Consider the following 71,887-nt stretch of genomic DNA (forward strand, 5'->3'; position numbering starts at 1 on the left):
GCGGCAGTCACCCGGGCCGTCTTCCACTTTGTCTGGAGGTCCAAAATGGAACGTGTCCGCAGAGACACAATGTATAAATCTCTGGACAGTGGAGGAAAGGACGTTCCGAACGTGGCCCTCATCCTGATGGCCACCTTTGTGTGCGGCTGCATCAAGCTGTGCACAGACCCCCGGTACGCAAACACCAAGTGTCACTACGTGCTGAAGTTCTACCTGTCCCCGGTGTTGCGAAGGATGGGTCTGGCCACGCTGCCGCGAAATGCCCCCACCAGCTGGACCATGCCTGTCCACCTGTCCTTCGTGGAAAAGTTTTTCACAAAAAAACCCCTTTGACCACAAGGCCATAAAACAGTGGTCAGCACGTAAGGTCCTGGACGCCCTACGAAAGAAGGAGAGGGTGGACCCTGTCGGGTGGTTCCCTGAGCGGACTGCCGAACTTATTTGGCAGAATGTCTCATCGCCAGAGCTTTCACATAAGCACCAAGACGTATACTTGGTTGGCGGTGAGGAGGGCCCTACCCGTCAGAGCGTTCATGCACAGCCGACATCTCAGCAGAACAGCATAGTGCCCCCGAGTCGGCTGCGGGGCGGACGAGACTGTCACCCACCTCCTTCAGGATTGCGCCTTTGCGACGCAGGTCTGGAAAGAGATGCAGTGGTTGCTGTCGAGGTTCATCCCGAGCAGCTCCGTAACACAGGACTCTGTGCTCTACAGGCTGTTCCCAGGGACACACACCGAGACAGACATCACCTGCTGCTGGAGGGCCATCAACTCAGTCAAAGATGCTCTTTGGTCTTGCCGAAACTTGCTGGTTTTCCAGAGCAAGGAGATGTCCATGTCTGCGTGTTGCAGACTGGCGCAATCCAAGATCCAGGATTACGTGCTGAGAGACGCACTGAAAATTGGTGCAGCCGCCGCAAAGGCACGGTGGGGAAGGGCCACAGTTTAAAGCCCTTCTGCCACGGTAAACCCAGGGGCTGGAATCAGTACAAACCCCCCTCGGGCTGTATTTGTAATTTACTTTTTGTGTACATGGAGCACCAAATCTGTAAACACCAATGTCGTGCCATGTACAATGCAAGGTCTGTTTCGAAATGCATGTTTGAAAAGAAAAATGTTAATATACCGTCACCCATTTCGTGTACTGTATAGTGACACATGAAATGTAATTTGTTTGAATGTACTACAATGTATCCCGTATTGTACCGAATTGTTCTTGAACTGGAAAGGAAGGAAATGTATCGAACGGAACTGCCGTCAGCACCCAAATGTAGTGTATGGGATTGCTGACCGCAGCTAAATGTACTGAAATGCCTTTGAATGTACTGTACAGATTTTTTTATGAATAAAGTATATTTTGAAATTAAAAAAAACAGAAGCTCTGTTTGAGAATGCCAATAGTGTGTTTGATGATGGTCCTGGTGGCCGTCAGACTCTCATTGTGTGCGAGCTGCCCAGCAGTTCGAGGGTTGCGCGGAGGAGTCATGAGCCAAGTGTTCAGTGTGTAGCCCTTATCACCAGGGAGCCAGCCGCAATCTTCATTGGGACCAGTAGGGGGCGTGGCCCAACGCTCTGGCACAGTATAAAAGAGTCGTGGCTGCTGCCAGGAAACCGGGCATCTACTTGCAAGGTCTTGCGGTTGTGGTCGCAAATGAGATAAACATTGAGGGAGAGGAAGCCCTTGCGTTTTCTGAATTGCTCTGGAGATTGTTGGGGTGCCCTGAGGAGACCGACATGGGTGCAGTCAATGATCCCCTGTACCCTGGGGAAGCATTGCACGGGAATGCAGTCTGGTGCTCCAATTGCTTGCCTCTGGTCATGGGGAAGGAGCTGTAGTCAGCCCTCCTCCTATACAGAGTTTCTGTGACCTCCCGTATCAAGGTGTAGGTTGCAAACTGCGAGATGTTGCACATGTCCGCAGTGGCAGCTTGAAAGGACCTAGTCGCATAAAAGTTGAGGGTGATAGTAACCTTGGATGCCACACTCAGGGGGGGTCCTCCCCCATGTCTGTGGCTCCAATTCTGCCTGCAGGAGATTACAGAGCTCAGTCACGATGTCCTTCCTGAATCGAAGTCTGCGGAGGCATTGATCGTCATTGGATTTGGGCATGGTGCCGGAGGATTGGAGGACTGCCTTGTTTAAGAAGGGAGAAAGGGATAGGCCGAGTAATTACAGGCCTGTTAGCCTAACCTCAGTGGTGGGAAAATTATTGGAAACAATCCTGAAAGACAGCATAAATCAAAATTTGGAAAGGCAAGGATTAATTAGGAACAGTCAGCACGGATTTGATGAGGGAAAATTGTGTTTGACTAACCTGATTGAATTTTTTGAGGAGGTAACCAAGAGGATCGATGAAGGTAGTGCATACGATGTAGTGTATATGGACTGCAGCAAAGCTTTTGATAAGGTCCCACAGGTAGACTGGTCATGAATGTAAAAGCCCATGGAATCCAGGGCAAAGTGGCAAGTTGCATCCATAATTGGCTTAGAGGTAGGAAGCAAAGGGTTGATGGGTGTTTTTGTGACTGGAAGGATGTTTCCAGTGGGATTCTGCAGGGCTCAGTACTGGGTCCTTTGCTTTTTGTGGTATATATCAACGATTTAGATTTGAATATAGGGAATATGATTAAAAAGTTTGCAAACGTCACTAAAATTGGCTGTGTGGTTGATAAGGAAGAGGAAAGTCATGGGCTGCAGGAGGATATCAATCTACTGGTCAGGTGGTCAGAGCAGTGGCAAATGGAATTTTTTTCAGAGAAGTATGAGGTAATGCACTTTGGGAGGGCTAATAAGGAAAGGGTATAAACATTAAGCGGCAGGCCACGTAATAGTGTAGATGAACAAAGGGACCTTGGAGTGCTTGTCCACAGAACTCTTTTTGGGAGGAAACTAAAACATTAAATCATTAAATCGTGTCCTCCCGATCTGGGGGACACACCAAACATTTTCAAGGCCCTTTTTTTTTTTTTTTGATTTTTGGTGTTTTTGATTTTATTTTTTAGTTTGTTTTTGGGCACTAAAATCATATTTTTTTTTCTCCAAGTGCCCCCTATAAAAGGGGAGGGGGACACTAAAAACACCGGCAATTAAAACAAATTAAACTTTAAAACATAAAATCGAATTAAAATTTGGTTGCCGGGCGTGATGATGCACTCCAGTCCCTCCGGTGCCCACCTCTCGCGGAAGGCCGCGAGCGTACCGGTGGACACCGCGTGCTCCATCTCCAAGGACACCATGGCACGGATGTACGCACGGAAGAGAGGCACGCAGTCAGGCTGAACGACCCCCTCGACCGCCCGCTGCCTGGACCGGCTGATGGCACCCTTGGCCGTGCCCAGGAGCAGTCCTACGAGGAGGCCCTCGGACCTACCCGCTCCCCTCTGCCCAAAGATCAGGAGTGTGGGACTGAAGTGCAGCCAGAATTTCAGGAGCAGCCCCTTTAAATAATAAAACAGGGGCTGCAACCTCGCGCATTCAATAAAAACATGGAACACGGACTCTTCCAGACCGCAGAAATTGCAGGTGGCCTGGGAGCCCGTGAACCGGCTTAAAAATTTATTGCACGGCACTGCTCCGTGCACCACCCTCCAGGCCAAGTCCCCGATAAATACTGGGAGGACTCCCGCGTAGAGTGCCCTCCATCGGGGACCCCCGCCTCCTCCGGACGGCAAAATGGTATGCCATGGCGTGTCCGGATGGCAGGTGAGGATGGCAAAGTTGAGAGTGTGCAGGAGCAGCCCGTACAGGAAACCCCTCCGCGCGGAACTGAAAGGCATGGAGGGAATTTCCTCGAGGCGGCTCAAGTTGTGAGGCGCCGGCTCCCGAGGGAGGTTCCGGGGTTTGGCGCCGATGAGGAATTCCGTCCGGACGGGTGTCAGTTCAGACGGGATTTCCCCACGTGCTTGAGCCTCCATGACACACCTAACGGAGTCGGGGCCCAGAGCTGTTTTTAGCGACTCGATGGCATCAGCCGCGCGGCGGATGTTGGCGGAATTTAGGCGCTGCGCCAGCGTGTCTGGCGCCATCCAGCCCGCTCCTCCGCCATCGAGCAGGTCCCTGACCCTGGTCACCTCACCAGCCACAGCCCTCTCGTCCGACCGCCACCTAAAACCTCGGTCGTGGAGGTACGGATTCCCGAGCAGCGGCTCCTGCAGGACAGCCACCACTCCAGCCGGTGGAGAGCTGCGCTTGGTGGAGACTTTGTTCCAGACCCTGGTGAGTTCCTTGTAAAAGACAGGCAGCTCCTGGAAGGCGGTCCTGACGCCCCCCAAGCTCACAAACAGGAGCTGCGTGTCGTAGTTGAGGCCGTGCTGCTGGCGGAAGAAGTACGTCGCCAGAGCACGCCACCTGGGAGGGGGCTCGACGTAAAGGTATCTCTGCAGGGTCTGAAGACAGAAAGTCGCTAGCAGGGTGCTGACGCACATCAACGACTGACCGTCCTCCCCAAGCGGGAGACTCAAGACCGCGGCAGAGACCCAGTGCTTCCTGTTGTTCCAGAAGAAGTCCACCAGCTTCTTCTGTATCTTTGTGACAAACGCAGTGGGAGGGGTCAAAGTGACCAGCCGGTATCACAACATGGCGGCCACCAGCTGGTTTATGACTAGTGCTCGACACCTGTAGGACAGCACTCGGAGCAGTCCTGTCCAGCGCACTAGGCGAGCGGCGACCTTGGCCTCCAGCTCTTGCCAGTTCGCTGGCCAGGCTTCCTCGTCGGGGCTAAGGTAGACTCCCAGATAGAGGAGATGGGTCATGCTCCAGGCAAAAGGCCTGAGCTCCTCCGGCAGGGAGTCCACCCGCCACTGACCCACCAGGAGTCCGGAACATTTCTCCCAGTTGATCCTGGCAGAGGATGCGGCCGAGTAAATCTCCTGGCACTCACGCATCCTCCGCAGGTCAGCGGGATCCTCTACCGCGAGGAGCACGTCATCGGCGTAAGCCGAGAGGACGACCTCCACGCCCGGCTCTTACAGAGCCAGTCCCGTCAACCTCGTCTGCAGGAGGCGCAGGAAGGGCTCCACGCAGATGGCATATAACTGGCCGGACATGCGGCATCCCTGGTGCACCCCTCTCCCAAAGCGAAGGGGCGCCATCAAGGACCCGTTAACCTTTATCAGACACTCTGCGGCGGCGTACAAAAGTCGGATCCGGGCGACGAAATGCGTCCCGAACCCGAAAGCGCGCAGAGTTCCGAACAGATAGTCGTCATCCACCCTGTCGAACGCCTTCTCTTGGTCAAGAGATAGGAAGGCGACCGACAGACCAGCCTCCTGGGAATGATGGATGATGTCCCGGACCAGATGGATGTTATCATGGATTGTCCGGCCCGGGACCGTGTAGGACTGGTTGGGGTGAATCGTGTGGTCCAGCACGGTGCCAAGGCGAGCAGACATCGCCCTGGCGAAGATTTTGTAGTCCGTGCTGAGGAGGGAGACCGGGCGCCAGTTCTTAAGGAGGCGGAGATCGCCCTTCTTAGGCAGCAGGACGATGACTGCCCTGCGCCAAGAGAGGGGCATCTCCCCGGTCGCCAGACTTTCCCCCAGGACCCGCGCGTAGTCGCCCCCCAGGACGTCCCAGAACGCCCTGTGGAACTCCACGGTCAGCCCGTCCAGCCCTGGGGCTTTTCCCCTCGAGAGCCGGTCGAGGGCGCTGGTCAGCTCCGCCAGGCTTAGCGGAGCTTCCAGATTTTCGCCGCCCTCCGGGCCGACCTTCGGCAGGTCCTCCCACAAAACTCTACGTGCTTCCTCGCTGGACGGCTCCGGAGAGAACAGAGCCCCGTAATATTCATGGGCCCTGTTGTTGACGCCCTCCGGATCCGAGACGAGAGAGCCGTCATCGGCCAGCAGCGTCAAGAGCTGCTTACGGACATTCTGTCTTTTTTCCAGCGAGTAGAAGAAGGGGGAGCCGCGGTCCAGATCCCGCAGGAACCGGATCCGCGACCTCACGAACGCGCCCCGGGACCCGACGAGCTGCAGGTCCTTCAGCGCGGCCTTCTTCGCTTCGTACACCGTCCGCAGGGCCGGGTCCTGGACGACTTGACCGAGACGGGACTCCAGGTCGAGCACCTCTTTTTCCAGGCGCCCGACCCTGGCCGCCCGCCTCTTGGTCGACCCCCTCGCGTACTCTTGACAGAAGACGCCGACGTGAGCCTTGCCCACGTCCCACCATAGCCTCAAGGAGGGGAAGCCCCCCTGCTTCCTTCTCCAGTCGGCCCAGAAATGACGGAACGAGTCCTGGAACCGCACGTCCTCCAGCAGCTGGTTGTTAAAATGCCAGTACACGGACCCCGTCCTCGCGCAGAGCGAAGCGAGCTCCGCCCACACCAGGTGGTGGTCCGAACACGGCACCGGCCGCATGGAGGCCGCCGGGACGCAGGAAACGTACGCCCGAGACTCGTAAAGGCGGTCGACTCTGGACCATCCTACTCCAGGCCTCACCCAAATAAAGGCACTGGAGTCGGGATGGAGATTTTGCCAGACGTCCACCAAGTCGAAGGACCCGACCAGGTCCCTCAACTTCTCCATCGCCGTCATGCTCTGCGGGGCACCGGAGCGGTCCCTCGCCTCGAGGGTGCAGTTAAAATCCCCCCCGAGAACAATGCAGTCGCCGACGTCGGCGGAGCCAAGAAGAGCGGACACCTCTTCGAAGAAGCGCGTTTGCTGCGGGCCGGGCTGAGGGGCGTACACATTCAAGAGATGGAGCGGCACATCCCCCAGGCGAACCGTGACATGCAGCAAGCGGCCTGGCACGGGCTCCTCGACCCCCAAGATCTCCGGCTGAAAATGCGGGGCCAACAAGATGGCCACCCCACAAGAAGTGGTAGTGAGGTGGCTCATGCGGACCTCTCCTTGCCATTCCAGGAGCCACGTGGCTTCGTCTCCCGGAACGGTGTGGGTTTCTTGCAGGAAGCACATCACATATTTCCCCTCCCGCAGGAGCGAAAATTTGTTAAATCTACGGCGTGCCTCTCTGCCGCCGTTGATGTTGAGGCTGGCTATGGTTATCTTCATGACAAAAGCATAGTGCAACCTCTACCTAACCTATTGTGGGGGGGGAGTGGAGTCGTTTGTTGACCTCCACTCCCTCAGCAGCCCAGCGAGGAACCTTTTGAGCCGGCGCAGCTCAAGGCCTTGCGCCTTTGATAAGGGCCCGCCCGCGGCCATGGTTTTAACGGCGGCGCGGACGGACGCGACGAGCAGCCCCGGCTCGGACCATCTTTCCCGGACCAGATGGGCTCGGTTGCGGCGACCCTGGCTCTGGACCAAAAAGTCCCGGAGTTCCTTTGCAGGAATGAGGGGGGACTCAGCGGCGGGCACGAGGAGATCCACCGCCTCACTGGCGATGGACTCGAGATCTTCTCCCGAGTCCCCCACCGAGTCCCCGTCCCGCTCCGGGAGGTCGCCGCCAGCAGCCGGCCCGTCGACCGCACGAGGTACGGCAAACGGCCCGGCCACTCCATCCGACCCTGGCTCTGCCCCGATCCCACCCCCAGGATCGTCGGCAGAGGAGTCCCCACTGGGCTCTTTTAAAAGTGGTGCTGGGTCGGGGAGCGACAGCGGAAGGGGTTCCTCCTCCGCTCCAGGAGCTGGGGAACACGGAGAGACCTGGCCAAAGTAATTCTCCAGGTCTTCCAAGTACCCCAGCTCCAAAGTAGGGGGCGAGGGTTGTTGTTCTTCCCCCTCCCTGCCGCCACCCCCCGGCCCAGCGTGTACAGAATCATTAAAATTGTTAACATTTTTTGTTTCTTCCGGGCCGAGCGACTCCCGGGGGAAGTTGGTTAATAGCTGGACGGGCTCAGGTTCGGACTTTTCGGCCCCGCCCGCCTCAGTCCCCGGGACGCTCGACCAGGCAGCAACGCATTCCTCCACTGGCCCCGCGCCCCCCACGACAGGCAGATCTTCCACGCCATCCCCGGGAGGCAGAGGCTGGGCAGCCTCGACTGTCTCACCCTCCCCGGGGACAGACTCCTCTCGCCTACGGCGCAGTTTGGGGGCGCTGGTGGGGGACGCGGGACACGGGGCGGGCACCGACTCCTCCGCGGAGTGATGTTGTTCCCCCTCCGCCTCATTGGAGCTGCGCCTCCTTTTGTTCCTGGGGGGGCGCGGAGGCAGGAAGACCTCCATGTCTGCCGAGGCCTCCCGCTCCACTCCCACCTTTTTCTTATCTTGCCCGCGTCCGAGCCCCTCTGTGATATTGGTCAAGGACTCGGGCACAGGCTCAGGGCACCCCGCGCTCGCCGGTGACAGAGTTGGGCTGAGCGCGGTAATCAGACTGTCTGGCGCACTGAGGGGACCCGCCTCGAGATGTTTCGCCTTCCTCCGTGCCTTATTTCCGATCGGATGCTCTCCCTCCCCTCCGCCGGAGGCCGTGAAAACAAAGGCCCCCGACGATGCCCGCGCACCTACGGCTCCCGGCACGCGGACGCTACTAGGGGGAGGGGTGACGGCGGCGCCAGCCTTGGCCGCCCTCGGTGTTTTGGCGGCCTTGAAGGCGGGGCAGTTCTTGCGAACATGCCCCACCTCCCTGCAGGCATGGCACCGCACGCCGTCCGATGTCCAGAAGACGCGGTACGCAGTTCCCTCGTGCACCACATTAAACGATCCCTCCGTCGTCTCCTCCCGCGCCAGCCGGACAAAGAGGTGGCGGCGGAAGGAGAACACGTGGCGCAGGCTGTTCTCCCTGAGGCCGAGCGGTATGGGGTTGATCCCTGACCTTACCTCTCCCAGTTGGTGTAGGTGAGGGAGGAGGAGCTCAGCGAGAACAAAGGGCGGGACGTTTGAAAGGATGACCCTCTGCGCGGTGGCCTCGAGAGGGTCCACCGGCAGGAACGTCCCGCCCACCGTGAGCCCCTTTTCAAGGGCCAGGGACACCGCCCGCTCCGACCCCAGGAAGAATACAGCCTTCCCAGACATCTTGGAGGCTGTGACAATGGCCGAGGGGCCGACTACCCCAGCCATCGCCCGCACGCACTCCTCGATGCTCATTGTGGGGTGAGTGTAGCTCTTGACCCGTGTTTTTTTGTTATAAGTCTGAATGGTGGCAGGGCAGCAGGAGGCGCAGGAGGCGCCGTGGATGTGGACGCTGCCTGCGCATATGTCTTTGCTGGCCCTGCCACCGGCGTGGATGGGGTCGCCATCACGGGGTCCCTTTAAGGGCTACACCCACCCCAAAGTCACAGGCCTTAATGGTCTTAAATGGCCTCATTGGTGTTTGAACAGAGGGAGCTCTAAAAGAGGCACACCTCTCCCCTAGTTAACAATTGGGGAGGGGCCTTGCTCCCTCTGCTCAGTTGTCTTAATTGGTTTTTCAATTAGGAGGAAAGGGGCTCTCAGAGAGAGAGGGGAGAGACAGAGAGAGAGAGAAAGAGGTCAGGGGGTGGGAAAGAGGGAAGCTGTGAGGGCAGGTCTCCCCTCACAGCGATGGGTGGGTGTTTTTCTTGGGGTGCACTCCCCAGATGATGGAAAAACAAACACAGTCTTTGTAGATGGTCTTCGGGTGGGGGGTGATTAATAGTTCTTCAGCCAGGTAGCTCCAGCTATCCCAGGCTAGGCAATGGGGGAGGCGTGCTTCAGTGGTGTGTGGGGCCTAGCTGTAAGCAAGACCCCCACACACACTTCCACACACACACACCCCCCCGCGATGTTCCGGCCCTCTAGCAAGTCTTCTTTCCTCCCCCCACCGATACAACAAAGTCTTTTGGGGAATGCACCAAAACACACCCACCTTTGGTTGATGAAGTTTCTCCCTCCTTCCACACTGGATAGTTGTTCTTTTTTCCTCCTCTCTCCAACTCTCTGTAGCAGTAATAAAGGTTGATGAATTTTCTGCTCTCCTCCTCTCCCTCTGGATGAATTGGAATTGTAGAAAGCCCCTTCCTCCTCTTCCTGGGCTGTTTCTCAGGGCTCACAACAGGCTTTCCAGACAGGAGCAACAGCAGCAAGCTCCTTTTCTCACAGCAACAGAGCTCCAACTGAATAGGCCACGCCTCCAAAGCTCCACCATTGGTCCACAGATTCCCTGAAAATAGCAGGCCAGGTGGATAAGGTGGTTCAGAAGGCATATGGAATGCTTGCCTCTATTGGCCGAGGCATAGAATGCAAGAGCAGGGAAGTTATGCTTAAATTGTATAATAGTCTGGTTCGGCCACAGCTGGAGTACTGCGGCAGTTCTGGTTGCCGTATTATAGGAAGGACGTGATTGAAGTGGAGAGGGTGCAGAGGAGATTTACGAGGATGCTGCCTGGAATGGAGAATCGTAGCTACGAGGACTGATTGGATAGGACTGATTGGATAGGATCAACCAGGACCTTTTCGTGAAGAAAATCCTGCTTGGAACATATCATGTATTCAACCAGCATTGTAACCCATGTATAAACTGACCTAAGTTGTACACCGTGAGAACACTGACCACTAGGTGGGAGACACTCCTAACCTGGACCTTCAGGTATAAAAGGGGAAGCTCCACCCACCTTCATCACTTGAGTGCTAAGGAATAAAGGACAGGTCACAGACTGACCTTCTCTCAAGCATGGGCCTCATATGCATTTATACTGTGTAGTAAGGACGTATCAATGGCGACAAGAAACTGGGATTTAAACCACGCGAGCATGGCCACTAGCAGAACAGACGAGAGGTACTGTGTTAAGGAATGGTTGGGACAGAGATGCCGCGATCTTCCAATGAAATATGGAAAGCCTCCTCAAGTCGATTCCAGGGACGGTGGTTTTTCAGGACGACATCCTCATTACGGGTTACGATACTGAAGAACACCTCCACAACCTGGAGGAGGTGCTACGCAGACTGGACCGGGTAGGTCTGCGACTGAAAAAGGCGAAGTGCATCTTCCTAGCTCCAGAGGTAGAATTCCTGGGGATGAGGGTAACAGCAGACGGGATCAGCCCTACTGCATCCAAGACGGAAGCGATCCAGAGAGCATCCAGACCCCATAATACGACGGAGCTGCGTTCGTTCCTGGGGCTCCTGAACTATTTTGGTCACTTTCTTCCCAAATTGAGCACGCTGCTAGAGCCACTACACGTGCTCCTACGCAAAGGTCACGAATGGGTCTGGGGGGACAGCCAGGAAAGGGCTTTTAATAGAGCACGCAATTTGTTATGTTCCAACAATCTGTTAACGCTATATGACCCATGTAAGAAACTTGTGTTAACGTGTGATGCGTCGTCCTATGGTGTCGGGTGTGTGTTGCAGCATGTCAATGTCAAGGGTCAGTTACAGCCGGTAGCTTATGCCTCCAGGAGTCTGTCCCAGGCAGAAAGGGGCTACGGGATGGTAGAAAAGGAGGCGCTCGCATGTGTATATGCGGTAAAGAAAATGCACCAGTACCTGTTTGGCAGGAAATTTGAGCTGGAGACAGATCACAAACCCCTAATGTCCCTTTTGGCCGACAACAAGGCCATAAATGCAAATGCATCGGCCCACATACAGAGGTGGGCACTCACGTTAGCTGCCTATGACTACACAATTCGGCACAGACCGGGCACCGAAAACTGCGCCGATGCACTCATCAGGCTCCCACTAGCCACCACTGAGGGGGCTACCAAGCATGGTGCTGAGATGGTCATGGCTGTTGAAGCTTTCGGAAGCGAAGGCTCACCCGTGACAGCCCGTCAGATTAAAGTCTGGACAAATAGAGACTCGCTATTGTCCCGAGTCAAGAAATGTGTCCTGAATGGGGACTGGGCAGCCACGTACAGGGCATGCCGTGAGAAATTTAAACCATTTCACAGGCGCAAGGCTGAACTCTCGATTCAGGCTGATTGCCTACTGTGGGGAAACCGCGTAGTCATGCCCCAGATGGGCAGAGAGGTGTTCATCAGAGAACTCCACAATGGTCAGCCGGGCATTGTCACGATGAAGGCAATTGCCAGGTCACACATTTGGTGGCCAGGGATAGACGCAGATCTGGAACTTTGTGTTCGCAGGTACAACACGTGTGCCCAGCTGGGCCATGCACCCAGGGAAGCCCCCCTTAGCCCCTGGCCATGGCCCGCCAAGCCTTGGTCACGCATCCATGTGGACTATACAGGTCCTTTCATGGGGAAAATGTTTTTGGTTGTAGTAGACGCCTACTCCAAATGGATCGAGTGTGACATTTTAAATTCAAGCACATCCTCTGCCACGGTAGAAAGTCTACGGGCAATGTTCGCCGCCCACGGTCTACCGGACATCTTCGTCAGTGACAATGGCCCGTGCTTCACAAGCACTGAATTCCAGGACTTCATGGCAGGCAATGGAATTAACCATGTTAGAACGGCACCGTTCAAGCCGGCCTCAAACGGCCAGGCAGAACGAGCAGTGCAGATAATCAAACAGGGGATGCTCAGATCCCAAGGGGGTTCCCCACAAACCCGCTTATCATGCCTCCTGTTGGCCTATAGATCCCGACCACCTTTGCTCACAGGGGTTCCATCCGCAGAGCTACTAATGAAAAGGACGCTCAAAACCCGATTATCCCTGATACACCCCACCATGAAAGAAATTGTCGAGAGCAGGCGCCAGTCACAATATCACTACCATGACAGGAATGCGAGGGCGCGATGTATTGATGTAAATGATCCTGTTTTTGTCCTCAACTACGCTGCAGGGCCCAAATGGCTCGCAGGCACTGTGGTTGCCAAAGAGGGAAATAGGATTCTGGTAGTTAAACTTACCAATGGACAAATCTGCCGCAAACATGTGGATCAAACAAAAAGGAGGTTCAGCAACCCCATAGAAGAAGCAGAGGAAGAACACGACATAGAGTTCACACCACCACAGGTGACCAAACACCGGAACCAAAAGGAGGAGAGCCCAGTCACTGTGGGCAGTCCGGACAGGCCTGAGGCACTGCAAACAGCAGACACTCAGGCCAGCGCCCAACAACCGGAGCCCCAACTCAGGCGCTCGACAAGGGAGCATAAACCACCAGAGAGACTCAACCTGTGATCCCAATAAGGGGGGAGGTGATGTCATGTATTCAACTAGCATTGTAACCCATGTATAAACTGTATGTACACCGTGAGAACACTGACCACTAGGTGGGAGACACTCCTAACCTGGACCTTCAGGTATAAAAGGGGAAGCTCCACCCACCTTCATCACTTGAGTGCTAAGGAATAAAGGACAGGTCACAGACTGACCTTCTCTCAAGCATGGGCCTGGTGTGTATTTATACTGTGCAGTAAGGACCTATCAGAACATGTGGCTTGAAAGTCACCGACGTCTTGGCTTTGCAGGACCTCCCGAAGAGAGGTTACTTTGATGTGACCTTCAGAAGCGTCGCCCTCTGCCTGAAGTTCCTGAAGGGACTGAAGGAGGCGAGTGAACCGCTGCGCTCAGTGCTGACTTGGGAGCCACTGTTCACCCTCCCGTTGCAGAGAAGACGCACTATCACAGTGCAGATGTACAACCTCCACATCCCAGTCATTGATGTGCTGACTTTCCCGCCAGGTATGTCGATGGGGCAGGAAACAGCAGCAACCTGAAAGACTTGCACGGGATATGGACCAGCAAGCACCAGATCCAGGTCACCACGAAGGTGGACGCCAGCGGAACCATCCTGCACCCCCCCTCCAGCTTCGCCATTGGAGGAAGTCGGGGCTACATGGTGTACGCTGGCCAGCCCAATGTGTGCCGGACCTGCGGGAAGGCAGGCCATGTGGCGGCAAGCTGCAAAACTCTCATCTGCTGCAACTGCAAGAACGAAGGCCACCAGACAAAGGACTGTAAGGAGACCAAGTGCTGCAACCTCTGTGGTCTGGCTGGGCACCTTTACAAAAACTGCCCCAAACGCAACTTCAGCTATGCGCAGGCAGCAAAGAACATTGCACCAGAGGAGGAGGAAGCTGAGGAACACAACGCTCCAGAGGAGACCCACACCCTCCCCCCGACCAACGCCCTGGGCAAAGAAGCAACCGCCCTCGTGGACTCGGAACAAGTCGGTGAGGAAGAGAAGCCTGCCATGGCGAGCTGCGAGACACCAGCAGCCAGCAGCGAAGCTCTCCCCCATCGCACCGAGTCCAGGAACGAGGAGACAGCGGACGATGAAGCGGGATGGGAGACCGTCAAGGAAAAGGCCCGCAAGCGTAAGGAGAACAGGCGAGCAAGGGCCCCTGCGGGAACGACAGGGAAGAGGCGGCTAACGTCCACGACAGACAGCAGCGACGGCAGCTCGTCTGATGAGGAAAGGCGAGACAAAGCCCCTCAATACCGCCACCAAAACAAGAGTCAATACGCCAACACACAGCCACAGGCGACCGGGAGCAGTGAAGTGACCGGCACAGCCTCGCTCCGGGAACCCGGGAGTAGCGAAGCGCTCAGCGCACACGAGCTCCGGAACACCGGGAGCGAAGAAGCGACCAATGCAGACCAGCTCCGGGACTACGGGAGCAGCGAAGTGCCCAGCACACCCCACCTCCGGAATACCGGGAGCGACACAGCAATCGAAGCACACCAGCTCGAGATCGCTGCGACTGATGAAAAGAGGGAACCACCAACACCAGGCGAGGACAGTGCAGAGGACACATCGGACTTTCTGACAACACGACACCAGTCCCCTGGTCGAAACACTCCCATGGCAGAGGACGACCAGTATGCCAGCCCAGGTGAAGTAGACTTTTACAGTGAAAATCTATGTATGCAGGAACCGGCCACTGGGCAGGTCTCCAACGTAAAGGACAGTTTATTTAAAGTGTAAATATTTTGAACTGCAACCTGTAACTTAAACATGGATTTAAAAATAGCATCTATTGATGTGCGTAGCGTAAAATCCACTACACGATGTGTTTCCACCTTGGGGTACCTCGCCAAGGTCAAAGCGGACCTGCTGTTCTTGCAGGAGTGCGGGCTGCCGCACTTCAGCAGTTACCGGCAGTGGTCACGATGGTGGGCCCATGGACCATCCATATGGTCAGGAGGCAACGACAGCCGGTCTTCCGGCCTGGGCATTCTGCTGCGGGGAGGCCACTTCCCCATCACCGAAGTTAAGGAGGTGGTGGGCGGCCGCCTCCTCGTAGCAGACGTAATGTACAAAAATTCCCCTCTAAGGCTCATTAACGTGTATGCCTCACCTCTCAGAAGCGAGCGGCTGACCCTCTTCCAACAGCTCCCACTGCTGCTGGCAACGTCCAGGCCGGTCATTCTGGGCGGTGACTTCAAGTGCATCATCGATGCGGCTGTGCGATCCAGCAGAGCCGACAGCAAGCTGGGCACCACGTCCAGACTCCTGATGGATGCGGTAAAAGATGCCAAGCTGTGCGATGTCTTCAGCAACCCTGCAGACGGAGCACCGCTCAGATACACCTGGTCGAGACCAGACGGGTCCGTCCGTTCCAGAATAGACTTCCTGTTTGTGTCCCACACGCTCAAGGTCAGATCCACCGACGTCACGCCGGTGTTCTTCTCTGACCACTGCCTCCTACTGGCCGACTGTCGCCCACAGGAAAACCAGAAAGTTGGCAGAGGGGATATGGAAACTGAACGTGAAACTGTTGACTCCGGAAAACGTTGAGGAACTCAGGAGGGATTACAAAGGTTGGAGAACCGTAAAACCCCTCTGCGATTCCCCGATGCACTGGTGGGAAACAATCAAGACAAACATCAAGAGGTTCTTCATCCTCAAAGGTGTTCAGGAGGCGAGAGGGAGACAGAGGGAATTGTCCCAACTCCAGGAGAGCAAGCAAAACCTGCTCCTGCTGCAGTCGATGGGGGTCGATGTCACGGAGGAACTCGAAGAGGTGAAGGGCCAGCAAGCCTCGCTCTTTGCCTCAGAGTCCTCTAAGATCATCTTCCTCTCCAGAGTCTACTCCGTCTAGCAGGATGAGACGTGTTCGCGCTTCTTCTTCCAAAAGGTACACAGGGTGAGCTCTGTGATCACCAGCGTAAAGGAAGAAGACGGTTCTGTGACGTCTTCGCAGCCTGACATGCTGAGGATTAGCAAATCCTTCTATGCCAGGCTGTATGACGTCAAGCACACAGACTGTGCGGCCTCCCAGTCGTTCCTGTCGTCTATTTCGGAGGTCCTAAACGACAGTGAGCAGGAGAGTCTGGACCACTCGCTAACTCTGGACAAGATGACAAAGACCGTCCGATCCCTTGCGACGATTAAAACTCCCGGAAGCGACGGCTTACCGGTCGAGTTGTATTCGGCTCTGTGGGACTGGATGGGCCCAGACCTGCTGGAAGTGTACGGGCGTATGCTTCTGGCTGGTAGTCTGTCAGAATCAATGAGGAAAGGCATCATCACCCTCAACTACAAGCAGAAGGGGGAGAGGGAGGAAATCAAAAGCTGGCGACCTATTTCGCTGCTCAATGTGGACTACAAGATCCTGTCAAAGGTCATCGCCAACAGGGTCAAGCCTGCTCTTGAGCTGGTGATTCACCCGGACCAGACCTGCGCTGTCCCCGGCAGGAAGCTCTCTGATAGCCTGGCGCTACTCAGGAATACGATCGCCTACGTGTGGGACAGGGGGGTGGACACCTGCTTAATCAGCTGAGACCAGGAGAAGGCCTTTGACAGGATATCGCACACGTACCTGATGGACGTGCTCTCCAAAATGGGGTTTGGGGAGGGTATCCGCAATTGGATCCAACTGCTCTGCAGAGACATCAGTCGTGCAGTTCTAATCAACGGGTGGGAAACTGAAAGCTTTTCAGTCAGATCTGGAGTCAGGCAAGGCTGTCCTCTCTCATCTCTCTTGTTTGTGTATTGTATCGAGTCCTTTGCCGGGTCCATCAGGAAGGATGTGGGCATTAGAGGGGTGACGATCCCAGGCAGCAGAGGCGCTCAGGTCAAGACCTCCCTATACATGGACGACGTAGCCATCTTTTGCTCGGATCCGCAGATTGCTCACAATCTGCGACCAGTTTGAACTGGCCTCGGGTGCAAAGGTCAATCGCAGCAAGAGCGAGGCCATGCTCTTTGGCAACTGGGCCGACCGATCCTTTATTCCCTTCACCGTGCGCCAAAAACTGGGAAGAGCGTATCGCCAAAGTGAAGTGAAAACTGGGATGGTGGAAGCTGCACTTCCTCTCCATGGCAGGAAAGAACCTGGTCATCAGGAGTGAGGTACTCTCGGGGTTGCTGCACGTGGCACAGGTCTGGCCCATCTCACGCTCCTGCGCCGCGGTAGTCACCCGGGCCGTCTTCCACTTTGTCTGGAGGTCCAAAATGGAACGTGTCCGCAGAGACACAATGTACAAATCTCTGGACAGGGGAGGAAAGGATGTTCCGAATGTGGCCCTCATCCTGATGGCCACCTTTGTGTGCGGCTGCATCAAGCTGTGCACAGACCCCCAGTACGCAAACACCAAGTGTCACGACGTGCTGAGGTTCTACCTGTCCCCGGTGTTGCGAAGGATGGGCCTGGCCACGCTGCCGCGAAACGTCCCCACCAGCTGGACCATGCCTGTCCACCTGTCCTTCGTGGAAAAGTTTTTCACAAAAAAAAACCTTTGACCACAAGGCCATAAAACAGTGGTCAGCACGTAAGGTCCTGGACGCCCTACGAAAGAAGGAGAGGGTGGACCCTGTCGGGTGGTTCCCTGAGCAGATTGTCGAACTCGTTTGGCAGAACATCTCATCGCCAGAGCTTTCACACAAGCACCAAGATGTAGCTTGGTTGGCGGTGAGGAGGGCCCTACCTGTCAGAGCGTTCATGCACAGCCAGCGTCTCAGCAACATGGCACGGTGCTCCCGAGTCGGCTGCGGGGCGGACGAGACTGTCACCCACCTACTTCAGGATTGCGCCTTTGCGACGCAGGTCTGGAAAGAGATGCAGTGGTTGCTGTCGAGGTTCATCCCGAGCAGCTCCGTAACACAGGACTCTGTGCTCCACAGGCTGTTCCCAGGGACACACACCAAGACAGACATCACCTGCTGCTGGAGGGCCATCAACTCGATGAAAGACGCACTTTGGTCTTGCCGAAACTTGCTGGTCTTCCAGAGCAAGGAGATGTCCATGTTGCAGACTGGCGCAATCCAAGATCCAGGACTACGTGCTGAGAGACGCACTGAAAATTGGTGCAGTCGCCGCAAAGGGAAGGGCCACAGTTTAAAGCCCTTCCGCCATGGTAAACCCAGGGGATGGAATCTGTATAAAACTCCCCTCGGGCTGCAATGGTAAACCTTTTGTATACATCGAGCACCATGATCTGTAAACACCTGTGTAGTGCCATGTATAATGCAAGTTCTGTTGCGTAATGCATGTTGGAAACAAATTGAACTGTACCCTCACTGTGTACCGTATGGTGACACATGTAATGTAACTTGATGAACGGACCACAATGTATCCTGGATTGTATGAATTGTACCTTGAAATGTAAAGTAAAGAAATGTATTGAACGGAACTGCAGTCAGCATCCAAATGTAATGTATGGAATTGCTGACCGCATCCAAATGTACTGAACTGTTTTCGAATGTATTGTGCAAATTTTTATATGAATAAATTATATTTTGAAATTTAAAAAAAAAAGATTGGATCGGCTGGGTTTGTTTAGCAAGGGCCTTTTTCCATTGGTGGAGGGTCTATTACGAGGGGGCATAGTTTTAAGGTGGTTGGTGGAAGGTTTAGAGGGGATTTGAGGGGGGCTTCTTCAAGCAGAGAGTTGTGGGGTTCTGGAACTCGCTGCCTGGAAGGGTGTTGGATGCAAAAAACCCTCACCATATTTGAAAGGATGGCCACTTAATGTGCCGTAATCTGCAGGGTTACGGACCTAGAGCTGTTATTTGGGATTAGACTGGATAACCTCTTGTTGGTTGGCGCAGATATGATGGTAAGTACTGCAGGAATCGAATTCGGCCAGGGTGATCTCCTGGACTCGTTTCAATCGCCTGGATGGGTCGGAGAGGAATTTTCCCAGATTCTTTTCCCCAATTGGCCTGGGTTTTATCTGGTTTTTGCCTCTCCCAGGAGATTGCATGACTCCGGTTGGGGTGGAGTGCAGAATATTTCAGTGTAAGGGGTGTCGCAGTTATGTGTGGCGGACTGGTTGGGCTGGGTGCTCTTTACCTTTCTACCATTGTTCATTGTTCATAGGTTTATTATATGTAACCTTCAGTGCTGCTGACCGAGGGCCATGTGGCTCTTTGTCAGCCGGCGCGGACACGATAGGCCGAAATGGCCTCCTTCTGCGCTGTAAATTTCTGTTTTTTGGGGTACTCCAGAGGTAATGGTGCAGGAGTGGGAAGAGAAGCCATTGCAGGAGATTCTCTGTCCACATCTGGACAATTAGGAATTAAACCAGGTGAGGGCAGTCCTGCCCAGCTGGACGATGGAGGAGAGGCATTGGAGGAGGATGGTGTCAGCTGTGGCTCAGTGGGCAGCACACTCACCTGTGAGTCAGAAAGTTGTGGGTTCAAGTCCCACTCCAGAGACTTGACCACAAAAAATCTAGGCTGACAATACAGTGCAGTACTGAGGGAGCGCTGCACTGTCAGAGGTGCCGTCTTTTGGATGAGATGTTAAACTGAGGCCCCATCTGCCCTCTCAAGTGGAGGTAAAAGATCCCATTGCACTATTTTGAAGAAGAGCAGGGGAGTTATCTCCGGTGTCCTGGACAATATTTATCCCTCAATCAACATCACAAAAAAACAGATTATCAGGTCATTATCACATTGCTGTTTGTGGGAGCTTGCTTTTATGCGAATTGGCTGCCGCATTTCCCACAATATAACAGTGACTACACTCAAAAAAAACATCATTGGCAATAAAACACATTGAGATGTCCGATGGTCGTGAAAGGCGCTATATAAATTCAAGTGTTTTTTAAACTGTGGCAGAGGGGTCGAGAATGATGAGAAGGGCTAGTTCACCCGGTCACAGTCACATAGGATGTCATTTGTGACTTTGATAAGGACTGTTTCAGTGATATGGTGGGCCGAAAACCTGATTGGAGGGGTTCAAACATAGAATTGCAGGGAAGCTGGGCATGGATTTGGGAAGTGGCAAGACGTTCAACACGTTTGGGGAGGAAAGCGAGATTGCAAAGCCAGAGAGGTCAATGATGAGGTTTTTTCGAGGAGAGGGGTGATGATGGCAGATTTGAAAGGGAGGGGACAGTATCTGAGGAGAGAGAATCGTCAACAATATCGGATAACATTGGTACCAGGAAAGGAAGTTGGGTGCTCAACAATTTGCTTTGAATAGGGTAGAGAGAATAGGGCAGGAGGTGGATCTCATGGTCATGATATACTCGGAGAGGGGATGAGGCAAGGTAGGCGACAGCCAAGAGAAAGTTTTTTTTAATTTCAAAATATACTTTATTCAAAGAAAACTTTATACAGTACATTCAAAAGCAGTTCAGTACATTTAGCTGCGGTCAGCAATCCCATACACTACATTTGGGTGCTGACAGCAGTTCCGTTCGATACATTTCCTTGCTTTTCAGTTCAAGTACAATTCGGTCCAATACGGGATAAATTGTAGTACATTCAACAAATGACATTACATGTGTCACTACACATTACACGGAATGGGTGACGGTACATTTACATTTTTCTTTTCAACGTGCATTATGAAACAGACCTTGCATTGTACATGGCACTACATAGGTGTTTATTGATCATGGTGCTCCATGTTCACAAAAAAGAAGTTACAAGTGCGGCCCGAGGGGAGTTTTGTACTGATTCCTGCCCCCGGGTTTACCGTGGCAGAAGGGCTTTAAACTGTGGCCCTTCCCCACCGTGCCTTTGCGGCGACTGCACCAATTTTTAGTGCGTCCCTCAGCACATAATCCTGGATCTTGGATTGCGCCAGTCTGCAACACGCAGACGTGGACATCTCCTTGCTCTGGAAGACCAGCAAGTTTCGGCAAGACCAAAGAGCGTCTTTGACCGAGTTGATGGCCCTCCAGCAGCAGGTGATGTCAGTCTCGGTGTGTGTCCCTGGGAACAGCCCGTAGAGCACAGAGTCCTGTGTTACGGAGCTGCTCGGGATGAACCTCGACAGCAATCACTGCATCTCTTTCCAAACCTGCCTTGCGAAGGCGCAATCCTGAAGGAGATGGGTGACAGTCTCGTCCGCCCCGCAGCCGACTCGGGGGCACCGTGCCGTGCTGCTGAGATGTCGGCTGTGCATGAACGCTCTGACGGGTAGGGCCCTCCTCACCGCCAACCAAGCTATGTCTTGGTGCTTGTGTGACAGCTCTGGCGATGAGACGTTCTGCCAAACGAGTTCGACAGTCCGCTCAGGGAACCAGCCTGGAGAAAGTTGTGAGGTCAAGGCTGGGCAGGGGGAACATTGTGGAAGTTTGGGTTGAGGTAAGTCGGGAAGAGGTAGATACAGCTAATAAGATGATCTCAGTCCATGAGTTCCTCACACTTGTTGGAGGGGAGGGTGGTGGTGAAAGGGCTGAGGGGTTTTAGAAGATAGTTGGTAATGGAGAACATAAGAACAAAAGAACATAAGAATTAGAAACAGGAGTAGGCCATCTAGCCCCTCGAGCCTGCTCCGCCATTCAATAAGATCATGGCTGATCTGGTCGTGGACTCAGCTCCACTTACCCGCCCGCTCCCCGTAACCCTTAATTCACTTATTGCTTAAAAATCTATCTATCTTTGACTTGAAAAGATTCAATGAGCCAGCCTCAACTGCTTCCTTGGGCAGAGAATTCCACAGATTCACAACCCTCTGGGAGAAGAAATTCTTTCTCAACTCGGTTTTAAATTGGCCGTTCCATATTTTGAGGCTGTGCCCCCTAGTTCTAGTCTCCCCCACCAATGGAAACAACCTCTCTGCCTCTATCTTGTCTATCCCTTTCATGATTTTAAATGTTTCTAGAAGATCACCCCTCATCCTTCTGAACTCCAAGGAGTAAAGACCCAGTCTACTCAATCTATCATCATAAGGTAACCCCCTCACTTCTCAAATCAGCCTAGTGAATCTTCTCTGTACCCCTTCCAAAGCTAGTATATCCTTCCTTAAGTAAGGTGACCAAAACTGCACGCAGTACTCCAGGTGCGGCCTTACCAATACCTGAGACAGTTGCAGCAACACCTCCCTGCTTTTGTACTCCATCCCTTTCGCAATGAAGGCCAACATTCCATTTGCCTTCCTGATTACCTGCTGCACCTGCAAACTAACCTTTTGGGATTCATGCACAAGGACCCCCAGGTCCCTCTGCACCACAGCATGGTGTAATTTCTCCCCATTCAAATAATATTCCCTTTTACTGTTTTTTTCCCCAAGATGGATGACCTCACACTTTCCGACATTGTATTCCATCTGCCAAACCTTAGCCCATTCGCTTAACCTATCCAAATCTCCTTGCAGCCTCTCTGAGTCCTCTACACAACCCACTTTCCCACTAATCTTAGTGTCATCTGCAAATTTTGTTGCACTACACTCTGTCCCCTCTTCTAGGTCATCTATGTATATTGTAAACAGTTGTGGTCCCAGCACTGATCCCTGTGGCACACCACTAACCACTGATTTCCAACCGGAAAAGGACCCATTTATCCCGACTCTCTGCTTTCTGTTCGCCAGCCAATTCTCTATCCATGCTAATACATTTTCTCTGACTCCGCGTACCTTTATCTTCTGCAGTAACCTTTTGCGTGGCACCTTATCGAATGCCTTTTGGAAATCTAAATACACCACATCCATCGGTACACCTCTATCCACCATGCTCGTTATATCCTCAAAGAATTCCAGTAAGTTAGTTAAACATGATTTCCCTTTCATGAATCCATGCTGCGTCTGCTTGATTGCACTATTCCGATCCAGATGTCCCGCTATTTCTTCCTTAATGATAGTTTCAAGCATTTTCCCCACTACAGATGTTAAACTAACCGGCCTATAGTTGCCTGCCTTTTGCCTGCCCCCTTTTTTAAACAGAGGCGTTACATTAGCTGCTCTCCAATCTGCTGGTACCTCCCCAGAGTCCAGAGAATTTTGGTAGAAGAGAAGCCGGGGTTTAACTTTGCATTCCAGGATGATTCTGGGGTAGTGACCAGTTTGGGCACAGGAGAGCGGGACCCAATAGTGCTTTATGTGGCCAGAGCAGGCGATAAATGGCTAAACCAGTTGTGCACCATAAACAGTCAAGTCTGCATCTCTTGGATTTAAGGGAGCGAAGATGAGGGCCGTAACTGGGGGAATGTCCAGGGTGAGAGAGAGTAATGGTTTTAATGGGGACAAGGGCAGCAAAGGTGAGGGTGGGATTAGATATTTTGTGGATTAGAATGGAGGGCCAATAGCTAGACAGTTGGGAATTTGATAGTGCATTGTAAATGACGGGGAGAATTTTTTTCAGGGGTGGACACAGAAGGAAGTGAGGGGTGGGAAGGGGGATGTGAGTGGAGAGCGATACAAGGGAGTGATCAGAGATGGTCTCCAACAGCAGTGGCTCACTGATTTATTTTTTTTTTGAAATTCGTGGCCAATCATTCCAATTCTTTGTCAAATCACAAACGCCAGAGGTCACCTTGCACATGCCAAGGATCACTCTGCGCCAATGCTCTTAGCCAAAAGGCCTAGAGTCACTGCACCGTTCCTGGAAGTACTGCAATACCAGGTTCGTGCCATGGAGGTGGATGGGTCAGGTCCCCCACACACCTCCGTGGAGGTGGTGGAGGTGGATGGGTCAAGTCACCCCACCCACCTCCTGTTTCCAAAAAAGCAAGCATATACCTTCCTGATCCAGGGAGAACCACCGGAGGTCATGGTGGCTACTCCCCTGTCAGGTCAGTTACGCATGATCTTAGCCAAAAGGCCGAGAAGCGATGTGGCTCACTGATGACCAACAGGGTTGGGGACAGTACTGAGACAGGGGGAGGCTGGTGTTGGTAGTGCCCCTGCGTGCGACTACAAATCCTTACCTGCTCCTCTTTACTGTCAATGACTATGAGGTGAGACCAGGTGGAGAAGTAGTGCATGTTAGCTGCATTCCAGTCCTTCACAGATGCCTGCGAAATACTTCCAGCCGGTGGCACAATGTGTACATTGGGAATCTGTAAACACACTACAAATAGTTACTCTGTGAAACATCAATTCCACGGCTTGTTCATTTCATTCCCCATTATTACACGGGAGAAAGCAGTGTGCTGTGCAGCTCGGTGGTATCGCTGGTGTCCTAAACTCACTCAGGTTTCTCAATAGAAAACGATCCCCTCTAACCCCACACAGAGGGTGATGATGTCATCGTGGCACTGACATCGCTCGAACCAACTTCCGCCCCTAAGTTACTGTCACTGCCGCGTATCCACCCCTCAGGTGTTGTCACTGCTCCCATTTTGATCGACTTCCGGATCCATGGAAAAAAAAAGAGCCGAATGTCGTTCAAGAGGCGACCTGACCCGCAGCTGTGGTAAAAACTATGGAAACGGGCCCCGTTTCGGGCAGGGGGCAATTTCTATCCTTTAGGGTGCTACCCACTGAGCCACAGCTGACACTAGAGGGCGATATGGAACATTCAGGGGGCAAAATTGCCCCTATTTGAGAGACCCATTAGCACCTCCGGGGGGTGCTAACGCGGCAGAAGAAACCGCCCGGGAGTTTGCGGAGGTGCTGCCCCTCACCGTCCCGTGCCGACCTCAATGCCCCGCGGGGGAAATTGCCTCACAGGCCCCGGGGTTGGTGCGAACGGCTTCGCTCTCGAGGCCATACCTAAAGGGGAGGGTGTCAGCGCCCCACACCGCCATCTTTACTGGTTTGCCGACTCTCGGTTTGGGTGCCGGGCTACAGGCCCAGTCCCATGCTGCCCTGGTGGCCTAGTGGAGGACATCAGAAGCCTTGCAGAGTGCGCAGCGTCCTCCCCTTTAAGCGAAGGGGAATGGCGTTGATTCATGTCAGTGCTACGCGGAGCATTCACGTAGCAATTCACTCGCCGCCCCAGTAGCACCCCACCAACTGCCCCTAATGGAAGTGGACTGGCGAGATTGTGCCTCACTTCCTTTGAGGAACGGGAAGCCCAATTCAATGACAGGAGTGGGATTTATGTGCCAGGCACAGAAAGTCCCAGCTCCAGCTGGTTACCGCCCCCAATCGGGGCAGAGGGCAATTTCACAAGTGACTGTCACAATGTGGAACACCAGGAACAAGTGAATGTCACAATGTGGAACACCAGGAACAAGGGAATGTCACAATGTGGAACACCAGGAACAAGGGAATGTCACAATGTGGAACACCAGGAACAAGGGAATGTCACAATGTGGAACACCAGGAACAAGGGAATGTCACAATGTGGAACAAGGGAATGTTTAAGCCAATAGGGGAGCACCTTGTATGGGTCTTCGAATGAAGAAACCCTCAAGCACTTTGGTATCAAAAATTGTTGGTTTATTCTTCTGTTTGTAAATAAATTCATCAGCTTTTGCACATTTGAAAGTTGTTTTCTTTCGTGGATTGTCAGAATGTCACTGATAGCGGGCGGCTGAATGGGTTCTCTGTTCTTTAACGAAGGGAGCAGATTACATCGGACTTACAGCACAGAAAAAGGCTATTCGGCTCAACCAGTCCATGCCGTAGTTTATACTCCACTTGAGCCTCCTCCTATCTTTCCTCATCTAACTCTCAGCATAACCCTCTGTTCCCTTCTCCCTCATACGCTTATCTTGCCTCCCCTTAAATGCATCGATACTATTCACCTCAACTACTCCCTATAGTAGCGAGTTCCACATTCTCACCCCTCTCTGGGTAGAGAAGTTTCTTCTGAACTCCCGATTTGATTTCTTGGTAACTATCGTGTATTGATGGCCTCAAGTTTTGTTCCTACCCACAAGTGGAAACATTCCCTCTGTGTCCACTCTATCAAAACCTTTCATAATTGTAAAGACCTCTATTAGGTCACCCCTCAGCCTTCTCCTTTCAAGAGAAAACAGACCCAGACTGTTCATCCTTTCCTCATGGGTATAACCTCGCATTTCTGGTATCATCCTTGTAAAGTTAGGTAGTTACTGCTTCAGCAAGCCACAATCTGGCATGGAGCAAGATCTCCTCAAACAGTAACGTACCTATTCCCTGCCTGACTAAATTCTCATTGGGTTTCACATGACTGAAAGGCAGCAAAATAAAACAATGAATTGCCCGTTGAATTTGCTGACACTCAAAAAAACTTGCTGGTTAAATTTTTTTTTAAATGTACAGAACGACGACAAATGAATGATTTGGATGTAAATGTCGGGGACATGATAAAGAAATTTGCAGATGATACAAGAATTGACCATGTGGTTGACATTGAGGAGGAAAGCTTTAGACTGCAGGAAGATATCGATGAACTGGTCATTTGGGCAGAAAAGTGGCAAATGGAATTCAACCCAGAAAAGTGAGGCAATGCATTTGGGGAGCGTTAACAAGGCAAGGGAATACACAATACATGGGGGGGATACTGAGTGGTGTGGAGGAAGAGAGGGACCTTGGAGTATATGTCCACAGATCCTTAAATGTAGCCGGACAGGTCGATAAGGTAGTTATAAAGGCATATGGAATGCTTTGCTTTATTAGCCGAGAGATAGAATACAAGAGCAGGGAAGTTATGCTAGAACTGTTTACAACACTAGTTAGGCCACAGCTTGAGTACTACATGCAGTTCTGGTCACCACATTACAGGAAGGATGGAATTGCACTAGAAAGTGTGCAGAGGAGATTTACGAGGATGTTGCCAGGACTGGAAAACTTTAGCTATGAGGAAAGATTGGATAGGCTGGAGTTGTTTTCCTTGGAACAGAGGAGGTTGAGGGGAGAATTAATTGAGGTGTTTAAAATTATGAGGGACCTAGATAGAGTGGATAGGAAGGACCTCTTTCCCTTGGCGGAGGGGGTCAATAACCAGGGGGCATAGATTTAAAGTAGTTGGATTCGCGGGGAGATGAGGAAACATTTCTTCACCCAGAAGGTAGTGAAGGTCTGGAACTCACTGCCTGAAAGGGTGATAGAGACAGAAACCCTTATCACATTTAAAAAGTATTTGGGTGTGCACTTGAAGAGTCGTAACCTACAAAAGAAGGAGAGGGTGGACCCTGTCGGGTGGTTCCCTGAGCGGACTGTCGAACTTGTTTGGCAGAACGTCTCATCGCCAGAGCTTTCACACAAGCACCAAGACGTAGCTTGGTTGGCGGTGAGGAGGGCCCTACCCGTCAGAGCGTTCATGTCTCAGCAGCACGGCACGGTGCCCCCTGGCCGGCTGCGGGGCGGACGAGACTGTCACCCACCTCCTTCAGGATTGCGCCTTTGCGACGCAGGTCTGGAAAGAGATGCAGTGGTTGCTGTCGAGGTTCATCCCGAGCAGCTCCGTAACACAGGACTCTGTGCTCTCCGGGCTGTTCCCAGGGACACACACCGAGACAGACATCACCTGCTGCTGGAGGGCCATCAACTCGGTCAAAGACGCTCTTTGGTCTTGCCGAAACTTGCTGGTTTTCCAGAGCAAGGAGATGTCCATGTCTGCGTGTTGCAGACTGGCGCAATCCAAGATCCAGGAATACGTGCTGAGAGACGCACTGAAAATTGGTGCAGTCGCCGCAAAGGCACGGTGGGGAAGGGCCACAGTTTAAAGCCCTTCCGCCACGGTAAACCCAAGGGATGGAATCAGTACAAACCCCCCTCGGGCTGTACTTGTAATTTACTTTTTGTGTACATGGAGCACCAAATCTGCAAACACCAATGTCGTGCCATGTACAATGCAAGGTGTGTTACGAAATGCATGTTTGAAAAGAAAAATGTAAATGTACCGTCACCCATTCCGGGCACTGTATTGTGACACATGAAACGTAATTTGTGTGAATGTACCACAATGTATCCCGTTTATTGGACCGAATTGCACTGGAACTGAAAAACAAGAAATGTAACGAACGGAACTGCCGTCAGCATCCAGATGTATTGTATGGGATTGCTGACCGCAGCGAAATGTACTGAAATGCCATTGAATGTACTGTACAGATTGTTTTATGAATAAAGTATATTTTGAAATTTTAAAAAATGCCTTGGGACGTTTCACTGCGTTCAAGGCGCTATATAAATGCAAGTTTTTGTTGTTGCTGTTGTTGTGACGAAGACTCCCGGCCACAAGCTCACACCTCCCTATTGATCTTCCCCTGTGCAAAACTGGAACATTGCTTTTTCAAACACGTCAGATTCTGAATTAGTTTTCACATGAAGATTTGACAAACATTTACTTCACAGGCAATAAATATACATCGCGATTATATTTGCGGAAAACTTTCCCTGGCCCGAAGGCATGTGACTGAGGGAGCTTTGATTTCCTTTTAAGGGCAATATGCAAATAAGGACGGTATCTTCTGTGTTACTGCAGTGTTTTCACAAGGCATATATCATTAGACATTGCAATATTTTAGCAGAATGGATATGTCAAAGCAGCAGCACTTTGTGAAAAGGGACATTGTGATTTTTTATACATGAGTCGTTGAGACGTTAAGAGGCAGCGGATGATGTCGGGAGGCAGTTGTGTGCGAAAATTAAGCATACTTACCTGGCAGGGGAGTAACCATGATCAAGAAGGTGGTTCTCCCAGGACGAGGCTAACCCATTGCACTTCGGGTGTGCTGACGCCTGCGATGTCCCCAAATGCGGGATACTCGACTGCAAAATTTGTGGTAGTGGGGGACTGCGTTCGCGCTCTCCCCGCTCTCCCCTGGCTTTACAATTAATATCAGAATTGGCAATATATGCATTTGTAACTTCAATATTTATTCAGCAATCTCAACCTAATTCAATTCCAGCAACTATACTTTATTTCCAACACAGGCACTGATAAAAATGGCCACGAACCCTGCAAAGCATTTACAGAACAGGTTATCACAAAACTCTCGGAGTCCAAGCCGACCAACTGCCTATCATCATGCATCGACAATCCAACAGGGGGCGACGGACAACTCGTGAGCAATACAGGGGGACAATATTTCAGTCTGCAGCTTCAAGAAATCACATTTCACTGCCTCAAATGTCTCCCTTGGATCTCGGGGACCACAATTCGACACAGTACGGAAGCTGTGGTCTCAGCAGAACATCACGCACTGTCAGCATCACGCACTTTCACTTGCTTTAGCCACATAGTTCATTCAACTTTCTTCACTGCTACTTTGGACAAATTGCTTGGGCATTTTCAGCATTAAATCAACTCCAACCCACAAATCTCTTTCAATTCATCTGTCGCGATCTTAGCACACTTATTTTGGATCAGCTCGCTGATTGGCGCGTGGGCACACACAGCAGGAGCGACGAGGTCGGGGCGAAGGGGCGGTAAGAGACTGTGGAGGGACGTGATCGGGGACCAGGAGAGGCCTGAGTTCGGGGACAGGGGCCCAGGGACAGCACGGGGCCAGCTCACACTGCGGTATAAAAAGGGAGGGAGGGAGAGACAAAGTGGGTCATTATAGACCGGTTAGCCTGACATCAGTGCTGGGGAAAATGTTGCAATCATTTATTCAGGATGAAATAGCAGCGCATTTGGAAAGCAGTGACAGGATCGGTCCAAGTCAGCACGGATTTAGGAAAGGGAAATCATGCTTGACAAATCTTATGGAATTTTTTGAGGATGTAACGAGTAGAGTGGACAAGGGAGAACCAGTGGATGTGGTGTATTTGGACTTTCAAAAGGCTTTTGACAAGGTCCCATTGGTGTGTAAAATCAAAGCACGTGGTATTGGGGGTAATATACTGACGTGGATAGAGAACTGGTTGGCAGAGAGTCGGGATAAACTGGTCCTTTTCAGAATGGCAGGCAGTGACTAGTGGGGTGCCGCAGGGCTCAGTGCTGGGACCCCAGCTCTTTACAATATACATTAATGATTTGGATGAAGGAATTGAGTGTAATATCTACAAGTTTGCAGATGACACTAAACTGGGTGGCGGTGTGAGCTGTGAGGGGGACGCTAACAGGCTGCAGGGTGACTTGGACAGGTTGGGTGAGTGGGCAAATGCATGGCAGATGCAGTATAATGTGGATAAATGTGAGGTTATCCACTTTGGGGGCAAAAACACGAAGGCAGAATATTATCTGAATGGTGACAGATTAGGAAAAAGGGAGGTGCAACGAGACCTGGGTGTCATGGTTCTTTCGTCATTGAAGGTTGGTAAACAGGTGCAGCATGCGGTAAAGAAGGCAAATGGTATGTTGGCCTTCATAGCTAGGGGATTTGAGTATAGGAGCAGGGAGGTCTTACTGCAGTTGTACAGGGCCTTGGCGAGGCCTCACCTGGAATATTGTGTTCAGTTTTGGTCTCCTAATCTGAGGAAGGACATTCTTGCTATTGAGGGAGTGCAGCGAAGATTCACCAGACTGATTCCCGGGATGGCAGGACTGACATATGAGGAGACACTGGATCGACTGGGCCTTTATACATTGGAGCTTAGAAGGATGAGAATGGATCTCATAGAAACATACAAGATTCTGACGGGACGGGACAGGTTAGATGCGGGTAGATTGTTCCCGATGTTGGGGAAATCCAGAACCAGGGGACACAGTCTTAGGATAAGAGGTAGGCCATTTAGGACTGAGATGAGGAGAAACTTCTTCACTCAGAGAGTTGTTAACCTCCTCATCTCGGTCCTAAATGGCTTACCCTTTATCCTTAGACTGTGACCCCTGGTTCTGGACTTCCCCAACATTGGGAACATTCTTCTTGCATCTAACCTGTCTGAAGCCGTCAGAATTTTAAACGTTTCGATGAGATCCCTCTCATTCTTCTGAACTCCAGTGAATACAAGCCCAGTTGATCCAGTCTTTCTTGATATGTCAGTCCCGCCATCCCGGGTGATCAAGAAAATCGCTCTATAAATGCAAGTCTTTCTTTCTTACAATGTACCAAAAGTAGAAGATATTTTTTCCACTAGGTTAAAATGTATGTTCCGACAAGCGACTGTGACTTTAACTGTAAAATGTCCTGACACATCAGCTCGAGTTGTGCAATTTCCTCGAATCATAGAAAAATTACGACACAGGAGGCCATTCGGCCCATCGTGTATGCGCCGATTGAAAAAGAGCTCTCCAGCCTAATCCCACCTTCCAGCACTAGGTCCGTAGCCCTGTAGGTTACGACTCTTCAAGTGCACACCCAAGTACTTTTTAAATGTGATAAGGGTTTCTGTCTCTATCACCCTTTCAGGCAGTGAGTTCCAGACCCCCACTGCCTTCTGGGTGAGGAAATGTTCCCTCATCTCCCCGCGTGTCCAACTACTTTAAATCTATGCCCCCTGGTTATTGACCCCCTCCGCCAAGGGAAATAGGTCCTTCCTATCCACTCCATCTAGGCCCCTCATAATTTTATACACCTCAATTAAATCTCCCCTCAACCTCCTCTGTTCCAAGGAAAACAACTCCAGCCTATCCAATCTTTCCTCATAGCTAAAGTTTTCCAGTCCTGGCAACATCCTCGTAAATCTCCTCTGCACACTTTCCAGTGCAATTCCATCCTTCCTGTAATGCGGTGACCAGAACTGCATGTAGTACTCAAGCTGTGGCCTAACTAGTGTTGTAAACAGTTCTAGCATAACTTCCCTGCTCTTGTATTCTGTGTCTCAGCTAATAAAGCAAAGCATTCCAAATGCCTTTATAACTACCTTATCGACCTGTCCGGCTACATTTAAGGATCTGTGGACATATACTCCAAGGTCCCTCTCTTCCTCCACACCACTCAGTATCCCCCCCATGTATTGTGTATTCCCTTGCCTTGTTAACGCTCCCCAAATGCATTGCCTCACTTTTCTGGGTTGAATTCCATTTGCCACTTTTCTGCCCAAATGACCAGTTCATCGATATCTTCCTGCAGTCTAAAGCTTTCCTCCTCAATGTCAACCACATGGTCAATTCTTGTATCATCTGCAAATTTCTTTATCATGTCCCCGACATTTACATCCAAATCATTCATTTGTCGTCGTTCTGTACATTTAAAAAAAATATTTAACCAGCAAGTTTTTTTTGAGTGTCAGCAAATTCAATGGGCAATTCATTGTTTTATTTTGCTGCCTTTCAGTCATGTGAAACCCAATGAGAATTTAGTCAGGCAGGGAATAGGTACGTTACTGTTTGAGGAGATCTTGCTCCATGCCAGATTGTGGCTTGCTGAAGCAGTAACTACCTAACTTCACAAGGATGATACCAGAAATGCGAGGTTATACCCATGAGGAAAGGATGAACAGGCTGGGTCTGTTTTCTCTTGAAAGGAGAAGGCTGACGGGTGACCTAATAGAGGTCTTTACAATTATGAAAGGTTTTGATAGAGTGGACACAGAGGGAATGTTTCCACTTGTGGGTAGGAACAAAACTTGAGGCCATCAATACACGATAGTTACCAAGAAATCAAATAGGGAGTTCAGAAGAAACTTCTCTACCCAGAGAGGGGCGAGAATGTGGAACTCGCTACTATCGGGAGTAGTTGAGGTGAATAGTATCGATGCATTTAAGGGGAGGCAAGATAAGCGTATGAGGGAGAAGGGAACAGAGGGTTATGCTGAGAGTTAGATGAGGAAAGATGGGAGGAGGCTCAAGTGGAGTATAAACTGCGGCATGGACTGGTTGGGCCGAATAGCCTTTTTCTGTGCTGCAAGTCCGATGTAATCTGCTCCCTTCATTAAAGAACAGAGAACCCATTCAGCCGCCCGCTATCAGCGACATTCTGACAATCCACGAAAGAAAACAACTTTCAAATGTGCAAAAGCTGATGAATTTATTCACAAACAGAAGAATAAACCAATAATTTTTGATACCAAAGTGCTTGACGGTTTCTTCATTCGAAGACCCATACAAGGTGCTCCCCTATTGGCTTAAACATTCCGTTGTTCCACATTGTGACATTCCCTTGTTCCTGGTGTTCCACGTTGTGACATTCCCTTGTTCCTGGTGTTCCACATTGTGACATTCCCTTGTTCCTGGTATTCCACATTGTGACATTCACTTGTGCCTGTAGTTCCACATTGTGACATTCCCTTGTTCCTGGTGTTCCACATTGTGACATTCCCTTGTTCCTGGTGTTCCACATTGTGACATTCCCTTGTTCCTGGTGTTCCACATTGTAACATTCACTTGTTCCTGGTGTTCCACATTGTGACAGTCACTTGTGAAATTGCCCTGTGCCCCGATTGGGGGCGGTAACCAGCTGGAGCTGGGACTTTCTGTGCCTGGCACATAAATCCCACTCCTGTCATTGAATTGGGCTTCCCGTTCCTCAAAGGAAGTGAGGCACAATCTCGCCACTCCACTTCCATTAGGGGCAGTTGGTGGGGCGCTACTGGGGCGGCAAGTGAATTGCTACATGAATGCTCCGCGTAGCACTGACATGATTCAACGCCATTCCCCTTCGCTTAAAGGGGAGGACGCTGCGCACTCTGCAAGGCTTCTGATGTCCTCCACTTGGCCACCAGGGCAGCATGGGACTGGGCCTGTAGCCCGGCACCCAAACCGAGAGTCGGCAAACCAGTAAAGATGGCGATGTGGGGCGCTGACACCCTCCCCTTTAGGTATGGCCTCGAGAGCGAAGCCGTTCGCACCAACCCCGGGGCCTGTGAGGCAATTTCCCCCGCGGGGCATTGAGGTCGGCACGGGACGGTGAGGGGCAGCACCTCCGCAAACTCCCGGGCGGTTTCTTCTGCCGCGTTAGCACCCCCCGGAGGTGCTGATGGGTCTCTCAAATAGGGGCAATTTTGCCCCCTGAATGTTCCATGTCGCCCTCTAGTGTCAGCTGTGGCTCAGTGGGTAGCACCCTAAGGGGTAGAAATTGCCCCCTGCCCGAAACGGGGCCCGTTTCCATGGTTTTTACCACAGCTGCGGGTCAGGTCGCCTCTTGAACGACATTCGGCTCTTTTTTTTTCCATGGATCCGGAAGTCGATCAAAATGGGAGCAGTGACAACACCTGAGGGCTGGATACGCGGCAGTGACAGTAACTTAGGGGCGGAAGTTGGGTTCGTGCGGTGTCAGTGCCACGATGACATCATCACCCTCTGTGTGGGGTTAGAGGGGATCGTTTTCTATTGAGAAACCTGAGTGAGTTTAGGACACCAGCGATACCACCGAGCTGCACAGCACACTGCTTTCTCCCGTGTAATAACGGGGAATGAAATGAACAAGCCGTGGAATTTATGTTTCACAGAGTAACTATATGTCGTGTGTTTACAGATTCCCAATGTACACATTGTGCCACCAGCTGGAAGTATTTCGGAGGCCTCTGTGAAGGACTGGAATGCAGCTAACATGCATTACTTCTCCACCCGGTCTCACCTCATAGTCATTGACAGTAAAGAGGAGCAGGTAAGGATTTGTAGTCGCACGCAGGGGCACTACTAACACCAGCCTCCCCCTGTCTCAGTACTGCCCCCAACCCTGTTGGTCATCAGTGAGCCACTGCTGTTGGAGACCATCTCTGATCACTCCCTTGTATCGCTCTCCACTCACATCCCCCTTCCCACCCCCCACTTCCTTCTGTGTCCACTCCTGAAAAAAATTCTCCCCGTCATTTACAATGCACTATCAAATTCCCAACTGTCTAGCCATTGGCCCTCCATTCTAATCCACAAAATATCTAATCCCACCCTCACCTTTGCTGCCCTTGTCCCCATTAAAACCATTCCTCTCTCTCACCCTGGACATTCCCCCAGTTACGGCCCTCATCTTCGCTCCCTTAAATCCAAGAGATGCAGACTTGACTGTTTATGGTGCACAACTGGTTTAGCCATTTATCGCCTGCTCTGGCCACATAAAGCACTATTGGGTCCCGCTCTCCTGTGCCCAAACTGGTCACTACCCCAGAATCATCCTGGAATGCAAAGTTAAACCCCGGCTTCTCTTCTACCAAAATTCTCTGGACTCTGGGGAGGTACCAGCGGATTGGAGAGCAGCTAATGTAACGCCTCTGTTTAAAAAAGGGGGCAGGCAAAAGGCAGGTAACTATAGGCCGGTTAGTTTAACATCTGTAGTGGGGAAAATGCTTGAAACTATCATTAAGGAAGAAATAGCGGGACATCTGGATAGGAATAGTGCAATCAAGCAGACGCAGCATGGATTCATGAAACGGAAATCATGTTTAACTAACTTACTGGAATTCTTTGAGGATATAACGAGCATGGTGGATAGAGGTGTACCGATGGATGTGGTGTATTTAGATTTCCAAAAGGCATTCGATAAGGTGCCACACAAAAGGTTACTGCAGAAGATAAAGGTACGCGGAGTCAGAGGAAATGTATTAGCATGGATAGAGAATTGGCTGGCGAACAGAAAGCAGAGAGTCGGGATAAATGGGTCCATTTCCGGTTGGAAATCAGTGGTTAGTGGTGTGCCACAGGGATCAGTGCTGGGATCACAACTGTTTACAATATACATAGATGACCTAGAAGAGGGGACAGAGTGCAGTGCAACAAAATTTGCAGATGACACTAAGATTAGTGGGAAAGCGGGTTGTGTAGAGGACTCAGAGAGGCTGCAAGGAGATTTGGATAGGTTAAGCGAATGGGCTAAGGTTTGGCAGATGGAATACAATGTCGGAAAGTGTGAGGTCATCCATCTTGGGGAAAAAAACAGTAAATTATTTGAATGGGGAGAAATTACAACATGCTGTGGTGCAGAGGGACCTGGGGGTCCTTGTGCATGAATCCCAAAAGGTTAGTTTGCAGGTGCAGCAGGTAATCAGGAAGGCAAATGGAATGTTGGCCTTCATTGCGAAAGGGATGGAGTACAAAAGCAGGGAGGTGTTGCTGCAACTGTCTCAGGTATTGGTAAGGCCGCACCTGAAGTACTGCATGCAGTTTTGGTCACCTTACTTAAGGAAGGATATACTAGCTTTGGAAGGGGTACAGAGATGATTCACTCGGCTGATTCGAGAAGTGAGGGGGTTACCTTATGATGATAGATTGAGTCGACTGGGTCTTTACTCCTTGGAGTTCAGAAGGATGAGGGGTGATCTTCTAGAAACATTTAAAATCATGAAAGGGATAGACAAGATAGAGGCAGAGAGGTTGTTTCCATTGGTGGGGGAGACTAGAACTAGGGGGCACAGCCTCAAAATACGGAACGGCCAATTTAAAACCGAGTTGAGAAAGAATTTCTTCTCCCAGAGGGTTGTGAATCTGTGAAATTCTCTGCCCAAGGAAGCAGTTGAGGCTGGCTCATTGAATCTTTTCAAGTCAAAGATAGATAGATTTTTAAGCAATAAGGGAATTAAGGGTTACGGGGAGAGGGCGGGTAAGTGGAACTGAGTCCACGACCAGATCAGCCATGATCTTATTGAATGGCGGAGCAGGCTCGAGGGGCTAGATGGCCTACTCCTGTTCCTAATTCTTATGTTCTTATGTTCTTATGTTCTCCATTACCAACTATCTTCTAAAACCCCTCAGCCCTTTCACCACCATCCTCCCCTCCAACAAGTGTGAGGAACTCATGGACTGAGATCATCTTATTAGCTGTATCTACCTCTTCCCTCCTTACCTCAACCCAAACTTCCACAATGATCCCCCTGCCCAGCCTTGACCTCACAACTTTCTCTAGGCTTGTTCCCTGAGCGGACTGTCGAACTCGTTTGGCAGAACGTCTCATCGCCAGAGCTGTCACACAAGCACCAAGACGTAGCTTGGTTGGCAGTGAGGAGGGCCCTACCCGTCAGAGCGTTCATGCACAGCCGACGCCTCAGCAGCACGGCACGGTGCCCCTGAGTCAGCTGCGGGGCGGACGAGACTGTCACCCATCTCCTTCAGGATTGCGCCTTCGCAAGGCAGGTTTGGAAAGAGATGCAGTGGTTGCTGTCGAGGTTCATCCCGAGCAGTTCTGTAACACAGGACTCTGTTGTCTACAGGCTGTTCCCAGGGACACACACCGAGACTGACATCACCTGCTGCTGGAGGGCCATCAACTCGGTCAAAGATGCTCTTTGGTCTTGCCGAAACTTGCTGGTCTTCCAGAGCAAGGAGATGTCCACGTCTGCGTGTTGCAGACTGGCGCAATCCAAGATCCAGGATTACGTGCTGAGGGACGCACTAAAAATTGGTGCAGTCACCGCAAAGGCACGGTGGGGAAGGGCCACAGTTTAAAGCCCTTCTGCCACGGTAAACCCGGGGGCAGGAATCAGTACAAAACTCCCCTCGGGCCGTACTTGTAACTTCTTTTTTGTGAACATGGAGCACCATGATCAGTAAACACCTATGTAGTGCCATGTACAATGCAAGATCTGTTTCGTAATGCACGTTGAAAAGAAAAATGTAAATGTACCGTCACCCATTCCGTGTACTGTATAGTGACACATGTAATGTAATTTGTTGAATGTACTACAATGTATCCCGTATTGGACCGAATTGTACTTGAACTGAAAAGCAAGGAAATGTATCGAACGGAACTGCTGTCAGCACCCAAATGTAGTGTATGGGATTGCTGACCGCAGCTAAATGTACTGAACTGCTTTTGAATGTACTGTACAAAGTTTTATATGAATAAAGTATATTTTGAAATTAAAAAAAACTTTCTCTCGGCTGTCGCCTACCTTGCCTCATACCCTCTCCGAATATATCATGACCGTGAGATCCACCTCCTGCCCTATTCTCTCTACCCTATTCAAAGCAAATTGTTGAGCACCCAACTTCCTTTCCTGGTACCAATGTTATCCGATATTGTTGACGATTCTCTCTCCTCAGATACTGTCCCCTCCCTTTCAAATCTGCCATCATCACCCCTCTCCTCGAAAAAACCTCATCATTGACCTCTCTGGCTTTGCAATCTCGCTTTCCTCCCCAAACGTGTTGAACGTCTTGTCACTTCCCAAATCCATGCCCAGCTTCCCTGCAATTCTATGTTTGAACCCCTCCAATCAGGTTTTCGGCCCACCATATCACTGAAACAGTCCTTATCAAAGTCACAAATGACATCCTATGTGACTGTGACCGGGTGAACTAGCCCTTCTCATCATTCTCGACCCCTCTGCCACTGTTTAAAAAACACTTGAATTTATATAGTGCCTTTCACGACCATCGGACATCTCAATGTGCTTTATTGCCAATGACGTTTTTTTTTGAGTGTAGTCACTGTTGTAATGTGGGAAATGCGGCAGCCAATTCGCATAAAAGCAAGCTCCCACAAACAGCAATGTGATAATGACCTGATAATCTGTTTTTTTGTGATGTTGATTGAGGGATAAATATTGTCCAGGACACCGGAGATAACTCGCCTGCTCTTCTTCAAAATAGTGCAATGGGATCTTTTACCTCCACTTGAGAGGGCAGATGGGGCCTCAGTTTAACATCTCATCCAAAAGACGGCACCTCTGACAGTGCAGCGCTCCCTCAGTACTGCACTGGATTGTCAGCCTAGATTTTTTGTGGTCAAGTCCCTGGAGTGGGACTTGAACCCACAACTTTCTGACTCACAGGTGAGTGTGCTGCCCACTGAGCCACAGCTGACACCATCCTCCTCCAATGCCTCTCCTCCATCGTCCAGCTGGGCAGGACTGCCCTCACCTGGTTTAATTCCTAATTGTCCAGATGTGGACAGAGAATCTCCTGCAATGGCTTCTCTTCCCACTCCTGCACCATTACCTCTGGAGTACCCCAAAAAACAGAAATTTACAGCACAGAAGGAGGCCATTTCGGCCCATCGTGTCCGCGCCGGCCGACAAAGAGCCACATGGCCCTCGGTCAGCAGCACTGAAGGTTACATATAATAAACCTATGAACAATGAACAATGGTAGAAAGGTAAAGAGCACCCAGCCCAACCAGTCCGCCACACATAACTGCGACACCCCTTACACTGAAATATTCTGCACTCCACCCCAACCGGAGTCATGCAATCTCCTGGGAGAGGCAAAAACCAGATAAAACCCAGGCCAATTGGGGAAAAGAATCTGGGAAAATTCCTCTCCGACCCATCCAGGCGATTGAAACGAGTCCAGGAGATCACCCTGGCCGAATTTGATTCCTGCAGTACTTACCATCATATCTGCGCCAACCAACAAGAGGTTATCCAGTCTAATCCCAAATAACAGCTCTAGGTCCGTAACCCTGCAGATTACAGCACATTAAGTGGCCATCCTTTCAAATATGGTGAGGGTTTTTGCACCCACCACCCTTCCAGGCAGCGAGTTCCAGAATCCCACAACTCTCTGCTTGAAGAAGACCCCTCAAATCCCCTCTAAACCTTCCACCAACCACCTGAAAACTATGCCCCCTCGTAATAGACCCTCCACCAATGAAAAAAGGCCCTTGCTAAACAAACCCAGCCGATCCAATCTTTTTTTTTAAATTTCAAAATATAATTTATTCATATAAAAATTTGCACAATACATTCGAAAGCAGTTCAATACATTTGGATGCGGTCAGCAATTCCATACATTACATTTGGATGCTGACTGCAGTTCCGTTCAATACATTTCTTTACTTTATATTTCAAGGTACGATTCATACAATCCAGGATACATTGTGGTCCGTTCATCAAGTTACATTACATGTGTCACCATACGGTACACAGTGAGGGTACAGTTACATTTGTTTCCAACATGCATTACGCAACAGAACTTGCATTATACATGGCACTACACAGGTGTTTGCAGATCATGGTGCTCTATGTATGCAAAAGGTTTACCATTGCAGCCCGAGGGGAGTTTTATACAGATTCCATCCCCTGGGTTTACCGTGGCGGAAGGGCTTTAAACTGTGGCCCTTCCCTTTGCGGTGACTGCACCAATTTTTAGTGCGTCCCTCAGCACGTAGTCCTGGATCTTGGATTGCGCCAGTCTGCAACACGCAGATGTGGACATCTCCTTGCTCTGGAAGACCAGCAAGTTTCGGCAAGACCAAAGTGCGTCTTTCATCGAGTTGATGGCCCTCCAGCAGCAGGTGATGTCTGTCTCGGTGTGTGTCCCTGGGAACAGCCTGTGGAGCACAGAGTCCTGTGTTACAGAGCTGCTCGGGATGAACCTCGACAGCAACCACTGCATCTCTTTCCAGACCTGCCTTGCAAAGGCGCAATCCTGAAGGAGGTGGGTGACAGTCTCGTCCGCCCCGCAGCCGACTCGGGGGCACCGTGCCATGTTGCTGAGACGCTGGCTGTGCATGAACGCTCTGACGGGTAGGGCCCTCCTCACCGCCAACCAAGCTACATCTTTGTGCTTGTGTGAAAGCTCTGGCGATGAGATGTTCTGCCAAACGAGTTCGACAATCTGCTCAGGGAACCACCCGACAGGGTCCACCCTCTCCTTCTTTTGTAGGGCGTCCAGGACCTTACGTGCTGACCACTGTTTTATGGCTTTGTGGCCAGAGTTTTTTTTTGTGAAAAACTTTTCCACGAAGGACAGGTGGACAGGCATGGTCCAGCTGGTGGGGATGTTTCGCGGCAGTGTGGCCAGGCCCATCCTTCGCAACACCGGGGACAGGTAGAACCTCAGCACGTAGTGATACTTGGTGTTTGCGTACTGGGAGTCTGTGCACAGCTTGATGCAGCCGCACACAAAGGTGGCCATCAGGATGAGGGCCACGTTCGGAACATCCTTTCCTCCCCTGTCCAGAGATTTATACATTGTGTCTCTGCGGACACGTTCCATTTTGGACCTCCAGACAAAGTGGAAGACGGCCCGGGTGACTACCGCGGCGCAGGAGCGTGAGATGGGCCAGACCTGTGCCACGTGCAGCAACCCCGAGAGTACCTCACTCCTGATGACCAGGTTCTTTCCTGCCATGGAGAGGAAGTGCAGCTTCCACCATCCCAGTTTTTGCTTCACTTTGGCGATACGCTCTTCCCAGTTTTTGGCGCACGCCCCGTCCACTCCGAACCATATTCCCAACACCTTCAGGTAATCTGGCTTAACGGTGAAGGGAATAAAGGATCGGTCGGCCCAGTTGCCAAAGAGCATGGCCTTGCTCTTGCTGCGATTGACCTTTGCACCCGAGGCAAGTTCAAACTGGTCGCAGATTGTGAGCAATCTGCGGATCCGAGCAAAAGATGGCTACGTCGTCCATGTACAGGGAGGTCTTGACCTGAGCGCCTCTGCTGCCTGGGATCGTCACCCCTCTAATGCCCGCATCCTTCCAGATGGACCCGGCAAAGGACTCGATACAACACACAAACAAGAGAGACGAGAGAGGACAGCCTTGCCTGACTCCAGATCTGACCGAAAAGCTTTCAGTTTCCCACCCGTTGATTAGAACTGCACGACTGATGTCTCTGTAGAGCAGTTGGATCCAATTGTGGATATCCTCCCCAAACCCCATTTTGGAGAGCACGTCCATCAGGTACGTGTGCGATATCCTGTCAAAGGCCTTCTCCTGGTCTAAGCTGATTAAGCAGGTGTCCACCCTCCTGTCCCGCACGTAGGCGATCGTATTCCTGAGTAGCGCCAGGCTATCAGAGAGCTTCCTGCCGGGGACAGCGCAGGTCTGGTCCGGGTGAATCACCAGCTCAAGAGCAGGCTTGACCCTGTTGGCGATGACCTTTGACAGGATCTTGTAGTCCACATTGAGCAGCGAAATAGGTCGCCAGCTTTTGATTTCCTCCCTCTCCCCCTTCTGCTTGTAGATGAGGGTGATGATGCCTTTCCTCATTGATTCTGACATACTACCAGCCAGAAGCATACCCCCGTACACTTCCAGCTGGTCTGGGCCCATCCAGTCCCACAGAGCCGAATACAACTCGACCGGTAAGCCGTCGCTTCCGGGAGTTTTAATCATCGCAAGGGACCGGACGGTCTTTGTCATCTTGTCCAGGGTTAGCGAGTGGTCCAGACTCTCCTGCTCACTGTCATTTAGGACCTCCGAAATAGACGACAGGAACGACTGGGAGGCCGCGTGGTCTGTGGGCTTGACGTCATACAGCCTGGCATAGAAGGATTTGCTAAACCTCAGCATGTCAGGCTGCGAAGGCGTCACAGAACCGTCTTCTTCCTTTAGGCTGGTGATCACAGAGCTCACCCTGTGTACCTTTTGGAAGAAGAAGCGCGAGCACGTCTCATCCTGCTAGACGGAGTAGACTCTGGAGAGGAAGATGATCTTCGAGGACTCTGAGGCAAAGAGTGAGGCTTGCTGGCCCTTCACCTCTTCGAGTTCCTCCGTGACATCGACCCCCATCGACTGCAGCAGGAGCAGGTTTTGCATGCTCTTCTGGAGTTGGAACAATTCCCTCTGTCTCCCTCTCGCCTCCTGAACACCTTTGAGGATGAAGAACCTCTTGATGTTTGTCTTGATTGTTTCCCACCAGTGCATCGGGGAATCGCAGAGGGGTTTTACGGTTCTCCAACCTTTGTAATCCCTCTTGAGTTCCTCAACGTTTTCCGGAGGCAACAGTTTCACGTTCAGCTTCCATATCCCTCTGCCAACTTTCTGGTTTTCCTGTGGGCGACAGTCGGCCAGTAGGAGGCAGTGGTCAGAGAAGAACACCGGCGTGACGTCGGTGGATCTGACCTTGAGCGTGTGGGACACAAACAGGAAGTCTATTCTGGAACGGACGGACCCGTCTGGTCTCGACCAGGTGTATCTGAGCGGTGCTCCGTCTGCAGGGTTGCGGAAAACATCGCACAGCTTGGCATCTTTTACCGCGTCCATCAGGAGTCTGGACGTGGTGCCCAGCTTGCTGTCGGCTCTGCTGGATCGCCCAGCCGCATCGATGATGCACTTGAAGTCACCGCCCAGAATGACCGGCCTGGACGTTGCCAGCAGCAGTGGAAGCTGTTGGAAGAGGGCCAGCCGCTCGATTCTGAGAGGTGAGGCATACACGTTAATTAGCCTTCGAGGGGAATTTATGTACATTACGTCTGCTACGAGGAGGCGGCCGCCCACCACCTCCTTAACTTCGGTGATGGGGAAGTGGCCTCCCCGCAGCAGAATGCCCAGACCGGAAGACCGGCTGTCGTTGCCTCCTGACCATATGGATGGTCCATGGGCCTACCATCGTGACCACTGCCGGTAACTGCTGAAGTGCGGCAGCCCGCACTCCTGCAAGAACAGCAGGTCCGCTTTGACCTTGGCGAGGTACCCCAAGGTGGAAACACATCGTGTAGTGGATTTTACGCTACGCACGTCAATAGATGCTATTTTTAAATCCATGTTTAAGTTACAGGTTGCAGTTCAAAATATTTACACTTTAAATAAACTGTCCTTTCCGTTGGAGACCTGCCCAGTGGCCGGTTCCTGCATACATAGATTTTCACTGTAAAAGTCTACTTCACCTGGGCTGGCATACTGGTCGTCCTCTGCCGTGGGAGTGTTTCGACCAGGGGACTGGTGTCGTGTTGTCAGAAAGTCCGATATGTCCTCTGCACTGTCCTCGCCTGGTGTTGGTGGTTCCCTCTTTTCATCAGTCGCAGCGATCTCGAGCTGGTGTGCTTCGATCGCTGTGTCGCTCCCGGTATTCCGGAGGTGGGGTGTGCTGGGCACTTCGCTGCTCCCGTTGTCCCGGAGCTGGTCTGCATTGGTCGCTTCTTCGCTCCCGGTGTTGCGGAGCTCGTGTGCGCTGAGCGCTTCGCTGCTCCCGGGTTCCCGGAGCGAGGCTATGCCGGTCACTTCACTGCTCCCGGTCGCCTGTGGCTGTGGGTTGGCGTATTGACTCTTGTTTTGGTGGCGGTATTGAGGGGCTTTGTCGCGCCTTTCCTCATCAGACGAGCTGCCGTCGCTGCTGTCTGTCGTGGACGTTAGCCGCCTCTTCCCTGTCGTTCCCGCAGGGGCCCTTGCTCGCCTGTTCCCCTTACACTTGCGGGCCTTTTTCTTGACGGTCTCCCATCCCGCTTCATCGTCCGCTGTCTTCTCGTTCCTGGACTCGGTGCGATGGGGGAGAGCTTCGCTGCTGGCTGCTGGTGTCTCGCAGCTCGCCATGGCAGGCTTCTCTTCCTCACCGACTTGTTCCGAGTCCACGAGGGCGGTTGCTTCTTTGCCCAGGGCGTTGGTCGGGGGGAGGGTGTGGGTCTCCTCTGGAGCGTTGTGTTCCTCAGCTTCCTCCTCCTCTGGTGTAATGTTCTTTGCTGCCTGCACATAGCTGAAGTTGCGTTTGGGGCAGTTTTTGTAAAGGTGTCCAGCCAGACCACAGAGGTTGCAGCACTTGGTCTCCTTACAGTCCTTTGTCTGGTGGCCTTCGTTCTTGCAGTTTCAGCAGATGAGAGTTTTGCAGCTTGCCGCCACATGGCCTGCCTTCCCGCAGGTCCGGCACACATTGGGCTGGCCAGCGTACCCCATGTAGCCCCGACTTCCTCCGATGGCGAAGCTGGAGGGGGGGTGCAGGATGGTTCCGCTGGCGTCCACCTTCATGGTGACCTGGATCTGGTGCTTGCTGGTCCATATCCCGTGCAAGTCTTTCAGGTCGCTGCTGTTTCCTGCCCCATCGACATATCTGGCGGGAAAGTCAGCACATCAATGACTGGGATGTGGGGGTTGTACATCTGCACTGTGATAGTGCGTCTTCTCTGCAACGGTAGGGTGAACAGTGGCTCCCAAGTCAGCACTGAGCGCAGCGGTTCACTCGTCTCCTTCAGTCCCTTCAGGAACTTCAGGCAGAGGGCGACGGTTCTGAAGGTCACATCAAAGTAACCTCTCTTCGGGAGGTCCTGCAAGGCAAAGATGTCGCCGACTTTCATGCCACATGTTCTGATAGGTCCTTACTACACAGTATAAATACACACCAGGCCCATGCTTGAGAGAAGGTCAGTCTGTGACCTGTCCTTTATTCCTTAGCACTCAAGTGATGAAGGTGGGTGGAGCTTCCCCTTTTATACCTGAAGGTCCAGGTTAGGATTGTCTCCCACCTAGTGGTCAGTGTTCTCACGGTGTACAACTTAGGTCAGTTTATACATGGGTTACAATGCTGGTTGAATACATGACATCACCTCCCCCACAAAGTCTTATTGGGATCACAGGTTGAGTCTCTCTGGTGGTTTACGTTCCCTTGTAGAGCGCCTGAGTTGGGGCTCCGGTTGTTGGGCGCTGGCCAGAGTGTCTGCTGTTTGCAGTGCCTCAGGCCTGTCCGGACTGCCCACAGTGACTGGGCTCTCCTCCCTTTGGGTCCGGTATTCGGTCACCTGTGGTGGAGTGAACTCGATATCGTGTTCTTCCTCTGCTTCTTCTATGGGGTTGCTGAACTTCCTTTTTGTTTGATCCACATGTTTGCGGCAGATTTGTCCATTGGTAAGTTTAACTGCCAGAATCCTATTTCCCTCTTTGGCAACCACAGTGCCTGCGAGCCATTTGGGCCCTGCAGCATAGTTGAGGACAAAAACAGGATCATTGACATCAATACATCGCGCCCTCGCATTCCTGTCATGGTAGTGATATTGTGACTGGCGCCTGCTCTCGACAATTTCTTTCATGGTGGGGTGTATAAGGGATAATCGGGTTTTGAGCGTCCTTTTCATTAGTAGCTCTGCGGATGGAACCCCTGTGAGCGAGTGTGGTCGGGATCTATAGGCCAACAGGAGGCGTGATAAGCGGGTTTGTAGGGAACCCCCTTGGAATCTGAGCATCCCCTGATGGATTATCTGCACTGCTCGTTCTGCCTGGCCGTTTGAGGCCGGCTTGAATGGTGCTGTTCTAACATGGTTAATTCCATTGCCTGCCATGAAGTCCTGGAATTCAGTGCTTCTGAAGCACGGGCCATTGTCACTGACCAAGATGTCCGGCAGACCGTGGGCGGCGAACATTGCCCGTTTGACTTTCTACCGTGGCAGAGGATGTGCTTGAATTTAAAATGTCACACTCGATCCATTTGGAGTAGGCGTCTACTACAACCAAAAACATTTTCCCCATGAAAGGACATGCGAAGTCCACATGGATGCGTGACCAAGGCTTGGCGGGCCATGGCCAGGGGCTAAGGGGGGCTTCCCTGGGCGCATGGCCCAGCTGGGCACACGTGTTGCACCTGCGAACACGAAGTTCCAGATCTGCGTCTATCCCTGGCCACCAAATGTGTGACCTGGCAATTGCCTTCATCGTGACAATGCCCGGGTGCCCATTGTGGAGTTCTCTGATGAACACCTCTCTGCCCATCTGGGGCATGACTACGCGGTTTCCCCACAGTAGGCAATCAGCCTGAATCGAGAGTTCATCCTTGCGCCTGTGAAATGGTTTAAATTTCTCAGGGCATGCCCTGTATGTGGCTGCCCAGTCCCCATTCAGGACACATTTCTTGACTAGAGACAATAGCGGGTCTCTATTTGTCCAGACTTTAATCTGACGGGCTGTCACGGGTGAGCCTTCGCTTCCGAAAGCTTCAAAAGCCATGACCATCTCAGCACCATGCTCGGTAGCCCCCTCAGTGGTGGCTAGTGGGAGCCTGCTGAGTGCATCGGCGCAGTTTTCGGTGCCCGGTCTGTGCCGAATTGTGTAGTCATAGGCAGCTAACGTGAGTGCCCACCTCTGTATGCGGGCCGATGCATTTGCATTTATGGCCTTGTTGTCGGCCAAAAGGGACGTTAAGGGTTTGTGATCTGTCTCCACCTCAAATTTCCTGCCAAACAGGTACTGATGCATTTTCTTTACCACATATACATATGCGAGCGCCTCCTTTTCTACCATCCCGTAGCCCCTTTCTGCCTGGGACAGACTCCTGGAAGCATAAGCTACGGGTTGTAACTGACCCTTGGCATTGACATGCTGCAACACACACCCGACACCATAGGACGACGCATCGCACGTTAACACAAGTTTCTTACATGGGTCATATAGCGTTAACAGATTGTTGGAACATAATAAATTGCGTGCTCTATTAAAAGCCCTTTCCTGGCTGTCCCCCCAGACCCTTTCACGACCTTTGCATAGGAGCACGTGTAGCGGCTCCAGCAGCGTGCTCAATTTGGGAAGAAAGTTACCAAAATAGTTCAGGAGCCCCAGGAACGAACGCAGCTCCGTCGTATTACCTGGTCTGGGTGTTCTCTGGATCGCTTCTGTCTTGGATGCAGTAGGGCTGATCCCGTCTGCTGCTACCCTCATCCCCAGGAATTCTACCTCTTGAGCTAGGAAGACGCACTTCGCCTTTTTCAGTCGCAGACCTACCCGGTCCAGTCTGCGTAGCACCTCCTCCAGGTTGTCGAGTTGTTCTTCAGTTTCGTAACCCGTAATGAGGATGTCGTCCTGAAAAACTACCGTCCCTGGAATCGACTTGAGGAGGCTTTCCATATTTCGTTGGAAGATCGCGGCATCTCTGTCCCAACCATTCCTTAACACAGTACCTCTCGTCTGCTCGTGTGGTCTAAATCCCAGTTTCTTGTCGCCATTGATACGTCCTTACTACACAGTATAAATGCACACGAGGCCCATGCTTGAGAGAAGGTCAGTCTGTGACCTGTCCTTTATTCCTTAGCACTCAAGTGATGAAGGTGGGTGGAGCTTCCCCTTTTATATCTGAAGGTCCAGGTTAGGAGTGTCTCCCACCTAGTGGTCATTGTTCTCACGGTGTACAACTTAGGTCAGTTTATACATGGGTTACAATGCTGGTTGAATTCATGACATGTTCCAAGCAGGATTTTCTTCACGAAAAGGTCCCAGTTGATCCTATCCAATCAATCCTATCCAATCAGTCCTCGTAGCTAAGATTCTCCATTCCAGGCAGCATCCTTGTAAATCTCCTCTGCACCCTCTCCAGTTCAATCACGTCCTTCCTATAATACGGCAACCAGAACTGCCGCAGTACTCCAGCTGTGGCCGAACCAGAGTATTATACAATTTAAGCATAACTTCCCTGCTCTTGCATTCTATGCCTCGGTCAATAGAGGCAAGCATTCCATATGCCTTCTGAACAACCTTATCCACCTGGCCTGCTATTTTCAGGGAATCTGTGGACCAATGGTGGAGCTTTGGAGGCGTGGCCTATTCACTTGGAGCTCTGTTGCTGTGAGAGAAGGAACTCCCTGCTGTTGCTCCTGCCTGGAAAGCCTGGAGTGAGCCCTGAGACCAGCCCAGGAAGAGGAGGAGGGGGCTTGCTACAATTCAACATCCATCCAGAGGGAGAGGAGGAGAGCAGAAAATTCAACAACCTTTAATACTGCTGCAGAGAGTTGGAGAGAGGGGGAAAAAAGAACAACTATCCAGTGTGGAAGGAGGGACAAACTTCATCAACCAAAGGTGGGTATGTTTTGGTGCATTCCCCTAAAGGCTTTGTTGTATCGGTGGGGGGAGGAAAGAAGACTTGCTAGAGGGCCGGAACATCGCAGGGGGTGTGTGTGTGGAAGTGTGTGTGGGGGTCTTGCTTACAGCTAGGCCCCACACACAACTGAAGCACCCCTCCCCCATTGCCTAGCCTGGGATAGCTGGAGCTACCTGGCTGAAGAATCATTAATCACCCTATTTAACATCGTTGGGAGTGTGTGCCTGGGTGGCTCCAGCTACCCCAGGTGAAGACATCTTCGCCCCCCCACCCGAAGACCATCCTAAAGACTGTGTCTTGTTTTTCCATCATCTGGGGAGTGCACCCCAAGAAACACCCACCCATCGCTGTGAGGGGAGACCTGCCCTCGCAGCTTCCCTCTTTCCCACCCCGCCTCACTCTTTCTCTCTCTCTCTGTCTCTCCCCTCTCTCTCTGAGAACCCTTTCCTCCTAATTGAAAAAACAATTAAGACAACTGAGCAGAGGGTGCAAGGCCCCTCCCCAATTGTCAACGAGGGGAGAGGTGTGCCTCATTGAGAGCTCCTCTGCTCATACACTTAAACGAGGCCAATTTAAGAACATTAAGGCCTGTGACTTTGGGGTGGGTGTAGCCCTTAAAGGGACCCCGTGATGGCGACCCCATCCACGCCGGTGGCAGGGCCAGCTAAGACGTACGCGCAGGCAGCGTCCACATCCACGGCGCCTCCTGCGCCTCCTGCTGCCCTGCCACCGTTCAGACTTGTAACAAAAAAACACGGGGTCAAGAGCTACACTCACCCCACAATGAGCATCGAGGAGTGCATGCGGGCGATGGCTGGGGTAGTCGGCCCCTCGGCCATTGTCGCAGCCTCCAAGATGTCTGGGAAGGCTGTATTCTTCCTGGGGTCGGAGCGGGCCGTGTCCCTGGCCCTTGAAAAGGGGCTCACGGTGGGCGGGACGTTCCTGCCGGTGGACCCTCTCGAGGCCGCCGCGCAGAGTGTCATCCTTTCAAACGTCCCGCCCTTTGTTCCCACTGAGCTCCTCCTCCCTCACCTACACCAACTGGGGGATATAAGGTCGGGGATTAACCCCATACCGCTCGGCCTCAGGGAGAACAGCCTGCGCCACATGTTCTCCTTCCGCCGCCAGCTCTTTGTCCGGCTGGCACGGGAGGAGACGACAGAGGGTAATTTTAATGTGGTGCACGAGGGGACTGCCTACCGCGTCTTCTGGACGTCGGACGGCGTGCGGTGCCATGCCTGTAGGGAGGGGGGGCATGTTCGCAAGAACTGCCCCGCCTCCAAGGCCGCCAAACCACCGAAGGCGGCCAAGGCTGGCGCCGCCGCCACCCCTCCCCCTAGTAGCATCCGCGTGCCGGGAGCCGTAGTTGCGCGGGCATCGTCGGGGACCTTTGTTTTCACGGCCTCCAGCCGGGGGGATGGAGAGCGTCCGATCGGAAAGAAGGCACGGAGGAAGGCGAAACATCTCGAGGTGAGTCCCCTCAGTGCGCCAGACAATTTGATCACCGCGCTCAGCCCAACCCTGTCACCGGCGAGCGCGGGGTGCCCTGAGCCCGTGCCCGAGCCCTTGACCAATATCACAAAGGGGCTCGGGCGCGGGCAAGATAAGAAAAAGGGGGGAGTGGAGCGGGAGGCCTCGGCAGACATGGAGGTCTCCCTGCCTCCGCGCCCCCCCAGGAACAAAAGGAGGCGCCGCTCCAATGAGGCGGAGGGGGAACAACATCCCTCCGCGGAGGAGTTGGTGCCCGCCGCTGCGCCGTCGGCGAGAGGAATCTGTCCCCGGGGAGGGTGAGGCAGTCGAGGCTGCCCAGCCTCTGCCTCCCGGGGATGGCGTGGAGGATCTGCCTGTCATGGGGAGCATGGGGCCAGCGGAGGAATGCGTTGCCGCCGGGTCGAGCGTCCCGGGGACTGAGGCGGGCGGGGCCGAAAAGGCCGAACCTGAGCCCGCCCAGCTATTAACCAACTTCCCCCGGGAGTAGCTCGACCCGGAAGAAATACAAAGTGTTAACAATTTTAATGATTCTGTACACGCTGGGCCGGGGGGTGGCGGCGGGGAGGGGGAAGAACACCAACCCTCGCCCCCTACTTTGGAGCTGGGGTACTTGGAGGACCTGGAGAATTACTTTGGCCAGGTCTGTCCGTGTTCCCCGGTTCCTGGGGCGGAGGAGGAACCCCTTCCGCTGTCACTTCCTGACCCAGCACCGCTTTTAAAAGAGCCCAGTGGGGACTCCTCTGCCGACGATCCTGGGGGTGGGATCGGGGCAGAGCCAGGGTCGGATGGAGCGGCCGGGCCGTTTGCCGTACCTCGTGCGGTCGACGGGCCGGCTGCTGGCGGCGACCTCCCGGAGGGGGACGGGGACTCGGTGGGGGACGAGGGAGAAGATCTCGAGTCCATCGCCAGTGAGGCGGTGGATCTCCTCGTGCCCGCCGCTGAGTCCCCCCTCATTCCTGCAAAGGAACTCCGGGACTTTTTGGCCCAGAGCCAGGGTCGCCGCAACCGAGCCCATCTGGCCCTGGAAAGATGGTCCGAGCCGGGGCTGCTCGTCGCGTCCGTCCGCGCTGCCGCTAAAACCATGGCCGCGGGCGGGCCCTTATCAAAGACGCAAGGCCTTGAGCTGCGCCGGCTCAAAATGTTCCTCGCTGGGCTGCTGAAGGAGTGGAGGTCAACAAACGACTCCACTCCCCCGCCACAATAGGTTAGGTAGAGGTTGCACTCTGCTTTTGTCATGAAGATAACCATAGCCAGCCTCAACATCAACGGCGGCAGAGAGGCACGTCGTAGATTTAACAATTTTTCGCTCCTGCGGGAGGGGAAATATGCGGTGTGCTTCCTGCAAGAAACCCACACCGTTCCGGGAGACGAAGCCACGTGGCTCCTGGAATGGCAAGGAGAGGTCCGCATGAGCCACCTCACTACCACTTCTTGTGGGGTGGCCAGCTTGCTGGCCCCGCATTTTCAGCCGGAGATCTTGGTGGTCGAGGAGCTCGTGCCAGGCCGCTTGCTGCACGTCACGGTTCGCCTGGGGGACGTGCCGCTCCATCTCGTGAACGTGTACGCCCCTCAGCCCGGCCCGCAGCAAACGCGCTTCTTCAATGAAGTGTCCGCTCTTCTTGGCTCCGTCGACGTCGGCGACTGCATTGTCCTCGGGGGGGATTTTAACTGCACCCTCGAGGCGAGGGACCGCTCCGGTGCCCCGCAGAGCATGACGGCGATGGAGAAGTTGAGGGACCTGGTCGGGCGAAATCTCCACCCCGACTCCAGCGCCTTTACTTGGGTGAGGCCTGGAGTAGGATGGTCCAGAGTCGACCGCCTTTACGTGTCTCGGGCGCACGTTTCCTCCGTCCCGGCGGCCTCCATGCGGTCGGTGCCGTGTTCGGACCACCACCTGGTGTGGGCGGAGCTCGCTTCGCTCCGTGCGAGGACGGGGTCCGCGTACTGGCATTTTAACAACCAGCTGCTGGAGGATGTGCGGTTCCAGGATTCGTTCCGTCGTTTCTGGGCCGACTGGAGAAGGAAGCAGGGGGGCTTCCCCTCCTTGAGGCTATGGTGGAACGTGGGCAAGGCTCACGTCCGCGTCTTCTGTCAAGAGTACACGAGGGGGTCGACCAAGAGGCGGGCGGCCAGGGTCGGGCGCCTAGAAAAAGAGGTGCTCGACCTGGAGTCCCGTCTCGGTCAAGTCGTCGAGGACCCGGCCCTGCGGACGGTGTACGAAGCGAAGAAGGCCGCGCTGAAGGACCTGCAGCTCTTCTGGTCCCGAGGCGCGTTCGTGAGGTCGCGGATCCGGTTCCTGCGGGATCTGGACCGCGGCTCCCCCTTCTACTACTCGCTGGAAAAAAGACAGAGTGTCCGTAAGCAGCTCTTGACGCTGCTGGCCGATGACGGCTCTCTCATCTCGGATCCGGAGGGCGTCAAAAACGGGGCCCGTGAATATTACGGGGCTCTGTTCTCTCCGGAGCCGTCCAGCGAGGAAGCGCGTAGAGTTTTGTGGGAGGACCTGCCGAAGGTCGGCCCGGAGGGCGCCAAAAATCTGGAAGCTCCGCTAAGCCTGGCGAAGCTGACTGGCACCCTCGACCGGCTCTCGAGGGGAAAAGCCCTGGGGCTTGACGGGCTGACCGTGGAGTTCCACAGGGCGTTCTGGGATGTCCTGGGGGGCGACTACGCGCGGGTCCTGGGGGAAAGTCTGGCGACCGGGGAGATGCCCCTCTCTCGGCGCAGGGCAGTCATCGTCCTGCTGCCTAAGAAGGGCGATCTCCACCTCCTTAAGAACTGGCGCCCGGTCTCCCTCCTCAGCACGGATTACAAAATCTTCGCCAGGGAGATGTCTGCTCGCCTTGGCGCCGTGCTGGACCACATGATCCACTCCGACCAGTCCTACACGGTCCCGGGCTGGACAATCCACGATAACATCCATCTGGTCCGGGACCTCATCCATCATTCCCAGGAGTCTGGTCTGTCGGTCGCCTTCCTATCTCTCGACCAAGAGAAGACGTTCGACAGGGTGGATCACGACTATCTGTTCGGAACTCTGCACGCTTTCGGGTTCGGGACGCATTTCGTCGCCCGGATCCGACTTTTGTACGTCGCCGTGGAGTGTCTGATAAAGGTTAACGGGTCCTTGACGGCGCCCCTTCACTTTGGGAGAGGGGTGTGCCAGGGATGCCCCATGTCCGGCCAGTTATATGCCATCTGCGTGGAGCCTTTCCTGCGCCTCCTGCGGACGAGGTTGACGGGACTGGCTCTGCAAGGGCCGTGCGTAGAGGTCGTCCTCTCGGCTTACGCCGATGATGTGCTCCTCGCGGTAGAGAATCCCGCTGACCTGCGGAGGATGCGTGAGTGCCAGGAGATTTACTCGGCCGCATCCTCTGCCAGGATCAACTGGGAGAAATGTTCCAGACTCCTGGTGGGTCAGTGGCGGGTGGACTCCCTGCCGGAGGAGCTCAGGCCTTTTGCCTGGAGCACGACCCATCTCCTCTATCTGGGAGTCTACCTTAGCCCCGACGAGGAAGCCTGGCCGGCGAACTGGCAAGAGCTGGAGGCCAAGGTCGCCGCTCGCCAAGGGCGCTGGACAGGAGTGCTCCGAGTGCTGTCCTTCAGGGGTTGAGCGCGAGTCATAAACCAGTTGGTGGCCGCCATGTTGTGGTACCGGCTGGTCACTTTGACCCCTCCCCCTGCATTTGTCACCAAGATACAGAAGAAGCTGGTGGACTTCTTCTGGAACAACAGGAAGCACTGGGTCTCTGCCGCGGTCTTGAGTCTCCCGCTTGGGGAGGGCGGTCAGTCGTTGGTGTGCGTCAGCGCCCAGCTCGCGACTTTCCGTCTTCAGACCCTGCAGAGATACCTTTACGTCGAGCCCCCTCCTAGGTGGCGTGCTCTGGCGACGAGAATACAAGAACCTTTGTTTGCAAAATGAGCACGATTGGATTTTTTGAGCAATTTGTGGAGGGAGAAGATTGGGCAGACTTTGTGAGCCATTTGAACCAGTACTTCGTGGCCAACAAAATGAAGGGGGTCGACGATGCAGATCGGCGCCGGGCCGTGTTCCTCACTGTGTGTGGTTCGAAGATCTATGGTCCAATAAAGAATCTACTCATGCCTCGTGATCCAACAGAGAAAATATACAGGAGTTGTGTACATTGGTACGGGAGCACCTGAAGCCAGATGACAGCATCATCATCTCGAGATACAGGTTTGATACACACGTTCGATCGGAGGGCCAGAGCGCGGCGGAATTCGTTGGCGACCTGAGACCTCGAAGTGTGTTTTCTGGTGCCTGAGGTCGAGCTCTTAGGGAGAAGAATCGGGGCAGACGGCATCAGACCCACCAACGGCAAGACGGAGGCCATCAAGAATGTGCCGAGACCACAGAACGTGACGGAGCTGCAGTCGTTCCTGGGACTCCTCAATTACTCCTCCCCTCCCCTCCACTTCCCTTCCGTCCCTCCGCTCCCCTCCCTCCTTCCCCTCCCTCTCCCTCCCCTCCGTCTCTCCGCTTCCCGCCCATCCCTCCGCCCCCCCCCTCCTTCCCCTCCCCTCCCTCCCTCCTCCTCTCTCTCACCACCCTTCCCCTCCCACCCCTCCCACCCACTCCCTTCCTCTCACTCTCCACCCCCTCCCTCTCCCTACTCCCCTCCCTCTCCCTCACCTCCCCTCCCTTTCCCTCCCCTCGCTCCTCTCCCCTCCCTCTCCCTCACCTCCCCTCTCCTCCCTTCCTCCTGGACGGCCGAGTGGCACAACTGACCTCCCGCCCGCTGAGCTCCCAGATTCCTGTGGGCAGGCCTAGATGAAAATGGGCCCCATAGAATTTACAGAACTGAAACAGGCCATTGGGCCCAACCAGTTTATGGTCCACATGAACCTCCTCCCACCCGACTTCATCTCATCCCATCAGCATAGCTTTTTATTGCTTTCTCCCTCATGTGCTTATCCAGCTTCCCCTTAAATGCATCGAAGCTATTCACCTCAACCATTCCTTGTGATAATGAGTTCTGCATTCTAACGAGGCCATTAAGAGAAAGTCACAACACTAAAGGTTTTCATGTATTGAGGTCATGCTCTGTGCATATTACAGGGCCAACACATCACAGCAGACCAATGAACTTGGCTAAAGCACATCAGTTAGCTCCACTGCAAACACAATGAAGGGAATTCATCCAAACTTGTGAAAGGTTTGTGTGCTAATATTCAAAGAGCCGAATTCCCAAGCTGGATTGATCCTCCACAGACTGAGAGGAGGCAACGTTCGACTGCCGGCTGCCTGTTTCTCACCTGAAAAATGGGCAGGGGCGTGCGGTGCCCCCATTGAAGCCCAAGGCCGGGATGGTGCCATCAGCAGGTGGTTTCCTGCGAGAGGCTGCTGACAATATACACATGGGGGGCCTGCACAATTGCCGGACCCCGATTGCAATTCTCTGGTATGAGTGGGCGGAGCGTACCGGACGTTAAACAGACCAACCGTGTCAGCTGTGGTTCAATGGGCAGCACACTCCCTCCGAGTCAGAAGGTCGTGGGTTCAAGTCCCGCTCCGGAGACCTCAGCACATAATCTCGGCTGAAACTCCAGTGCAGTACTGAGGGAGTGTTGCACTGTCAGAGGTGCCATCTTTCAGATGAGACGTTGGACCAGAAATTGCGTAGCTCCCCGTTTGGGGCGATAACTTTTGTGGGAGCGTAAAAATATCGCCAGGCGCAAAAAATTGGCGGCTAACGGGAATTTGCGCTTTAGCATTCCAAGAGGGAAGTGGAGTGTTAAATCAAGCTCTATCACTTCCCTTAGAGCGATAAAGTGAGTGAGAGGGGCGGTAACGGCAGAGCCCTGAGCAATGTTCCGTGCAGCGCTGCTGTCTGTACAGGTTCCTTCCCTCACTGAAAGGGAAGGGCCAATGAGGGTTTCATTCAATCTGCATCATATTTCTGTGGGGCCACGGGACCTGTGCGAGGTGTATAACAACCCCAAGCCCTCTAAGAGAGTGTCGGGCTGACGAATGGCGGGGCCCTAAGAAAACGAAAGACACCAGACTGGGAATATTGATAAAGTTTGCCCTACCTGACCAGCACTGCCGTTAAATATCACTCCACAAGCGGCCAGCCGAGGTGACAACGCCTCCTGCAGCTGCCGGTGTTGACACCCGGCGATGCTGCAGGGGGCGGGAGCGAATATTGCATCCGGGGCGGTAACGGGGCGGTGCGCACCGGATGACATCACGATCTACAGGGCGCTACAGAGCGAGGCGGTAAATGTTAGCGCCAGAGCAAAACCGCCAGGGAGGCTCGCGGGCGGCAGTGAAATTGCCGTGCCCGGTCGGAAACCCCTTCGCGGCCCGTTACCGCCCCCCAGAGGTGCTAACGGGAGGCGCAAACCAGGCCAATTTCTCCCCCGTTAAATCAAAGTCTCATTTGCCCTCTCAGGTGGTCATAAAAGATCTCAGGGCAGTATTGGATGAGGAGCAGGGCAGTTCTCCCCGGTGTCCTGGCCAATATTTATCCCTCAACCAACGTCACTAAAACAGGTTATTTGATCATTATCAAATTGCTGTTTGTTGCTCGTGCTGTGTGCACATTGTCTGCCGTGTTTCCTACATTACAAGACTGAGCACGCTTCAAGAGGTACTTCAGGGGGGTTGTATAAATGCAAGATTTTACTTTTACTTTTAACAGACAGTCCTGAAAGTGACCACTGGAGGCTGCTCATAAAAATGCCTGGAGGGGCAGGGAGAGGCAACAGGGAGAGGCAGCAGGGACAGGCAGCAGTGGCAGGGAGAGGCAGCAGGGGCAGGGAGTGGCAACAGGGGAAGGGAGTGGCAACAGGGGAAGTGAGAGGCAGCAGGGGCAGGGAGTGGCAGCAGGGGCAGGGAGTGGCAACAGGGGAAGGGAGAGGCAGCAGGGGCAGGGAGTGGCAACAGGGAGAGGCAGCAGGGACAGGCAGCAGTGGCAGGGAGAGGCAGCAGGGGCAGGGAGTGGCAACAGGGGAAGTGAGAGGCAGCAGGGGCAGGGAGTGGCAATAGGGTGGCATCAGGGGCAGGGAGTGGCAACAGTTGCAGGAAAAGGCAACGGGCAGGGAGAGGCAGCAGGGTCAGGGAGAGGCAGCAGGGAGAGGTGCTTTGTCAGACAATAGTCACGGTTGATATGGTTTTCCTCCATGAAGAGACGAGGGTGTACTGAATGCTGGAGGACGAAGGCGACATGTCAGTGACTCTCTGCACATTCGTACAGTCAAACCGCTTCCCGTTCACATCGGTGAGGCGGTGCTCTGCAGGTATCTTCTGTTGTGTATAGAAGAACTCCACGAGGCTGAGTAATGTGAGCTAAACTTAGTGTGACCTTAGTCTTCTTTATCACAACTCCAGCGTGCCTAAACAACATGGCAGCTAACCTTTTATACTGGCCCTGCACGTGTGTGCAGGTGACCATTAGGACTCCAACAGTCGTGTCCTCTGGTGACAAGTATTACATAATTACAAACATAACATCACTGCCCCCCGCCCCCGCACAAAGTCTTCGGTACAAGTTGTTTACAAGTTGAGGCGGTCCGGAGCCCTTCGTTCCCTAAGTTCAAACCCTGGCGTGTGTGATTTGGTCGGACCATTGCTGCACTGCACCGCGGCTGGTCTGACCGGACTGTCAGGAACGGTGGGTTCATCCTCGCGATTGACAGCGAGGTCGATTGCTGGTTGTGTGTGTGTTGGTGGATCGTCGATGGTGATGTCCTCTTCAAGTTGTTCCTGGTTGTCAGTAAATCACAATTTGGTCTGATCTAAATGCTTTCTGCATGTTTGGCCATTTAACAGTTTGATTATAAACACCCTATTCCCTTCCTTGGCCAAAACAGTGCCAGCAACCCACTTGGGACCATGACCGTAATTCAGGACAAACACAGGGTCGTTAACATCAATGTCACGTGAAACAGACACGCGATCGTGGTACATGATCTGCCGGTGTCGCTGGGTTTCCATGTGATCATTAAGAACCGGGTGGACTGAGGAGAGCCTGGTTTTGAGGGCTCTCTTCATTTTAACAATTCTGCCGGGGGAATCCCGGGAAGCGAGTGGGGTCGCGTGCGGTGACTGAGCAGGATGCGAAAAGCGGTTCGGCAGGGAGCCGTCCGTCACACGTTTCATGCTCTGCTTCATTGTTTGGACTGCCCGCTCTGCTTGACCGTTAGACATGGGCTTAAACGGAGCAGACCTGACATGCTTGATGCCATTGCGGGTCATAAACTTGTTGAATTCCGAGCTGGTGAAACACGTTCCATTATCGCTGACAAGGACGTCGGGCAAGGCATGGGTGGCGAACATAGCCCGGAGGCTTTCAATGGTGGCAGTGGACGTGCTGGATGACATGATTATGCATTCAATCCATTTGGAGTAAGCGTCCACTACCACTAAAAACATCTTTCCGAGAAAGGGGCCGGCAAAATCTACGTGGATCCTGGAACACGGTTTGGAGGACCATGACCACAGACTCAGTGGAGTCTCCCTGGGTGCATTGCTCAGTTGCAAGCAAGTGTTGCACTGTTGCACGCATGACTCCAAGTCCGAGTCAATGCCGGGCCACCAAACATGCGACCTGGCAATTGCCTTCATCATGTCATTGCCTGGGTGGGTACTGTGAAGAGGGACGTCACCAAGATGCAGGTTGCTGATTGGAGCGTGGGCAGGTACTGCAGGAGTGGCGACGTCAGGGCGAAGGAGCAGCGAGAGTTTGTACAGGGATGTGAGCAGGGCCCAGGAGAGGCGCGAGTTCAGGGCCCAGAAGAGGCGAGGGCCCAGGAGCAGCACAGGCCAGCCCACACTGCGACATGGGTGCACATTAGGTCCGTGCAGCAGAGCTGGTTTCCAGTCGTCTTGGTTAATCCTTGCCACTGGACCAAGACCGAGCTCTGTTAAGCCCGTGTGGTGGCTGGTGTGCAACGGCCACCATTCGTTCAAAAAAATCCAAGCACAGGCATCTTCCACCCTTCAAGATTTAGTCTGGATCTGGAATGTTAGGTCCTTCATTGAAGCACCTTTGAACTTTTTGACGTGGAAGCAAGTCATCCTCGATTCGAGGGATTGTCTATGATGATGACTGTGTAGAAAACATAGAAAACATAGAAAATAGGTGCAGGAGTAGGCCATTTGGCCCTTCGAGCCTGCACCACAATTCAATATGATCATGGCTGATCATGCAACTTCAGTGCCCCATTCCTGCTTTCTCTCCATACTCCTTGATCCCTTTAGCTGCAAGGGTCACATCTAACTCCTTTTTGAATATATCTAACAAACTGGCCTCAACAACTTTCTGTGGTAGAGAATTCCACAGGTTCACAATTCTCTGAGTGAAGAAGTTTCTCCTCATCTCAGTCCTAAATGACTCACCCCTTATCCTTAGACTCTGACTCCTGGTTCTGGACTTCCCCAACATCGGGAACATTCTTCCTGCATCTAACCTGTCCAATCCTGTCAGAATGTTATATGTTTCTATGAGATCCCCTCTCATTCTTCTAAATTCCAGTGAATATAAGCCTATTCGATCCAATCTTTCTTTATATGTCAGTCCTGCCATCCCGGGAATCAGTCTGGTGAATCTTCGCTGCACTCCCTCAATAGCAAGAATGTCCTTCCTCAGATTAGGAGACCAAACCTGTAAACGATATTCAAGGTGTGACCTCACCAAGGCCCTGTACAAGTGCAGTAAGACCTCCCTGCTCCTATACTCAAATCCTCTCGCAATGAAAGCCAACATGCCATTTGCCTTCTTCACCGTCTGCTGTACCTGCATACCAACTTTCAATGACTGATGTACCATGACACCCACATCTCGTTGCATCTCCCCATTTCCTAATATGTCACCATTCAGATAATATTCTGCCTTCCTGTTTTTACCACCAAAGTGGATAACCTCACATTTATCTACATTATAATGCATCCATCATGCATTTTCCCATTCACCAAACCTGTCCAAATCACCTTGCAGCCTCCTAGCTTCCTCCTCACAGCTCACAATGCCACCCCGCTTAGTGTCATCTGCAAACTTGGAGATATTACATTCAATTCCTTCGTCTAAATCATTAAAGTATATTGTAAATAGCTGGGGTTCCAGCACTGAACCTTGCAGTACCCCACTAGTCACTGCCTGCCATTCTCAAAAGGACCGGTTTATTCCTACTCTTTGCTTCCTGTCTGCCAACCAGTTCTCTATCCACGTCAATACATTACCCCAATACCATGTGCTTTAATTTTGCACACTAATCTCTTGTATGGGACCTTGTCAAAAGCCCTTTGAAAGTCCAAATACATCACATCTATTGGTTCTCCCTTGTCCACTCTACTAGGTACATCTCAAAAAATTCTAGAAAATTTGTCAAGCATGATTTCCCTTTCATAAATCCATGCTGACTTGGACCGATCCTGACACTGCTTTCCAAATGTGCTGCTATTACATCTTGAGTAATTTCATCTCGCATTTACCCGGGAACTGCCGACCAGTTCCCATTTAGGACGCTGCCCAGGTCCTGATCTGGCAAGCCGTGACGGGTGACCCCTCGCTCTCAAAAGCATCCATGACCAGGAGCAAGTCTGTGGGCTGCACCATTTCAACCCCAGTGGTGGTTAATGGTAGCCGGCTGAGAGCATCGGCACAGTTTTCAGTGCCTGGTCTGTGGTGAATAACAAAGTCATGTGTGTTAGTGCCCATCTTTGGATGAGGGATGAAGCATTGGTGTTTCTACCTTTGCTCTCTGAAAACAGCGAAATGAGTGACTTGTGGTCAGTTTCAAGTTCAAATAGGTATTGGTGCATTTTCTTAATCCCATATACACATGCTGATGCCTCTTTCCCGACCATACTTGAGGCTCTCTTAGCCGTAGACAGACTTCTGGACATGTATGCAACAGTTTGGAGGTTGCCTGATACAGCGGTTAGGTCCAACTTGGTGAACGGCTTCCCCCCGGACCCCCCCCACCCCCACTAACATTGCGAACAGATCATCTGCGTTGGGCAGCGAGTACTGGTCCTGTTGTGAGACTCGGTTACTCGTTACCTTGTAGTCTCCACAGATTCTGACCTTTCCATCGCTTTTCAACAGCGGAACAATTGGACTGGCCCACTCGTTGAACTCGACTGACGATATGATTCCTTCACGTTGGAGTCTGTCCAATTCGATCTCGACTTTCTCCCTCATCATGTACAGAACTGCCCGAGCCTTGTGATGGACGGGCCGTGCATCAGGGCCGTGATCGATCTGTACCTTGGCGCCTGTGAAGTTGCCGATGCCTGGTTCGAATAGTGAGGGAAACTTGCTCAGCACTTGAGCACACGAGGCATCATCCATTGAAGATAGTGCTTTGCTGTCGTTCCAATTCCATCTAATCTTTTCCAGCCAGCTTCTGCCGAACAGCGTTGGGCCATTGCCTGGAACAATCCACAATGATAGGTCATGCACAGCTCCATCATACGATACCTTCACTGCCGCACTTCCAATGACTGGTATGAGCTCTTTGGTGACGGTACGCAGCTTTGCATTAATCGGGCTCAATTTGGGCCTTTGTGCCTTATTGCCCCACAGTTTCTCGAAAGCCTTCTGGCTCATTATTGACTGACTCGCACCCGTGTCCAACTCCATGGATACTGGAACTCCATTTAATTTGACTTTCAGCATTATAAGAGGGCTCTTGGTGGTGAAGGTATGTATCCCATACACTTCTTCCTCGGGTTGAGTTGCCTGTGCTGCGTGATCCACGCTGGATTGATCATCCTCTGCCACGTGGTATGTCGCAGCACGTTTGCACATTCGTTGGAGGTGCCCCATTGTTGCGCAGCCTTTGCTCATGTAATGCTTGAATCGACATTGATAGGCCCGATGATTACCCCGGCAGTGCCAACACAGTGCTAATGGATTCACAATCACCCACGATGGCGGACTCTGAGTCATCACAGGTCTTGCAGCCGCAGGTGTAGTAGTGATGTTGGGGAGGGCATCAAACAGGAAATTAGGGGTGCGTGCAATAAAGGTGCAGCAGTTATAATGGGTGACTTTAATATGCACATAGATTGGGCTAACCAAACTGGAAGCAATACGGTGGAGGAGGATTTTCTGGAGTGCATAAGGGATGGTTTTTTAGACCAATATGTCGAGGAACCAACTAGGGGGGAGGCCATCTTAGACTGGGTGTTATGTAATGAGAAAGGATTAATTAGCAATCTCGTTGTGCGAGGCCCCTTGGGGAAGAGTGACCATAATATGGTGGAATTCTGCATTAGGATGGAGAATGAAACAGTTAATTCAGAGACCATGGTCCAGAACTTAAAGAAGGCTAACTTTGAAGGTATGAGGCGTGAATTGGCTGAGATGGATTGGCGAATGATACTTAAGGGGTTGACTGTGGATGGGCAATGGCAGACATTTAGAGACCGCATGGATGAACTACAACAATTGTACATTCCTGTCTGGCATAGAAATAAAAAAGGGAAGGTGGCTCAACCGTGGCTATCAAGGGAAATCAGGGATAGTATTAAAGCCAAGGAAGTGGCATACAAATTGGCCAGAAATAGCAGCGAACCTGGGGACTGGGAGAAATTTAGAACTCAGCAGAGGAGGACAAAGGGTTTGATTAGGGCAGGGAAAATGGAGTATGAGAAGAAGCTTGCAGGGAACATTAAGACGGATTGCAAAAGTTTCTATAGATATGTAAAGAGAAAAAGGTTAGTAAAGACAAATGTAGGTCCCCTGCAGTCAGAATCAGGGGAAGTCATAACGGGGAACAAAGAAATGGCGGACCAATTGAACAAGTACTTTGGTTCGGTATTCACGAAGGAGGACACGAACAACCTTCCGGTTATAAAAGGGGTCGGGGGGTCTAGTAAGGAGGAGGAACTGAGGGAAATCCTTATTAGCCGGGAAATTGTGTTGGGGAAATTGATGGGATTGAAGGCCGATAAATCCCCAGGGCCTGATGGACTGCATCCCAGAGTACTTAAGGAGGTGGCCTTGGAAATAGTGGATGCGTTGACAGTCATTTTCCAACATTCCATTGACTCTGGATCAGTTCCTATGGAGTGGAGGGTAGCCAATGTAACCCCACTTTTTAAAAAAGGAGGGAGAGAGAAAACAGGGAATTATAGACCGGTCAGCCTGACATCGGTAGTGGGTAAAATGATGGAATCAATTATTAAGGATGTCATAGCAGTGCATTTGGAAAGAGGTGACATGATAGGTCCAAGTCAGCATGGATTTGTGAAAGGGAAATCATGCTTGACAAATCTTCTGGAATTTTTTGAGGATGTTTCCAGTAGAGTGGATAAGGGAGAACCAGTTGATGTGGTATATTTGGACTTTCAGAAGGCGTTCGACAAGGTCCCACACAAGAGATTGATGTGCAAAGTTAGAGCACATGGGATTGGGGGTAGTGTACTGACATGGATTGAGAACTGGTTGTCAGACAGGAAGCAAAGAGTAGGAGTAAATGGGTACTTTTCAGAATGGCAGGCAGTGACTAGTGGGGTACCGCAAGGTTCTGTGCTGGGGCCCCAGCTGTTTACACTGTACATTAATGATTTAGATGAGGGGATTAAATGTAGTATCTCCAAATTTGCGGATGACACTAAGTTGGGTGGCAGTGTGAGCTGCGAGGAGGATGCTGTGAGGCTGCAGAGCGACTTGGATAGGTTAGGTGAGTGGGCAAATGCATGGCAGATGAAGTATAATGTGGATAAATGTGAGGTTATCCACTTTGGTGGTAAAAACAGAGAGACAGACTATTATCTGAATGGTGACAGATTAGGAAAAGGGGAGGTGCAAAGAGACCTGGGTGTCATGGTACATCAGTCATTGAAGGTTGGCATGCAGGTGCAGCAGGCGGTTAAGAAAGCAAATGGCATGTTGGCCTTCATAGCAAGGGGATTTGAGTACAGGGGCAGGGAGGTGTTGCTACAGTTGTACAGGGCATTGGTGAGGCCACACCTGGAGTATTGTGTACAGTTTTGGTCTCCTAACCTGAGGAAGGACATTCTTGCTATTGAGGGAGTGCAGCGAAGGTTCACCAGACTGATTCCCGGGATGGCGGGACTGACCTATCAAGAAAGACTGGATCAACTGGGCTTGTATTCACTGGAGTTCAGAAGAATGAGAGGGGACCTCATAGAAACATATAAAATTCTGACGGGGTTAGACAGGTTAGATGCAGGAAGAATGTTCCCAATGTTGGGGAAGTCCAGAACCAGGGGTCACAGTCTAAGGATAAGGGGTAAGCCATTTAGGACCGAGATGCGGAGGAACTTCTTCACCCAGAGAGTGGTGAACCTGTGGAATTCTCTACCACAGAAAGTTGTTGAGGCCAATTCACTAAATATATTCAAAAAGGAGTTAGATGAGGTCCTTACTGCTAGGGGGATCAAGGGGTATGGCGAGAAAGCAGGAATGGGGTACTGAAGTTGAATGTTCAGCCATGAACTCATTGAATGGCGGTGCAGGCTAGAAGGGCCGAATGGCCTACTCCTGCACCTATTTTCTATGTCTATGTTTCTATGTGTATAGGCCCTGCCATATGCAGTTCGGCCTGCTAGCGACGTCATTTTATGCACAGTACTTGCCAGTCAGATTCGATGTTGAGAAGATACCTGTTTGGTGTTATCATCCGTGACCATGCATGCTTGGGCGATCGCGATAGTCCTGCTCAGGTCTAGGGTCTCGGCAGTCAGCAGCTTCCGAGAATGACCTCGTGGCTGATGCCCAGCATGAAAATGTCCCTCAGCATTTGCCCCAACACAGCTCCAAAATCACAAGGTCCCGCGAGGTCTCAGGGTGGCGACATAATCCACCATGTCCTGGCCCCCGGAGTGATGGTTTGTGTAAAATCGATACCTGGCCATAAGGATGCTCTCCTTCGGCTTGAGGTGGTCTCGAATCAGCGTGCACAGCTCTGTATATTCCTTCTCCGTTGGTTTTGTCGGTGCAAGCAGATTCTTGATGAGGCCGTATACTTTCGGCCCACAGACAGTGAGGAGAACCGCAATGCGCTTGACCGCGTTACTGTCTCCTTCCAGCTCGTTGGCCACGAAGTACTGGTCGAGACACTCGACGAAGGCTTCCCAATCATCACCCTCTACGAATCTCGCTCATATTCCAACGACAGCCATGGTTGCGTGAAGGTTCGTATTCTGTTACTCGTCGCCAATTGTTAGGTAGGGAAGAACTCCACGAGGCTGAGTACTGTGAGCTAAACTTAGTGTGGCCTTAGTCTTCTTTATCACAACTCCAGAGTGCCTAAACAACATGGCAGCCAACCTTTTATACTGGCCCTGCACATGTGTGCTGGTGACCATTGGGACTCCAACAGTCGTGTCCTCTGGTGGTAAGTATTACATAGTTACCTACATAACATCTGTCTTAAATTTATTCAATGTCCCAGCTTCCACAGCTCTCTGAGGCAGCGAATTCCACAGATTTACAACCCTCTGAGAGAAGAAATTCCTCCTCGTCTCAGTTTTAAATGGGCGGCCCCTCAGATTAAGATTATGTCCCCTAGTTCTAGTCTTCCCTATCAGTGGAAACATCCTCTCTACATCCACCTTGTCAAGCCCCCTCATAATCTTATACATTTCGATAAGATCACCTCCCATTCTTCTGAATTCTAATGAGTAGAGGCCCAACCGACTCAACCTTTCCTCATAAGTCAACCCCCTCATCTCCGGAATCAATCTCGTAAACCTTCTCTGAACTGGACTCAGCGATCTAGTACACCATCCCTCTAGTCCTCATGATGCTCCCAACTGAAATAGGTGGGACTGGGATTGAGACTGCTGTGGGTGGCGAAATGTGGGGTGAGATGGTGTTCCTGGCCCTGCCCAGCTCTCCGGTCTCAGTTTCCTCTTCAGCAGACCATTGGGTGTCCCTGCAAGAAAGCTGGTTGGGGGATTTGCCCGAGGGTCTGCAGGGATCCTCGAGGCAGCCCAAAGATGAGAGAAGAGATCAGGGATCACAAGTTACCTCCTTACCCTCTTCCCCTACCCACCATCTCCTGGACAAGTCACAGGCCCCACCCTATCTCACTGAATCCCAATGGAAATAGGTTTGTATCACCCCATGATTCCTCTGGCCTACTTAAAACAGGATTCACTCATTACAAATACTACCAGGGGCCGTACAAATACACGCACTTGCTTGAATCCCTGTCCCTGCATTTAAACTGGCCTACATCGAAACAGATCCTATTCATTGTAGTTCCTGTTGCAGTATGCATTACTTGGCACTTGCCTGTAGTATAATCTGTCTGCTATTTCTTGGCCTATTTGGTTAATTTGTTGAGAACTCCATATGGGGCTAGACTTTCCAATAAGATTGGGTGATATTTCCGGCCTTAGTGACTTTTTATTTTTCAGGATCGCTGGAATATCGCTCATTTTTTTGTCCGCTAGTTTCGGCTTTTTATTTTGGACGCTAGCCTTAGCGATGTGCAATGGGCCTTAGCGATGTGCAATGGGCCTTAGCGATGTGCAATGGGCCTTAGCGATGTGCAATGGGCCTTAGCGATGTGCAATGGGCCTTAGCGATGTGCAATGGGCCTTAGCGATGTGCAATGGGCTTTAGCGATGTGCAATGGGCCTTAGCGATGTGAAATGGGCCTTAGCGATGTGCAATGGGCCTCAGCGATGTGCAATGGGCCTTAGCGATGTGCAATGGGCCTTAACAATGTATTCAGTCATGTAAGGCTGGCATCCATAGCAATGGCCGTTCTGCGCATGCACTTTTTTTTAGCAAAGAGCTTTTCCCGTGATTCGAGAGGTCAGGGGTCATCTGCGCATGCTCAGAAGACAAAGGGAGGGAGAGAGAGTGTTTGTAGTGGAGAGAGAGAAGAGCTCTTATGAAGGAGTGAAGGATTGCTGATTTTTGAAGGAGTGAAGGATTGCTGATTATTCAAGTGCTATAGTTGTGAAGGAGTTAGTTATAAAGTGAAAAGATTGTTGTAAATCATGAGAAAGAAAAAACATTCCGGAGATGTCGCACGAGGACTCGGGAGAGAGTGTGCAGGAGGTTGCAGGGAGAAGGAGGGCAAAACCCTTCTCTGATGAAGCAAATGACGTATTGGTCAATGAAGTCGCAACGCGGTGGGGCAATTAACCCGGGGTGGGAGTGGGAAACCTCCACCCTGGATGTATCAGAAAATATGGGGCAAGATCGCCGATATACTGTCGTCAGTTTCCCAAGATAGGCGTGAATCCGACCAGTGCCGCAAGACGTGGAACAGCCTGGTTGCTTCCGCAAGAGTAAGTATTAAATAGATTTTAAATTGTAATGATCCACTGAATATGTAGATCTGCTGGCTTGTAATGAAGCTGGGTAATCTTACGTAGCTTCCCTGCTAAGATTTGGACTGGAGTCGGAACCTGCGCCCTTTAAGTCTAATTTGGGCACCGTCTGCTTTTGGGTTACGTTGGTGGATGGGGCATGACTGAGCAATGAGGGATCCGGTCACCTTTATCCAGACTGTGTCAGTCTCTCCAGCTGCTGTCACTCACACAGTGACCCAGCCTGGACTGGGGAGAGCTGCCCTGGCTCACTGTCTGCCCTGGGACACTTTGGGACATTAGCTCTGGCCACACAGAGGTCTCTGAGCACAGCCCATGGACACGGTGCCCCCTCCTGTCATTGGCGAGCTCACCAGCGGTCCTGATTCCCCCACTGGGGGACCTCCATCCAGTCAAATAAACCGCCTACCTCCCTCAGGCGCTCAATGCAATGGCCCGTGGATAGGGCCCTTCCTGGAGATTGTATGCGAGATGTTTGGTGTCAAGGATTAGTTCCTAAATACAATGTGATTAAATATTTTCTCTGAACGAAGATTTTATAACCAGGCATCCATTGTGGACACAAACCATATTAGCATATAAAGTTAGAATCTGTTGACTTTCCGTCATAGTACCTGGTCAATTAGCTTATGCCATGCTCTTGTCACGTTTGCAGAGGAAGATACCCAAGAATCAGGCAGAGCAGAGGCGCACCGGAGGAGGCCCTGCTGATAGACAGACCCTGACTGACTTGGCGGGATGTGCTGCAGCACTAGTGGGCAGCCATAGTCGCTCTGCCACCCGTGGTGGTGCAGGTCCTGTTGTTGCACCTTGTGAGCAATGTGTAAAGCAGTGGTAAACCAGTGGTAATTTAAAGTCATTTAATAGTATTTCATTATAATATAATAATGATGCCATGTTATGCATGCAGCTTCTGTCGTACTCTCAAGTTAAGAACATAAGAACATCAGAAATATAAGCAGGAGTAGGTCATTTGGCCCCTTGAGCCTGCTCCGCCATTCAATAAGATCATGGCTGATCTGATCATGGACTCAGCTCCACTTCCCTGCCCGCTCCCCATAACCCTTTACTCCCTTATCGCTCAAAAATCTGTCTATCTCCGCCTTAAATATTTTCAATGCCCCAGTCTCCACAGCTCTCTGGGGCAGTGAATTCCATAGATGTACAACCATATGATGTAATCATATATAACGTCTCTCGTTCACATTAATTGCAGGAGTGTTGCTCCTCGTACATATGCCAGTGCAGTACAATCATTCTCATGTCTACCCTTCTGTTCTAATAACCTCAATTATGTTTTGCAGGTCCCGAGACTCCCGAGGCACAAAGGGAGGCCCCTCCATGAACGCCTGTGCCATTGCAGGTGGTCATCACCACGGGTCCGGAGGAGACTACTGAGGAGGAGGAAGATGACCAATTGTCATCTGTTGTACCCACGGCCACATCTTCATCGATGGATGAAGTAGCGGGGCGAAGCGGCTTGCAGCAGGCCACTCCGAGGCGTACAGTGCCCACGCCGACCCATGGAGGTTGAGTCAGCGAGGTAGGCACGCACTGCGATGGTGAGTCGACATAGATCGAGATCTCCTCCAGGCGATTGGTGGGTTGACCGGAAACATTGCCGCAATGTCCGCACGAATAACGGAGGGCATGGAGTGGATAGTTGTCCCACCAACCACCCGGACAGATGTGAGTCAGGAGGAAGAACTTCCATCTGACTCGGAAAACATTTCTTCCGAAACGTCTTCTCCTCCTGCCACTGAGGAGATTCTGCCAACGTCACGCAAAGTGTTCATTTATGTGCTGCTGACGCAAGGGGTTTGCAGCTGCGTAACTACCACGGGGCTTTTCCAGTCTTGTGGGAGGTGCCGTGGGGGATGGGTTCATCGCCAGGCTGATTGTCCTCCCCAAGGTCCTCCTCCTCCTCCTCTCCTCCTCTTCCAGCGGTCCCATCTGATCATTGTTGTCCTCTCCTGATAGCTGGGTTATGCAACATGCAGCACACCACAATAAACTCAGCGCCCTGCTCAGGGTGGTATTGTGGGTTGCCTCCTGAGTGGTCCAGGCATCTGAAGCCCTGCTTAAACACTCCAATTGTCTTTTTGACAACATTGCATGTAGCTATATGGCTTTCAGTGTAGTGCTTCTCGGCTTCCGTCTGGGGCTTACGCAGGGGGGTCATGAGCCAGCTGGCAAGGCCATATCCTTTATCCCCCAGCATCCAACCGTGACCTTGTGGCTGACCCTGAAACAGGTCAGACACAGTAACCTCACGCAAGATGTGTGCATCGTGGATGCTGCCTGCAAAATTTGCATTTACTGCCATGATTATTTGCCTGTGGTCGTCAACAAACTGCACATTCAGGGAGTGGAATCCCTTTCGGTTCCGAAAAAACTCTGCACCCTGTAAAGGTGCTCGCAGGGCGATGTGTGTACTATCGATTGCTCCCTGCACCTTGGGGAAGTTTGCTATTCGCGAGAAACCCAAAGCCCTCTCAGTCTGTGCCTCCCTGGTCATAGGGAGCTTATGAAGTCCATCCTTCGTGTGTAAAGGGCTTCAGTCACCTGTCGAATGGAGCAATGTGTGGCGTGCTGAGTGATACCGCAAATGTTGCCAGCTGAGGCCTGAAAGGAGCCCGATGCGTCGTACGAAAGTGTCGCAGTAACCTTAACCTCAATGAACAGTGTGGTCCTGATGGTGTTGGTAGGCTGCAGATGTCCATTAATTAGCTGGCGTATCTCACTGATGACCTCGTTTCGGAAGCACAGCCTAAAGCACATGTTATCGGACAAGTTCAGGTCTGATCACTTTTCCCTGTAAATGCGTTGGGTGTAACGTCTCCTCCTCCGCAGCAGTCTGCCATCCCTTTGATTGGGCACATAATGTTCAATATACCTTCTCCCATCTTCAGTCTGCAGCATGTGATTAGAGACCAATACTGGTTGAGAAATTACAGGCCCATCACTATAAATCACTATAAATGCCCTTCATTTGTCCTCAACAGATACAAATGTGATTAGATGATTGGCAAAAGTCAAAATGGCCCTTAAAATCACTCACAAATTGATTCTCCTCACAAGCACTCGAAGCAGCCTTTCAGTACAGATCCTCCAACTTTCAAAAAGGCGTCGGTAGTGCCGAGTTATGCCGAGTAGTGCCGACTTAAGGTCAGGTCAGTGCAGCTTTATTCAGCGACTTTTTCGGCCAGCGACCATTTCGGTGAAGTGTGGGCGAAATGCCGAAAGTTGCAGTGGTGATCATCTGGGCAATAATCGGGCGCAAGTTTCTATTTTCAGCACTGTTCTCGGCCTTGCACGCGGATGATGTCATTTTTTTTTTTTACATTAGGCCACGCGATGCTACACATTCATGTGTGCCGAAAGTTGGGCCGGTGATAAATGGGCGATAATCGGGCGCTAGTTTCCACTTTTTAGCAAAAATGGGCGACACCTGCATCTCAGCGATAAATGGGCGATAAATGGGCGATAAATGGCCGATGATGTGCCGAAAGTCTAGCCCCATAGGTTCTAGAACTGTTCCCGTGGACTGGAAGATCACTAATGTAACACCACTATTTAAGAAAGGAGGGAGAGAGAAAACGGGGAACTACAGACCAGTTAGCCTGACATCAGTAGCAGGGAAAATACGAGAATCTATTATTAAGGGCACTGAGAAAATAATAATAGGATTGGGCAGAGTCAACATAGATTTATGAAAGGGAAAACATGTTTGACAAATCTGTTTTGAGTTTTTTGAGGTGGTAACTAGCAGAATAGATCGGGGGAACCAGTGGATGTGGTCTGTTTGGATTTTCAGAAGGCATTCGATAAGGTGCCACACAAGAGGTTATTAAACAAAATTAGGGTTCGTGGGATTAGGGGTAATATACTAGCATGGATTAAGGATTGGTTAAAGGATGGGATTGGGAAAATGTTGTTAAAGAAGCAGTAGCAGGACATTTGGGAAAACATAATTCAGTCAGGCAAAGTCAGCATGGATTTATGAAAGGGAAGTCATGTTTGACAAATTTGCTGGAATTCTTTGAAGATGTAACGAACAGAGTGGATAAAGGGAACCAGTGCATGTGGTGTATTTGGACTTCCCGAAGGCATTTGACAAGGTGCCACATAAAAGGTTACTGCACAAGGTAAAAGTTCACGGGGTTGGGGGTGATATATTAGCATGGACAGACGATTGGCTAACTAACAGAGAACAGAGAGTCGGGATAAATGATTCATTCTCGGGTTGGCAATCAGTAACTAGTGGGGTGCCGCAGGGATCAGGGCTGGGACTCCAACTATTTACAATCTATATTAACGACTTGGAAGAAGGGACCGAGTGTAATGTAGCCAAGTTTGCTGGCGAAACAAAGATGGGAAGAAAAGCAATGTGTGAGGAGGACACAAAAATCTGCAAAAGGACATAGGCAGGCTAAGTGTGTGGGCAAAAATTTGACAGAAAGAGTATAATGTTGGAAAGTGTGAGGTTATGCATTTTGGCAGAAAAAAAATCAAAAATCAAGTTATTATTTCAATGGAGAAAGATTGCAAAGTGCCACAGTACAGCGGGACCTGGGGGTACTTGTGCATGAAACACAAAAGGTTAGTATGCAGGTACAGCAAGTGATCAGGAAGGCCAATGGTATCCTGGCCTTTATTTCAAAGGGGATGGAGTATAAAAGCAAGGCTGTCTCGCTACAGTTATACAGGGTATTGGTGAGGCCACACCTGGAATACTGTGTACAGTTTTGGTTTCCATATTTAAGAAAGGATATCCTTGCTTTGGAGGCAGTTCAGGGAAGGTTCCCTAGGTTGATTCCGGAAATGAGGGGGTTGACTTATGAGGAAAGGGTGAGTAGGTTGGGCATCTACTCATTGGAATTCAGAAAAATTAGAGGTGATCTTTCTAAAGTCCTGTCCCCTCAGTACAGATTCACACAAGGCATGTAGTGAAGTCAAGGTCACTCTGGACCTGCACCTTTATTTCACAGCTCTGGAATGCTGCACTTGCCTGAGACCTGTCCTTATATACCTGTCTCTTGCAAGTGCACCACTGGTGGTAAGGTATGCTGGTGGTTACAGGTCATATCTTATTACAGTCATGTGTAGCATGTTAGGATACAGTTATATATAATAATGT

At 51.8% G+C, this 71,887-nt stretch overlaps 2 non-coding genes across 2 annotated transcripts; one reads left to right on the forward strand and one right to left on the reverse strand.

Moving 5' to 3' along the window:
- Positions 1 to 23,531: 23,531 nt before the first annotated feature.
- LOC139257842 (U2 spliceosomal RNA) lies at positions 23,532 to 23,718 on the reverse strand. The gene has a single exon (XR_011592326.1). It is a non-coding gene; the product is annotated as a U2 spliceosomal RNA (small nuclear RNA).
- A 4,693-nt stretch (positions 23,719 to 28,411) lies between these two features.
- LOC139257841 (U1 spliceosomal RNA) lies at positions 28,412 to 28,575 on the forward strand. Its single transcript, XR_011592325.1, has one exon. It is a non-coding gene; the product is annotated as a U1 spliceosomal RNA (small nuclear RNA).
- Positions 28,576 to 71,887: the final 43,312 nt, after the last annotated feature.

The sequence above is a fragment of the Pristiophorus japonicus genome, unplaced genomic scaffold, assembly GCF_044704955.1.
Source record: "Pristiophorus japonicus isolate sPriJap1 unplaced genomic scaffold, sPriJap1.hap1 HAP1_SCAFFOLD_915, whole genome shotgun sequence".
NCBI lineage: Eukaryota > Metazoa > Chordata > Chondrichthyes > Pristiophoridae > Pristiophorus > Pristiophorus japonicus.